This window comes from Euleptes europaea, chromosome 5, assembly GCF_029931775.1.
Source record: "Euleptes europaea isolate rEulEur1 chromosome 5, rEulEur1.hap1, whole genome shotgun sequence".
Lineage (NCBI taxonomy): Eukaryota > Metazoa > Chordata > Lepidosauria > Squamata > Sphaerodactylidae > Euleptes > Euleptes europaea.
The window spans coordinates 82,635,217-82,698,993 of record NC_079316.1 but is presented as its reverse complement, the minus strand read 5'-3'; the positions used below and the strand labels follow the sequence as shown (position 1 = coordinate 82,698,993).

Here is a 63,777-nt window from a genome sequence, read left to right as displayed (position 1 = left end):
AGAGCTTTTGACTGCAGTATTGCAGCTTAACACTCTGCGCCACAGGGCTCCTAATAGCTTGTAAAACTCTATGTTATTCTTTGGTATTGCTCCTCCTTTTATCCTTCCATCTTATTTCTATCAATTGTCCCTAAACACTGGAGGGTTTTCTTTTTTGCAAGGTGAAACGCTTTCCCCTCTGTTATTTTGCTGAGTAGATTCTGTACAGTAGCTTACTTGAATAGATTGTGTCCTTGTGAATCTGATGCGATTGAAACTTTAGCTCATATCTTCTTCTTTTTTTTACTGTGTTGGTGGTCCCTCTGAGAGATCTCTGGATTCAGTCAGTGATCCCCTCTGGTGCTTCTTTTGCTTCCCTGACTTCTCTGCTAGCTGATACCAGTTTGGGTATTACGTTGGCTGTGGCAAATTTTTTGGCTGCAGTAGCTTCTGAGGCAAGGGTGGAAATAGAGCGTGGCATTAGAGGGATTTTGCGCAGTCTAAGACCGTTGGGTCATGGGATTACAAGAAAGAAAGAAAGAAAGAAAGAAAGAAAGAAAGAAAGAAAGAAAGAAAGAAAGAAAGAAAGAAAGAAAGAAAGAAAGAAAGAAAGAAAGAAAGAAAGAAAGAAAGAAAGAAAGAAAGAAAGAAAGAAAGAGAAAGAAAGAAAGAAAGAAAGAAAGAAAGAAAGAAAGAAAGAAAGAAAGAAAGAAAGAAAGAAAGAAAGAAAGAAAGAAAGAAAGAAAGAAAGAAAGAAAGAAAGAAAGACTCTACAAAGAGTTAGTAAGAGAACTCTAGGCAAAGCAAACAAACAAAAGTCTTTACCCACTGGTAGAAGACAAGGAGAGAGGAAGACAGACAAATATTAACAGAGTGGTGTGAGAAACTGCCACACAGTAACAGCCACACCGCTAAAGTAACAGAGCTCTGACTACACCTATACTAACATAATAGGCAAATACATTTTAAAAATGACACGTTTTGTGTTTTCTATATGTGGGCCACAATGGATCTTGACTGAAGGGAAGTGGGCTGCCCCATGATGTCACCTGTTTCCATTAAGGCCCATGTAACAGTTTGGGGGAAGGGATCAGATTTGCTGTACAGGTAATGTTCTGGCCCTCCCCTTAGGAAAGGGAAAGCTTCTCACTATGTCCTGAAGCAGTGAGGAGGAGGAGGAGAAAAACAAGGAGAAGAAGGAGAGGAAGAGTTTGTTTTTATATGCCGACTTTCTCTTCCACTTAAGGAAGAATCAAACCAGCTTACAATCACCTTCCCTTCCTCTCCCCACAACAGACACCTTGTGAGGTAGGTGGGGCTAAGAGAGCTCTAAGAGAGCTGTGATTAGCCCAAGGTCACCCAGCAGGCTTTGTGTGGAGGAGTGGGGAAACTCACCCAGTTCACCAGATTAGTATCCGCTGCTCATGTGGAGGAGTGGGGAATCAAACCCAGCTCTCCAGACTAGAGTCCACTGCTCCAAACCACCACTCTTCACCACTACACCACACTGTTATATGTCATACATATGTGTTGGCAATACAAATCATTGTTGTATTGTTCTGTTTGGTTTGAGTTAAATAAAATCTTATTTTGAATTGATTTATCTCACAATTTCTGTTCCTGATTTAGCCCCATAGGGCTGCATGTAGGGTTGCCCGTTCCAGATTGGGAAATACCTGGAGATTTTCAAGGTGGAGCCTGTGGAGGGCGGGGTTTGGGGAAGGACTTCAGTGGGGTACAGTGCAATAGAGTCCACCTTCCCAAGTGGCCATATTCTCCAGGTGAACTGTTCTGTCACCTGGATATCAGTTGTAATAGCAGGAGATCTTTAGTCCCCACCTGGAGGTTGGCAACCCTAGCTGCACAACATGGCTCCAGTGGACTGCATACTGCCCACAGGCCATCAGTTCAGCAGGCTGGATATGAAGCATAGTGACAGAGTTGTTTGCCAATATAGTTTTGCTGCTGCAAGAATTGTAATAGCTAAAGTGTGAAAGCAAATGCATAGACCTTCAATTGTTGACTGGAGAGAGAAATTGTGGATGTATATGAGAATGGCCAAATTAACAGAATTCCTACATGGAAACAATATGGAAGAATATAAAAAAACATGGTTTAAGGCTGCCTCATATTGGGATAAAATGGCAAAGATGGACTTTACAATATTATTTAGTGAGTTATAGAAATTAGTTTTAATAAATTTACATTATATTGTTGATAAGCTTTTTTATAAAAACTGTTTAGACACTTCTTCAGAAGTCGGGTGATGGGTCACTTATTAGGGTGGGTGGAGGGGGAAGGGGTATCTTTTTGGATTTAATGGTTTGGTAAACATGAAAGTAATAATTAGTATATAAAGATACTCTTTTGTAATTTTTGTATTTTATTTTTTTATTGTATTGTTTTGTTTTGTGTTATAAAAATTAATACAAATTTATATTAAAAAAATGAAGCACACACACCCTCGTGCCCATTTTCAGCCTAATTGAGCATTAACGGTTTTCGATGGGACATTACAAAAAATGCATTAAACCAGACTTCCAGCGAATATAAAACTTCGAGAAAATGTGCTCCGCATAAGGTCACTGTACAAATAATTATGGCTTGATTATGCCCTGAAAAGCAGGCAAATGACAAAATAAATCAATGGGTTATATAAACAATGGTGTTGCCCATAATGAAGGCATAAGAGCTTTTTACAGTAACCCATAATCCCGCCACACTTCATTAAGTTCCTGGTTGTCCTAGTAATTTGCCAGCAATAAAGGAAACCTTCTTTCATTGCCCCTGCAGGGAACAGGCACTAAGGTTCAAGTAAAAGAATAACTGGTCCAAATCTGCTTGTTAATTCAATAAAATCACCTCCAAAACAAGCTTTTTTGTTGTTGTTGTTCTCCTCTGAAATATTTCATCCCTGAGCCTACCTTCTGAGCCATGAATTCATCTAAGTGGCGGGGAAGGGAAGAGTAACAGACACAATTGACTGGAAGCAGAATTGAAATGAATGGGAGTTGGTCATGAGTGGCCCGTAAATAAACTCTGACATCCAAGCAGACGGTATAAAATATATATGTTTCTCTCCGGTTGCAAGTCTGGTTGTGTTGACAACTGTGATTATTCTTCCGTGGACTTCAACTGTGGCCCACATTTCACTATAAACAAGTGGATTATTGCTATTATTAGGGTTGCCAGGTGCTAGAGTTGCCAGGTACTAGCTACTATTAGGGTTGCCAGGCACTAGCTGGAGATCTCCCGCTCTTACAACTGATCTCAAGCTGACAGAAATCAGTTCACCTGGAGAAAATGGCCAGACTCCGCCCCAAAAACCTCCAGGTATTTCCCAACCCGGGGCTGGCAATCCTAGCTATTATATAGATAAGTTTGGTCATCGTATATATTTGGTTAATGAGTAAAAGTCAATATAATACATGAGCAACACAATCCTATTCATCCTTCCTCAACATGTGTACAATGGTAGTAACAGCCCAGTAAGCGTCCACAGGATTCCACGGGCAGTACAACATTGTCTTATTTACATGTGTGTCTTTGATAGACATTGAGTATGTGGGGGGGTTATATCATGACAAGCAGAGATGGAGCCAGAGTTATGGCCAAACCGATCTCAATACCGGGACTGTGGGGAGCAGAAGAAGAGACCTGGGATTAGACAAGCCAAGCTCAGCAACTGGAGGACCATCAAGGGCCAACAGGAGCAGGTCCTTCCAAAAGTCAGGAGAGAGAGAGAGAGAGCTCCATAGAGTTTGTGAACCAGCAGATAGGAGGCTCTGCGCCCCACCTGAGGTCCCAAATCCATAGGTTGCTCTAGACTACAGCACTTTTGTGTGTTCAAGGCACACACCTGCGCCTGTACCTAGGTCCTCCACAGGCATTGTTTAAGCATGGGAGTTTTACCTGAGGTTCGTTGCTCGCTGGACCCACACTTTCCTGTTAGGAATCTATGCACCAGCAGTCTCCAAGCTCAAACCAAGTCCCCACCCCTTTAAATGCTGCTTTGTAATTGGCTTACTTTGAAGAGCTTACTGTGAAAAAAGATTCCCCCCCCCCCAAAATCCCAACTGCTGCATTAAAAAGCATTTTCAGAACAAAAAACAGAGCAATCTGAAAAGAAGGGGGGGGAGAGAAATCCAAGCCTCATTTTTAAAAAGCTTTTCTTCTGCTCAGAAAGAGCTCCCAGGAAGCATTTGAATCCCCACCTCTTTACACACAGCTTTGTAATTGGCTATGAGAGAAACCAAGCTTGTGTGTCCCGCGCTTTGCCTTATGCAAGGAGATTTCTATCAGGCTGAGCTCAGGGGAGAGGGAAGAATCGGATTAACAGAGGTATGGGAAGTCCCAGGATTTGTGAGGGCTGGCAGCGAGGTCATCTCTAATGGACAGAAAACTCATGCATAACTCCAAGGAATAACCGAGACAGACTAGGGGCGAACCTGAGTGAAAGTACCCATGCATAAACGACCTAAGTATCTTTTCCACATTTCTGTGAGGCTCTGGCTTCTTCACCTCCCCCAAATTCCTATTTCCCAGCCTGCTACTTACTCCATTCCCTTCCTCCCTGTTCTTTATTCCTCGGATTCCCTGACCTTCACCCATGGAACATTTCCCCCCTGAACTGGCAAGCCCTCAAAAGACCCGAAAGTCATCTAATCCAGTCTCTGGATTCGGTGGATCCGTTATAAGAACAGAGGGCAAACTAATCTTAAGCACATCTTAAGTCTAAGGATGAAAATGAAGCCCTCTCGATTTTCTAGGAACAAAGGCAGGGCCTCTCCATCTCAGATGCCAGTGAGGGAGAAAGAGGGGGCCTGAGGTGTCCACAAACAATTTTTCATCAAACCACGGGACTCCAGCCACTGGATTATGAATAGAGCATATGAACAGCTCACGCAAATGATCCAAGCCACATTCTACTGGAAAAGAATTACACTTCCTCCCTTTCCCTCGGCCACTGACCAGTCTGACCTCGTGAAAACTTCCTGTTCCTTCTCTCCTATGGCAATGTGGCCATTTTCACATGGGTTACCTGGCCGAAATTCAATCCGTTTGGGAAGCTGAGTTTTCCTCCCTGCTTCCTCATAGCATCATGGTGCCTTCATGCACCTCCATGGTTTCCCCCAGCTTTTCTCCCGTCTTTCTCAAACTTGCTTTGCTCTGCAGTTTTGGGAAAGATCGTGGGAACGCCTAGATGGCTGCTGTGCAGATGGGGCAATTTGGGTTTTCCAGTCCAAATGGCAGGCATTTCCCCTCACCCTGTCCCTGTGGCAGCCATTTCCCTCCCCCGCCACCAGGGGGCTTTTTGTTAAAATCAGCACTAGAATTAATTGTACCACTATAACTTTTGTCACAATAGGTGTAGCAGGTTCTTGGAATTCTCAACTTCCATTTTTATTAAAAAGCCAATCTCTAGCCTCTTCCCTTGAACGGGCATAAGGAAAAAATATCTCCAACATGGAAGGAACTACAAATTTACTAGAAAGCTGGAAATTCAGAGATCGTGCTATATTTATCGTTAACAATGGTATATTGATATAATTATATTTTAGTGCCTAGTTTTTTTTAATTGCAAAGGCCCTGGTGGCCAGGGGAGGGGGACTCTTCTGGGGGACTGGGGGGTGAAACCTGCCTTGTGGAAACCCTGTTGCTGCTGCGCTTTATGTGCAGCCACGCTGGCAAAAGGGAAACGACAAACCCCCATCCCTGTGCGGAAGCCACCTCCGAACATTAAAACCCCCTTTTCAACAGACACTTTTAAGGTAAAGGTTTCTTGATTCTTTAGCACAAGTTTATCCTGTTCAGTGCCCCAGTGCAGGTGGTGAACATGAACGAGGTACCAAACGAAGGCAGAGCAGGGAAACCACACAAGTATACAACAGAAATACATGCTTTAATTTAAAATATTTATAACCCTCTTTATCTCCTTAATATCCTACCCGGCCTCTTTAGAACCTAGCCGGCCAAAACAAAGGAACAACAAGTTGCAAGAACATAACAGCAACAGCCCGCTCGCAAAACCAACACAACACTCTGGCTAAATGTAAATACTGATGTTAAAAGAAAAAGCCATCCCTGCCAAAAACCTTCCACCAAATGCCCTGGAATAAGACCATCTTGTGCGCCTTGCAATGCAGTGAGTAAAAGTGCCGTCTGCGCAGGAGGTCAGGACCGATCACAGGCAAGTCAACAACCTTAACCCTTAACAACATATTTAAGGGCATTATGGAAGGCTTTGTGGGTAGAGGGCATTCCTTCTACACCCCCCTTCTTAGAAAGCAAAATTCTAGTGTTATGCCCAGCAGCACGGGCAGAGGAGCCAACTGGAAAGAAGGGGCAGCTGCCATCTCAGGACTTTTAAAAGAGACAGGCTTGCTGTCTTTCTTGAGCTCTGGTAACCCTATAAAACCACACACAAGATTAAATAGCAGATGTCACGAGATCCTCAGCTGGAAGCCTTTGTTCTTCTGTACTTACAAGGATTAGCGTTCTTCTCATGCACCGAGACCATGGAAAAGTCTCTCTCCTCTGCTACTTCTTAACAACTCCGACTGGAAAGCAGTGGTGAAAGCGTGTAAAGGAGCAACTAATCTAGACTGGATGGTTTTGAATAGGAGTTCATTAGGACTCCATCTAGTGTCTAAAGGCACCCAATCTAGCGCATCGGCTCCAATGTTAATCATTGTCTCTGATGTTAATCAATCCACACTGTTACCAACTTTGAGGCTTAGTCACTGAAGGAGGCGGGAATCCTTACTTCGGGCACAGGCTACGTACTCAAGATCAGTGTGGTGTAGCCGTTAGATGATGATCTGGGAGACTCTCTTTTGGCCTAATCTACCTCACAGGGCTGTTTTCGTGATGATAAAACAGAGGAGGGAACATGCTGCCGCAAACCACTTCAGGTCCCCTTTAGGGAGAAACGCAGTGTGTGAATATATAAATGAACCAGATCCCAAAATGTGAATTAATTGTCAGACTTTAACTCTTTTGAGGCTCTTCGTGGGAAAGCAGAGTTAAAAGCAACTTATTAATTATTCCAGGTTAATTAATATACACTATGCTGCACTAGCTTTACTGTAAATTGCTTTTAGCTCTGCCTACACACTGACAGTCTTGAAATAGTTAAAGAATGTGTGTATGTATATATGTGTGTGTGTGTGTGTGTGTGTGTGTGTGTGTGTGTGTGTGTGTGTGTGTGTATAAAAAGAGCCCTGTGGCGCAGAGTGGTAAGCTGCAGTACTGCAGTCAAAAGCTCTGCTCACGATTTGAGTTCAATCCCAACAGAAGTTGGTTTCAGGTAGCCGGCTCAAGGTTGACTCAGCCTTCCATCCTTCCAAGGTTGGTCAAATGAGTCCCCAGCTTGCTGGGGGTAATGGGAAGATGACTGGGGAAGGCAGTGGCAAACCACCCCGTAAACAAAGTCTGCCTTGGAAACGTCGGGATGTGACATCACTCCATGGGTCAGGAATGACACGGTTCTTGCACAGGAGACCTTGACCTTTATATATATACAGAGAGACAGAGAGACAGAGAGAGAATAGAGTGTGTGTGTGTGTGTATGTATATAAAGAATGTATAAATATACACACTAGAGATAGACAGATAGATTGATAGGAAGGAATCCATACGTTCTATCACATTCAAACTTCATCTAGTGTATATGCATTCAGGAAACAAAATTTGTGTTACTTTTTTGATTACTAGTATAGCCAGGTGGTTGCTGCTCCAAGGTGTTGAACAACCACCAAATCCCCCTTAAACTGCATGGAATGTGTGCATCTGCTTATAACATGTACTCTATATAGTTCGTGGCGATGTTTCAAAGAGAACATAAAAGGACCCAGCGAGCGACCAACAGCCTACACCCAACCTCCCGTCAACTCCAACAATAACAGCACAACCGTCTACCAAGTGACTTCAGACGAAACTCATTGCAAGGGATGGATTTCGTCTGGGGTCACTAACGGCGCACAAGACCGCCTGCACGAAGCGCGGTCCGGTTTCTCCCCCAGCGCATCTTCGCTCGCGAACCTCCCTCCAGATCACACGAACACATGAAGCTGCCTTATACTGCATCAGACCCTTGGTCCATCAAAGTCAGTATTGTCTTCTCAGACCAGCAGCGACTCTCCAGGGTCTCAGGCAGAGGTCTTTCACATCACCTACTCGCCTAGTCCCTTTAACTGGAGATGCCAGTCTCTCTCCAGGGTCTCAGGCAGGGGTCTTGCACATCACCTGCTTGCCTGGTCCCTTTAACTGGAGATGCCGGGGATTGAACCTGGGACCTTCTGCATGCCAAGCAGATGCTCTACCACTGACCCACAGCCCCTCTCTCCTATCCGGAGTAGGCAACTCGTTTTTAACCGAGGCGGGGGTGGGGGGGCATATCTTGCGTTGCGCGAAGGCTGAGCATCCGTCCCTCCCACTGCCTCGCTGAGCCAGAGAGCTCTTTAACCCCCTCCTCGCCGGTGGAGGAACAGAGATTTGGTCCGACTTCTCGAAGCGGGTCTCTCTCTCTCCCCCCCCCCCCCCCCCGTCCCTGCGCCGACGGCTCCTCGCTCCGCTTTGCCCGTTTGGAGCGGCTGGGTTGATACTGAAAGGCGGGTTTCTTGGGCGTGGGTTTTGCGCCAGGAGCCAGGCTGAGCAACGGGGGCCACCAGCTGCCTGCCCCGACCCTTACTCCGTGCACGATCCGGGTCACTCACACACACACACACACCCCCCTTTGTGTCCTCCGCCTATATCCTTTCATCGCCTTCTCATCGGTCGCCGTTCAACTTGGGCCATTTATGCATGGGACGTTTGGCCTTGGGTTTGCTGCTCTCTAGATGCACATTTCCCCCCATCCAAATCCTCAGCTCATTTATGCAGGGGAGGTTTTGCCTTGGGTTTGCTGCTCTCTAAATGCACGTTTCCCCCCATCCAAATGCTCAGGCCATTTATGCCGGGGAGGTTTTGCCCTGGATTTGCTGCTCTGTCTAGATCAGTGGTTCCCAACCTTTTTTTGACCAGGGACCACTAGGACTTTTTTGTTCGGTGCAGGGACCTCAAGGTGCAAAATAAAAATTCAGAGAATTCGAAAATAAACTTTAATCATAACTGTTAGTTAAACATTAAACTTAGAATAATATTTGAATATATATTTTTATAATAGAGAACTTTTAATTGAAAATATTAATTTATTATGGGTTTATAACTTTGTTTCGCGGACCTTAATTTAGTTCTCGCGGACCCCTGGGGGTCCATGGACCCCCGGTTGGGAACCAGTGCTCTAGATGCACATTTCCCCCATCCAAATGCTCAGCTCATTTATGCAGGGGAGGTTTTGCCTTGGATTTGCCGCTCCCCAGGTGCACATTTCCCCCCACCCGAATCCCCAGAACTAGGAAAGAAGCCCCCGTGCAAAGTTTTGAGAACTCGGATGGGGGAAATGTGCATCTGGAGCACTGCAAATCCAGGGCAAAACCTCCCCGGCAGAAATGGCCTAAATCGCAGGCTTGCCCCGCCTCGCGCACGCTCCATTGCTCCAAACGGCCCCCACCCACCGGGCCCCGGACGGATCTCCAGCGCCCCGGACGGCCGCCGGGCAAGCAGGAGCTCGGCCGGCGCAGCTCTCCTCGCGCGGCTCCACCGGTTGAACTTCGGCCTGGCCGGGGAACGGCGCCGCTTCAGCAGCTCGGAAAGAGCGACGCGCTGGGGGCACGACCCGCCCTCCTCCCTGCGGCGTGTTGGGGGCGCGAGGCAGTGCCTTTCCCTGCATGGCGCAGGGGGTTGGACTAGATGACCCCGGGTGACCCCCTTCCAACTCTGTAATTAGGGTTGCCAACCTCCAGGGAGTGGGGGGAAATCAGACACCGCTGTACCAGTATCAAGAGATTCGGAAATCAGTACAGGAGCGAAGACAGTTTTAAACAAAGTGCAAAAAAAATGTGTATAAGCTACTGCATGAATATAAAGGCAACGCAAGACAAAGTGCACACAAAAGACCTACAATAGCCATCTATAAATATTCATGTGTACAACGAGAGTACTTTTCCAAAGTTGTCTCAGGTATGCGTACAAATTCTTCTTTTGAAGGCAAACATCATGTAGTAAGATGGATTGCCTTATGGATTGTGTTCTTATTTAGATTCCGGTCTATGACTGTTTTAAATAAACTTGACTTGATAGAAGCCACCATAAACTGGCGTCCGCTTTGTCTTGCGCTGCCTTCAGATTCCTGGAGTAGCTTACACACATTTTTTTGCACTTTGTTCAAAACCGTCTTCGCCCCTGTACTGATTCCCAACCCTCCCGGCAGTAGCTGGAGAGCTCCCGCTATCCCAACTGACCTCCAGCCGAGAGAGATCAGTCCCCCTGGAGAAAAGGGCCATCGGACTCTATGGCGCGGAAGCCCCCACCCCCATCCCAAACCCCGCCCCCCCCCCAACCTCCCGCCGGTGGCAGCCCTAGCTGGGGTCCGAAGGGGGCGGGCGCGCCGCGGTGCTGGGAGTCACCCACCTGCCTGCCGCCGGCCTCTTGCTGCCCCGACGGGAGCCGGCCGTGCCCGGGCCTCGGGTCTCCATGCCAGGGCGGGGAGGGGAGGGGAGGGGAGGGGAGAGGCGGCCGGTCTGGCTCCTCCTCGGAGCGGCCGGCCAAGCCTGCGAGTGCCGCCGGCCGGCCGGCGCGGTGCGGGGACCGAAGGCGCCGAGAGGGGAGTCCCCGGCCCCCTCCAGCCCTGGCGTCGGATTACACCGCCGCCCTCCCCCTGGGTCGCTTGGGGGCCGGCCCGTGGAGCTGAGCGGAGCAGGGTGGCCAAGCTCCCAGGGGGTGGGTGTGCACAAAATACTCACAATACTGATAACAAGAAGCTGGAGGGGGAAATCAGTACCACTCACGGTCTTCAAAAATTCATTAGCAGCGTGCTAACAATGGGACGACCACACTAAAGTGCAAAGATTGCAAAATTACCAAGTCTTTGGATTTCAAACTATGGTCGGAGGCTTTCACGGTCAGAGTTCATCGGTTCTTGTAGGTTATCCGGGCTGTGTGATCGTGGCCTTGGTATTTTCTTTCATCTTCAGAGGAGTAACACTGAAGGACAGTGTCTCTCTCTCTTTGGGTTTCCTTTGGACTTTGTGCCATTTGATTTGACATTGTCATCCACAGTTGGATTTGAAGAATTCTTCTTTTGCCTTGGATATAGACTGTTGCCTGGTTAATTTGGAGATTGCTATTATGCTTGTGATAACTATCCTGTAAATAACTATTTTGTATATATTTTGTGTATTTTTTGTAATCTTTGCACTTTGTTGTGGTTGTCTTATTGTTAACACGCTGTTAATGAATTTTTGAATAGAGTTGTACTGATTTTTACAGCTGATCTCCAGGAGACAGAGATCGGTTCCCCGGGAGAAAATAGCCGCTTTGGAAGGTGGACTGTATGGTGTGATCCCCCGCTGAAGTCCCTCTGCACCCCGAACCCCATCCTCCTCAGACCCCACCCCCAAAATCTCCAGGTGTTTCCCAACCTGGACCTGGCGTCCCTAGATCTGAAGCAGGCTGGAGACCCCGGCTTCAGGGAGAGGTTCCGAGCATGTTTACCTGGAATGCCTGAGTTCAGGGCAGGAAATGTGTTCAGTGTGGAGGGATGCCCGTACTTTTACAGACCCCAAGGCGGACTTCTGTTTTATTTAGAAGAAGAAAGGTTGGTTTTTATATGCCGACTTTCTCTACCACTTAAGGGAGAATCAAACCGGTTTACAATCACCTTCCCTCCCCACAACAGACACCCTGTGAGGTTGGTGGGGCTGAGAGAGCTATGACTAGCCCAAGGTCATCCAGCTGGCTTCATGTGTAGGAGTGGGGAAACCAATTGGCTTACAATCACCTTCCCCTCCCCACAACAGATAACCCAGTTCACCAGACTAGAGTCCGCTGCTCATGTGGAGGAGTGGGGAGTCAAACCCGGTTCTCCAGATTAGAGTCCACCGCTCCAAACCACTGCTCTTAACCACTACGGCATAATTTTGTTCATGCCCAGATCCTGCCCCGAACGCCAGGGTTTAGGCCTCTAATAGTGACACCATTAATCCCCCTGAGCATGTGAAGAGAGCTTTTCCCTCCTTGCTGAGTAAGCGCCAGGAGCCCACCACGCTACGGCCTCCATTTCAGTGCCCCCAGGGAAGACTAGAAGTCAGCCAACATCATTCAGGGTTGCACGCCTCCGCTTTTCTCCTTCTCCTTGGTCATTAGTGCTAACAGTGTAATCCTAGCAGAAAAGGGCAAGAGTCCAGTAGCACCTTAAAGACTAACAAGAATATTTTCTGGTAGGGTATGAGCTTTCGTGAGCCACAGCTCACTTCTTCAGTGTAATCCTAAACAGAGTGACACCCTTCTAAGCCCATTGACTTCAAGGAACCTTGAAGGATGCCACTCTTCGCTGCGCAAGCCTGCATGCACAGGATCACTGCACAGGTGCTCTGGCCTGCTGACACTTCTCAAAGCACAATCCTAACGGGAGGGTACTTGCCCGGGGCCTAGGGACGGTGCAACCACGCCGCCTCCTGAGCAGCTTTCTGCCAAGCACAGCAAGCTAAAGACGCCTTTTCCAGGAGAACCCCATGGAATTCTCCCCGAAAATCTTGTTGGGCTCTTAAGGTGCTGCTGGGATTCAAATCTAGCTATATAGTGTACAGTGGGACATCTCTTCACTCTCTTCGGGCAAGAGATTTCAGAGCAGTCTTTGCTTGGATATCCCTGCTGCCTCCGAGTGGCCCATTAGCACAGCTGGCCACATGTTACGGAGTACAGAAGTTCAGTCTGTGGTCCCCACACTGTGTAAGTCTAATGTGAGTTAAGATCATATGAAAAGCCATGCTGGATCAGACCAAGGCTCATCAAGACCAGCAGTCTTTACACACAGTGGCCAACCAGGTGCCTCTAGGAAGCCCACAAACAAGACTGCAGCGCCACCATCCTGCCTGTGTTCCACAGCACCTAATATACCGGTAATAGGCATGCTCCTCTGACACTGGAGAGAAAAGGTACGCAGCATGACTAGTATTCATTTTGATTAGTAGCCAGGGATACCCCTCTCCTCCATGAACATGAGTACTCCCCTCTTAAAGCCTTCCAAGTTGGCAGCCATCACATCCTGAAGCAGGGAGTTCCACACTTTAATCACACTTTATGTGATTTTTTCCTGAAAGAGGAGGTTTGTTTTCATACTGAAGGGACCCACAGTGGTGGGCTAACCAAAGTAGCGAGTTGATTTCCAGATCACTCTGGTGAGCGTTTGGGACATGTCTCCGTTATAGCCCAAACGTACACTAGTCAGTCAGCTCTTTCAACAGCAGTACGTTGCCCTGAATTGTTTTAGAAGCACAGCACAATTCATTTAACTCTGTAGCCATCGGAGAATGTTGGGTCTTGACCTACGTTCATGTTTTTTTTTAAACAATTTTTTGGGGCACATTTCACCTTTCTGCTTTGAGGCCCCGGCCTTCACTTATCTGGCTCACGATCCACTGAAGTGTTCTGGGAAAACATCATTCCTTTGCAGTCTGATGTGATACAGCATCCTTCTTGCATGGGCTGACAGCACAGAAGAGATCCTGGTCACATTTTCCAGTGTGGGCTGGATGCAAAACGGTTAGCTTGATTTATTAAGATTAACTTAATGCCACAACAGGTAGTGCTGAATGGCTGTGCAAACCAGAAAGCAAACAGACTATCTGTGCAAATTCAGTAAAAATAAGGTATAATTTTTTAAAAAACCCTTTATATGTATTTAGTGGACAAAGGCTGACAGGTAGTCTTGTCAGTCCAAAGACAAATTCACAAACAGAAGAAGAGGAGTTGGTTTTTATATGCCAATTTTCTCTACCTTTCAAGGAACATCAAACGGGCTTACATTCTCCTTTCCCTTCCTCTCCCCACAACAGACACTGTGGTGAGATAGGTGGGGCTGAGAGAGTTCAGAGAGAACCGTGACCAGCCCAAGGTCACCCAGCTGGATTCATGTGGAGGAGTGGGGAATCAGACCCTGTTCTCCAGATTAGAGTCCACCGCTCTTAACCACCACACTGGCTTTCTAACAAGATCCCCCTGCCCGGGCTCAGAGTGGTCCACTTCACACACAGTGCTACGCTTCACATAGATCGGAAGGTCTGCCATCTATGGATTTTTATCAGTCCCAGCAAATACCAAAGATATTAGTTTATTTTGACATGGGAGGGCAGAAGTATGTGGCAAGTGGGCTGTATTCAGCTCAGTGAGTCTTAAGTTAATCCCAGCCCCCCCCCCTTTTAGCCGTTTCCTGTGAATGGCATAGTTGAATGGTGTAGATGTAGTGAATGTGTACACTACTTCACTGTAGGCTAGTTGACAGCTTGATTGTATCTATTTATTAGCACATGTCCCAATGGTTATGAGCAGTGGACTCTAATCTGGAGAACAGGGTTTGATTCCCCACTCCTCCACGTGAGTGGCAGACTCTAATCGGGTGAACCAGGTTGGTTTCCTCACTCCTCCACATGAATCCAGCTGGGTGACCTTGGGCTAGTCGCAGTTCTCTCCGAACTCTCTCAGCCTTACCTACCATCAGTCCACTTTCAATGCCTTTGCAGCTGGATTTTACTGTGTGAAAGGGCAAAATCCACTTTCAAATGAGTGCACTGAAAGTGCGTTATTCAGGATGTGTGAAAGTGCCCCCCCCCACATCTTGTCTTTCTTCCACCATGGAGCTGAAGGTAAACTGGGTTGGGGGGGTCCTAGGGGTCCAACCCAAGCACAGAACAGACCCAGATCTGGTGTAGCTTCCGTAGTGTTGCTGAAACAGGCACCTCTTGGAGCATACCCCAGGGCCATAAGCAAGCTTAAAGTTCATAAGAACATAAGAAAAGCCCTGCTGGGTCAGACCCAGGCCCATCAAGTCCAGCAGTCTGTTCACACAGTGGCCAACCAGGTGCCTCTAGGAAGCCCACAAGCAAGACAACTGCAGCAGCATTATCCTGCCTGTGTTCCAAAGCACCTAATATAATAGGCATGCTCCTCTGATCCTGGAGAGAATAGGTCTGCATCATGACTAGTATCCATGAATAGCCCTCTCCTCCATGAACATGCCCACTTCCCTATTAAAGCCTTCCAAGCTGGCAGCCATCACATCCTGGGGCAGGGAGTTCCACAATTTATAAGAACATAAGAAAGGTTCAATTGAACGGAACTCCACTCTCAAAGCAGTAGAAGCAGCAATGTTTGTCTTTCCCTGTCAATGTGTACTGGTTGTGAATGCCTCAGAAACTAAGAATTTTGGCAAAGAAAATGAGCCAAATTGTGTATGTTTCCGTAGAAGCATTTTCACTGCTTTTAGAAACCAAAAATAATGACGGCATTGTGAAGCTCCAACTCCAATCTAACACTGCCATCTTCTGGTGAAAGCATCACATATAAAGAAGAGTGCTGAGTAACCGTGACATCACGACTACCTTTTCTATGGAGGCTACAGGCAGAGATTGGGGTGTAAAATGCTTATGCAAACCTATAGCAAAACAAGCTGAAGTAAATTAGGGCATGTATAATCTAAACCCCCTACTTTTTGCAATGTCTCTAACAGGGCCTGAAGACACAGACGGACACCCCCCCCCCCCCCCACACACACACAATTACATCCCCTCTGCATAGAAACTAATGTGACAGAGAGAAAGCAAATGCTAGGCTAAAAATTATTTATTTTGAGCTTAAAGCATCATTCTCTCCTCTACCTTATCCTCACATCAACCTTTTTAGGTTGAAAGTACTATAGATTGCGTATCACAGATGTAGAAAATGAAGACTGTGGATGCATTAAAAACCATCACAACAGTAATGGGCTTTTATTTCAACCAGGTCAAGTGAACACTTTGGTTAGTACCAATTTAATAAAGGTTTCGAAGAGAAATAAATCAAAATACTGTGTTGAAAACAAAGGAAAACCAATGCATCGGAGAACCTTTGCATCTTAAAACTTGCATTGCCACACTGATAGACCCCGCTTGCCAAGGCCCAGTAGTAACGCTTTCCCAATACCAGTCTGCAAAGCAGAGGACAATTTGGTAAAACAAAGCTGCTGTTGGCAATCCTTAATGTTCTGGATTTAATCATTCATGACGCGACTAGATTTAAAAGTTGGGAACCAACTTCTTAATTTCTCAACCCCTTGTGAATTCCGACAAGGTTTTAAAATTAGCAGACACGAACTCCCATCATGAAAACGTATCATGTTGTCTAACATTATCGCATCAACACCTGCCCCTCTGTTAGTGTCATCTGCGGAGGGCATCATATTTAAAGGCCTTCCTACCCACATATTGCAGATGCAATGGCAGTCTTCCTTGTGGAATGTGCTGCTTCACAATGCAGGTGGGAGCGCCTTCATACTTAAACAAAACACAAAGCATTCCCCACACATAAGAACGCATGTATGGAAGAACAGCCTTTTTTGCAGGGGGAGGGGAATGGGAACCGTTCAATCAGATGAACGCCGCACCTGCAGCCAGAAAGGTTAACTGTCCAGAAACTAGTTTACTGCTTTGACAACTGCGCTCCTCCTTTTACCCAGTAATAATTTCCAGCTCACAATACTATACGTGAGGATTTTCAGTTACTGCCAGGAATGGTTAACTCAACATTCGAGTTTCCAAAGGGGGAGAGGGGCAGTGTGCCAGGAAAGCACAAAGTCTTCTTTCCCTGTTTTCAAGGCTCGGATGGCACATCTTATGGCACTTCCAGCTAATGCAAACTTGAGCAGCCGAAGGAAAAGTAAAAAAGTTGTTTCAGTGGGGAGGGGGGGAAAAGGGGAGATCCTTTAATGGAAACGAAGGCAACAAAGAATTAAATTAGTTTAGTGCTTACACTAAATGCCAGTTTTGCAGTTTCATTTGAAACCAACAGCGAATCATGAAACGTCATGAAAAAAGATTTTTTAAAAAAAATCTCCTAGAGCAATTACTAAATGAAGAATTACCGCACTAGATCAGTAAACCCCAGAAGAACAAAACATAAAATAAAACCAGTGTCTCATGTCAGGTCCTTTCCCCACCATATAGTACCCATGTCTTTAAACACAACCCATAAAATCTGCCAGTTTGGCCACATTGCACATTTTTTTTCTCTTAAAAAAAACTGTATACAGATAAAAATGCCTTTTTTTTTCAAAGTTTCCAAGTATCAATTCTCAAGTTAGCTTCCAACCCTAAAGTTAAAAGATCAGCTACGAGGAGTTTAAATTATTATTTACAAATCCAGCAGGTAGAACTTCCATCATGGCTTGTCTCCCGTTCTCCTAGCAGCTATCAATCACTCTTGCAGCAGCTTCACAGGTTTCAAGCTCCTGGGGGGGGGGGGGGAGGCTTCCATCACTGATCATCTGTCATCTTCAGCAATTCTAGCAGGGCCCCAACAGCACCGAAATAACCCTTCAACATAAGGGGAAAAAGTCAGCCAAGCTATCAGAAGACAGTGCATTTGCAAAATGGAAAATCATGCAGCTTTCCCAAAACATACAGATCAGAGAACATCAACAACCTTACAGTGGAATCCCAAGCAACTCAGTTGCTTAGTGGTAGAGCATCTGCTTGGCATGCAGAAGGTCCCAGGTTCAATCCCTGGTATCTCCAGTTAAAGGGACTAGGCGAGTAGGTGATGTGAAAGATCTCCGCCTGAGACCCTGGAGAGCCGCTGCCTGTCTGAGCAGACAACACTGACTTTGATGGACCAAGGGTCTGATTCAGTAGAAGGCAGCTTCATGTGTTCACTCAAATCCTATTCAGTGGGGTCAAGTCCCAGGAAAGTGTTCTTAGGATTGCACTGCTGGCGTGTGACATCATGAAGATACTTGCTTTACTCACATGGCTGTGTGCTCTCCCTTACACAGCCAAGGTTCAGGAAGTCTTAGGCCTTTTATGCAGGGATGTTTCCCCGCTGTCACCTCCGCCGACTGCTTCGGGGCTTCCTTTTGATTACGCATGCCTTTTCCACCTGGCAGAGGTCGCCTCACTCTCCCCGCGCATTTTGGCTGTGTTTTCCTGTTTTAGCTAGAATCTGGAAAATGCAGGCAAAACGCACCAGGACAGCAAGGCAACCTCTGATGGGCGAGAAAGGCATGCATAATCAAAAGGAAACCTCGAAGCAGTCAGTGGGGGTGACCATGAGGAAACGTCCCTGCATAACAGGCCTTACAGTGAAAGTAAAATTTGGAGATTCTTGTCCACAAGATGGAATTCTAGGACCAGCCCATGGCTTGGAAATCCCACTGTGTACAAGGAAGAAAGTCCAAATTTGTTGCCACACTCAAAAATCAGACTCCACAACAAACTGAGGTTTAGATGAAGACTTTGTAAACCAGGAGGTCTCCAATCTTAGCTCACCATGCGAAGGAAGGAGGAGAGGACACATGCAAGCCTGAGAATAAAAAAAGACATATTCCTTTCATGAACTCTAATCTGCCCATTAAAAGATTCAACGCTTCACTTGCCCTACAGACAAACTCAGAAGGAGACACAAAATCCCAAACATTTTGTTCACATTCATTCATGACGATGCATAGGTGTCATTGTGATAAGCCTGAATTGAGGAACGATCTGGACCCTCTAAAACTGAATTGTTACCATGTGAATAGGGAGCATGCTTGCCTGTTTTTTATATGCAGCTATCTCACGATTACTGCAGAGAAGGTTCCCAACATCTGAGGAAGTAGACAGAAACCCCAAAAAATTCACTACAACTGTCAGGAAGCTATTTAGTAAGCCAGTACGATATAGAAACATACCTTAAGGGAGCCTTCACGTTAAGCCATATATGTAATACTCTGTCCTAAAGGTGTTAGATAAAAACCTTGGATGCCTTTGGGACAATGCATAGACTATGACCACTGGTAAAGAAGCTACTTTAAGTTCAACCTACTTTAACTAAGTTGTTCAACCATGTGTTGAACAGCTTGGGTGCCCCACCTCACCATGCAAGTAAGGCAGCCAAGAAGATTAACATGTGTAGATATCTTCTTTCAAACAGACTTTACCTCATGTTCCAAAAAGAGAGCTTTGAGTTGTCCCTTTGACCAGTAATCCATGGCGTATGCTAGTACCTTCATGGAGACCATGTTGATTCTCAGAAAGTTTCCAACAAACACCACCCTGTCAATGTTCTGCAAGATTTAAGTGGAACAAACAAACAAAAAAGGTATACATTTAATGAGATGTTATTTTCAAATTAAACACCCCTCCTGTATTTTATTCAGTGCTCGTTCCGCCTCATGGCCCGAAAGCTTTCGACACGAGGGCAACCAAACCTAGATGACCTCCTTTCGATAGAAAAGATAACGTGTACCTGAAATAACATTTACCTGTAACCCAGAAAACCATTTTTTTCAGGCATTATTATGAAGAACTTTTCTGCTACTGTTGCAGTGTTATGTTGAAGGAAATGCCATTTTTACTTAGCAAGAATAACATTTATTTATTTATATTTTTATTCCGCCCTTCCCAACTAAAGCCAGGGCGGCTAACAGTATAAAATTACTGCAATTTAACCCATAAATAAAACACACACACACACACACATATATATAATTAAAACATTAAATTATTAATAAACAATAATGGTGCCATGATCATGGGTCCCAGATGATGGTATGATTTCTGATTCATACCCAGCGTGGAGAGCCCAAAGTTGTTAATGGATGGGGAATAGGGAAGGGGGAAGGGAGGGAGGGAGGGGAAGGGGGAAGGGAGGGGAAGGGGACAGGAAGGAAGTAGGGAGGGGAGGCCAGCTAAAAGACTCATTGCTGTCCTCAAAACGTAAGCCTGACAAAACATCTCTGTCTTGCATGCCCTGAGGTACTGTGCTGAGTTCCGCAGGGCACGGGTCTCACTTGACAGAGAGTTCCACCAGGCTGGGGCTCAGGCTGAGAAAGCCCTGGTCGAGGACAGCCGGATAAGTTTTGGGCCCGCAGCTCTGATTGCCACAACCCTGTAGCAAGTCCACAATAATTAGTCTTACTGGCCACATGTAACTGTGTCCCTCATGGCACATCAATACAACAGAACGGGAAGGGGGGAACCACAACTACTACTTATAAACATTGGGGGTGGGGGGACAACACCCTCTGAACTAAGTAGAACTGCTTCCAAGTAGGCATGCACGTGATTGGGCTGCACGTCTTCCAATTTACAGAAGTTGTCCCGTCTAGTCGCCAGAAAAAAAGTTTCTTCCTTGCTACAGGCAATCAAGTGGAGGAATGTTTATAAAAAATACACCTGTATCAAACCCAATCCTGTGCATTTCTGATCCGCACCTCCAAGGTTACAACAAGCTTCTCTCAAGTATAAATTATGCTGTTCAGTACATCAGGACCAGCTTCCCATGTGTAATGAAGATGCACTGGAGGGGTGCTTCATATGTGCTCTGGAGTGACGACGTTTGGAACAGCAAAGGGGACCATTCCACAGGTTCACAATTAGTACTTTTGGCAGGAGTCTGTATGTCGCCCAAGGAGCTCCGTACAGAAAGCACTCCAAACGTCAGGCATTTCAGAGTAGTTTTGCACGCTTTATATAATATATACCAGGAAGAGAACATCCTTGTTGTAGAAAGCAGAAGTTCTTGACCGACACTCAACAGTATTTTATCATGGCTGAACTACTTTGGAAAGAATGTGATCTTAAAGGGTTCAAGATCACATTATTTATAGCGGTAAGAGCTTCGCTCCAATAGTGCAGTTTCAGTCTCAAAGCTGGCAGCTTAATTATCACCCCTGAGGCTGCTGACTACCTAAAGCATCAACTCTTTTTGATTAAAAAAAATCACTGCAAGTTATTTTTGTCCAGAGATCTTCAAGTGCCAGTATAAGGGCTTATTTTAAGCACACACCTCTGAATTCTACTTGTCTGGACAACGCAGTGCTTTCCCCCTTCCAATCACATTTCTAGTACAATCGGACAATACCTTTAGCTTAGGATTCATGCAGCACTTTTCCAATACCTTAAACGCAATGATTTCAGCAATCTTTACAACAACCTTGCGAAGCAGGCCCAGATTATGGATTGTAAACTACAAAACATGGCTGGACCACTGTGATGCAGATGGCAACATCCCACACAACACCATAGCCCATTTCTGCTGGCTAAAGGAGCCCAGTGGCGCAGAGTGGTAAGCTGCAATACTGCAGTCCAAGCTCTGCTCATGACCTGAGTTCGATCCCAACGGCATTGGTTTTAGGTAGCTGGCTAAAGGTTGACTCAGCCTTCCATCCTTCCAAGGTTGGTAAAATGAGTACCCAGCTTGCTGGGGGTAAAGGGAAGATGACTGGGGAAGGCACTGGCAAACCACCCCGTAAACAAAGTCTGCCTAGTAAATGTCGGGATAGGACATCACCCCATGGATCAGGAATGACCCGGTGCTTGCACAGGGAACTACCTTTACCTTTAAAGGGTAATAACGGGCATCACTACTCATCTACGCTACTCAACGACGCAACTCAACTACACTACTCAACTGTACTGAAAACCCAACCTATATGTACTCACAAGCCTTTCACATTAAGCTGGAAAGACATAATCTTCTTTTCAAAACAAAAAATCATCATGTTATTGGCACAGGGAGGAAAGGCTGCATGGTATAGCCGGATCTCATCAGATCTTGGAAGCTAAGCAGGGTTAGTACTTGGAAGGTAGACGACCAAGGAAGACTCTGCAGTGGAAGGCAATGGCAAACCACCTCTGCTTCTCACTTGCCTTGAAAGCCCCTTGCTGGGGTTGCCACAAGTCGGTTGTGACTTGACAGCACATACAGATGCAGGGGCACAAGCCAATCTCATTGTGTTAAAACCCGAGCTTTGCTGCTTGCAGTGGTTAGCTCTCTCTGCTTTGATAGCCCTGTACAATGCTGCTTGAACTCCATGCCACAAGGCAACACTGTAAAGAAGCTGAAAGCAAAGAGAAGGATGACTAGAGATTAAAGAAACTTCCAACCTATGCCAAGAAATTAGTTGAAGGGCATTCAAAGGTGGTCTCAGTCACAAAAGTGTGGAAACAAATTATGTTGTACAAAATAAGCCATTCAAAAGGTAATCCCCCCCCACTTTTTACATTTTTTTTATCCTACCCTTCTACCAAACTCATCAAGCTGGAATTGGCCCCTGTGGCTAATTCATGGTTGCCACCAATAGCATGGTTGCCACCGAAAGGGCCAGGTATCTCCTCCTCCTCTCGCAACATCTAGCAATACATGTCACGTGACATGGCCTCCTGTTGTCAAGCCTGACCCTGCAGTCACAAGCAGCGGCCAATGCAGTGGACCAAGGGTGGAGGAACCTGCAGCACGGAGACATCATGACATGTGTTTGGCCTTACTGCTAGATGCTACCCATGGAGAAGCAGAAGGAAGACACAGTTGTTAAGGTGGCAACCACACATCTCCCGTAAGGGTGTTTGGTCCCCAAGAACAGCTATTTGGGGGATTCAGAGGGGGAAAGCAGCAGGAAGAGGGGCTGTGGCTCAGTGGTAGAACATCTGCTTGGCATGCAGAAGGTCCCAGGTTCAATCCCAGGCATCTCCAGTTAAAGGGACTAGGCAAGCAGGTGATGTGAAAGACCTCCGCCTGAGACCCTGGATAGCCGCTGCCAGTCTGAGTAGACAATACTGACTTTGATGGACCAAGGGCCTGATTCAGTAGAAGGCAGCTTCATGTGTCCAAGAAGAAGGTGGGAAAGAGTAACTTTGAAATCATTTGCAGTCATTCAAAGAAAAGCCTAAGGGCCCAAGCATCGTATGACTGGAAGGTGAGCTAGCTACTGCCAAAAATCCTAAACAGTGTGTACATCTACTGGGATCAAACACATAAACCAGAGGTGCCAGAACATCTGGAAGCAGAATAGGAGCTTTGAAAGCTTACGGACAGACACACCCTTACCTCGTTCAGTGCACACATCCGAGCGATGGAGCCGATGTTGTTGGTGATGGTGACCAAAGTTGCTCTTGCCAGGTCCTCTTTACTGATGGAATCCCGCTTCTCTTTGCTCATCATGTGGCCAAAGCTGTATGACAATACAAGAGAATGTGGTTTTTCTTACCATTTCCAGAAAGGCCAGTGTTTCTAAACCCTTGTTTTTAAATAGCTTGGCTGGGATACATATCATTATAAGAGCCCTTGGCTCAGGTGAAAAGATAGGCATGTGAATTTAGCAAACCAATAAACGCTGCTATCCACGGTGAGCTAGGATTGCGTTCTTAAATATCATTATTATATTTTAAACGAAAAGCAACACCTTTGCTGCATCCTGAATATTTACCAGTGAGCAAACAACCAGAAGCCCTGAGATAGAGCCTGACAGATTTATTTTGATATGAAATAAGACAGTGAAGGTGCTAGATGTTATAATACTGTTGGGATGGAGGATCTGGGTTTTTTTTGCCACAAGATAAAAGATAAAAGTAACACTCCCTGAAAACGAAGGCACAGAACTCAGGTGTCAATCAACTGACTGAAGTAAACTGAGGCTCAGTTATAAAGACCTAATGCAAAGGTATGGTTTTGCTTTCCTTGACCATGCAAGCATTCAGTCAGAGGGCTTAAATAGATGTTAAATGCAAATACATGTAACTGAACTCTCCTGACAGTCCATTGTTTTAAGGGAAAGCTGCTTTAGGGCAATTTGGAGTGATGCAGGAAAAGACAAATGCTGTGGTGTAGAGGTCAGTGTGTTGGACTATGATCTGTGAGACCCAGGTTCAAATCCTTACTCTGTCATGGAAACTAGCTGGCTGACCTTCGGCCAGTCACTTTCTTTTTAGCCTTACCTACCTAACAGGGTTGTTGTTACGAACATAAAACAGGAGAAGATAATGATGCAAGTCGCTTAGGGACTCCATGAGGAAGAAAAACATGTATAAATGAAGTAAATAAACGAATACATTGGTTTAAAGTGATATTCAAGCCATGGTTTGCGTTAACCATGATTAAGGCCCAGTTTGGGTCCTGATTGTGTCAGGAGAAAGGTGGGGTAGACAGATGTCCTAAACAAACAAACAATACACTTTCCCCACTTCTCCAGCTACACTGCTTGAAAGCTGAGGAGCAAAGGTTGACACGGTTTCCCCAAGAGCCAGCGCAGTGTAGTAGTTAGGAGTGGTGGACTCCAATCTGGAGAACCGGGTTCGATTCCCCACTCCTCCACATGAACGGTGGACTCTAATCTGGTGAACTGGATTTGTTTCCCCACTCCTACATATGAAGCCTTCTGGGGGACCTTGGGCTAGTCACAGTTCTCTTAGAGCTCTCTCAGCCCCACCTCTACCTCACAAAGTGTCTGTTGTGGGGAGAGGAAGAGAAGGAGATTGTAAGCCGGTTTTGATTCTCCTTTTAGAGAAAATTGGCACATAAAAACCTACTTTTCTTCTTCTTCTAAACACTATCTCCACAAAGGTGGCTTAGCTCAACCAGCTAACTCTGATTTTACTTCATTTTGGATTGTTGGTATGGATACAGCAACAAAACATGGGTAGCCATTTTTCCTCCACCAGGCCTATCTGTTGACAAACCCGTAAATCTGGACTGGTTCAGGCACACCCAACTTTGGCGATCAATCATGACAACACGTGTAAAGTAGTTTAACTGATTGAGTCACTTGTAGTATCTCTGCTTTCAGAATAAGTGCTGATGTTCTGATATCGCCTAGCAAAAGGTTCCCCTCTCTCTGATATCTCCTAGCAAATGGTTCCCTCTCTCACACACTCCACTACTTTCAACCGTTCAGTTCATGCGTTTGAGATAGTAATCTCAGGCCGCAAGATGTTTGTTAGACTGTAAGACACCATAGGGTACCACTGTTATTGCTGCACGAAATGGCTTCCCTTTTGGAGGACAGGACAGTTACCCTAAATGGAAATAGCCATATATAATACCAAGCACAGCATAATCTCCACATGACCCGCTGATACGTACCTTGATGCTACAGCAGATCCTTGGAGGCCAAACCGTTCGTAGTCTCCTCCGTAAATGTCTTTCACTAGTTTATCAACGTTGGTGCTGTCTCCTTTGGCTGCCATTTCTAGAGCTTCTTCGAAGGTCTCACAGCCAGTCAGCAAACAACACAGTCCCAGGAATGTACCGCCACCAAGACTGAAGAAGGAGAACAACTGTTTCAGCCACCGTTCTGCTGCCTGAGCTCTTGCATATCTATTCTCTATGAAAGCCTCTAATATCTTCCTTCAGAAGAGCCCCACAGAACATAACTCTACATTGTTATGGGTAAAAGGGATTTCGATAGCTGAGGCAAGATGCACTTGGTTAGGTTGAGGTTCTGTTGGAGAAGAACATCTATGATCACTACGAACTAATTCATACACACCAAGACCTGGATAACCCAGACTACCTCAAGCTCATCATATCTTGGAAGCTAAGTAGGGTTGGCACTGATTAGATTTTTTTTTTAGAAAGTTACTACCTTGCTGGATCAAGGGAATGCTGTGGACATATCTTGTTTTGATAAGGTTCCACATAATATTCTTGTTGACAAGTTGGTAAAATGTGGTTTAAATCCTATTAGGTGGATCTGTAACTGGCTGACTGATCGTACCCAAAGAGTGTTTGTTAATGGTCCCTCATTCTCTTGGAGAGGAGTGACAAGTGGAGTGCCTCAGGGATCTGTCCTGGGACCTGTGTTTTTCAACATCTTTATAAATGATTTGGATGAAGGAGGGAATGCTTATCAAATATGCAGATGATACTAAATTGGGAGGGGTAGCAAATATGGTAGAAGACAGATCCAGGATACAGGATGATCTTGACAGGCTGGAGAATTGGGCTAAAACTAATAAAATGAATTCAGTGGAGATAAATGTAAAGTTCTGCATTTAGGTAGGAAAAATCATGTGCATAATTATAGGCAGGGGGGGGGAGAGACTTGCCTTGGCAGTAGTATGTGCAAAAAGGATCTGGGAGTCTTAGTAGACCAAACACTGAACATGAGTCAGCAGTGTGATGTGGTAGCTAAACAAGCAAATGCGATTTTGGGCTGTATCAACAGAAGGATAGTGTCCAGATCATGCGAAGCGATGGTATCGCTTTACTTTACTTTGGTTAGACCTCACCTAGAGTGTTGTGTTCAGTTTTGGGCACCATAATTTAAGAAGGATGTAGACAAGCTGGATATAACAGCCCTTCAATTAGACAAGGATATGAAAGCCCTTCAAGTACTTGAAGATGGTTATCATATCACCTCTCAGTTGTCTCCTCTCCAAGCTAAATATACCCAGCTCTCAGCTTCTTCAACCTTTCCTCATAGGACTTGGTCTTGAGACCCCTTACCATCTTCGTTGCAGTGATATGATAACCATCTTCAAGTACTTGAAGGGCTGTCATACAGAGGATGGTTTGGAGTTGTTCTCTGTTGCCCTAGAAGGTGGGACCAGAACCAACGGGTTGAAATTAAATCAAAAGAGTTTTCGGCTAAACATTGGGAAGAACTTTCTGACGGTTAGAGCGGTTCCTCAGTGGAACAGGCTTCCTTGGAGGTGGTGGGCTCTCCTCCTTTGGAGGTTTTTAAGCAGACACTAGATGGCCATCTGTCAGCAATGCTGATTTGGTGAACTTAGGCAGATCATGAGAGAGAGGGCAGGAAGGGTTGTGTCACCGTTTGGCTCTTGTGGCCCTTTCTTACATGCCCAGGGTAATGCTGATCGTCACTTTGGGGTGTGGAAGCAATTTTCCTCCAGGCCAAATTGGCCAGGGATTCTGGAAGGGTTGTTTTTTTTTTGGGGGGGGGCATCTTCTGGACATGGAGTAGGGTTACTGGGTGTGTGGGGGGGGTAGTTGTGAATTTCCTGCATTGTGCAGGGGGTTGGGCTAGATGACCCTGGTGGTCCCTTCCAACTTTATAATTCTATGATTCTATAGCACTTGGTTGGAAAACCCCCAAGGAAGTCTAGGGTTGCTAAGCAGAAGCAGGCAATGGCAAACCACCTTTGAACATCTCTTGCATTGGAAACTGTAACATTTGAAGGAGCAATAGCGCTGTGAATATGCGAACATGTAGTGCCTGTGAATTTTAATAAAAATGGTGTGCAGTTGCTTCAGAAGTTATCAGTGAATACATACTGTGGGACTAGAGTCCTGCAAAGATAATTTTTCATCATTGCTGCTTCTCATTTTAAAACAGATGGAATGAATGGATACCTCTTTAATTACTAAAAACGTATTATATAAACAGATACATATACGCAACTGGCTCCGGGTAAGACCATAACTTGTCAAGCTGTTCCAGAGGACTACAAGTCATGAAAAAACTGGTTACAGCACAAACGGCAAGCAGCACCCATTCGATCAAGAATCCACAGGATCCTTATAGATGTGAGATCCTCTTCTATAAGACCATCTTTCTCAAAATGGCAGTAAGCAACTCAAACATTTTGTTAAAATTGATGGCAGCTGTGGTTAGAAAATCTGATATTAAAAAAATAATTATACTGAAGAGATGACCTGCTAACAATAAATAATTGGTACATCCTGCAAACCAGGATGGGATAAGAGTGGAAAAACAGAGAAAACACTTAGATGCCCAACAGGAAAAACCTGAAACTATGAAGAGAAAGTAATGGGTAGCAATAAAGGTTCTTTTTGTTTGATGCTTGGGTACTTTGCATGTTGAGGCTGTGGTCATTTTTCTTTCCCATATTATTGCCTAATCATACATCTGTAAGACTAAGAAAATCAACATGCTCGATACTACATAAGAGACTGTAAATACAAGTTGGCTCTTTAATTAAATCAATTTTACCACTGCTCTCTAGGCAATTCCTTTATGAATACTTAATACACATGGATTCGGTCTGTCTGATCCTTCTTAATTCTTTTACTATGCATACGTACAATAATGGATTAAACCTTCTTGTCTGTTCTGCTGTCCAAATTCCCATAGCCCGCAGCAAACAAAAAACTGTATTCAGCAGCTTATTTGCTAAAGGGACACAGATAGGCAAGTAAAAACTGGAAGATCTTGGGATCAAAAAAGCTGCATATAAACCAAATATTCAGTTGGCAAATCAACTGGCAGAAAATGAAGGAGTATAGCCAGGTGAGGTAACAGTGATGGTAAACCTAAATACTGCAAGTCACTATAAGCATTCAAAGTTTCTCTAAATCCTTTTTTTTTTTTTTTGTATTATGTTGCCAAAATGGACTCAAAGGAACAGAAGCAATGCTTAATTTCTTAGCTGCTAAGAAAGAGGGCTTCCAAACTACAGCAAGTGTGGAAGCAGCTGGAATCTGTTCTGGAGGAAACCCTATTCCTTAATTCTGCAAATGCAATGTGGTTGCTCAGTGGCAAGAGGGGAATGCTCAGAAGTACTTTTATTCTTTCTTCCTATTTGCTTCTTTGAAAAAGGGGAATGTCTGAGGACGTTGAAACCGCACAATTCAAGGAGGAGAGGTGAGAGCTCCAAGGCCAACAGAACCTGTGGGAGATTTGGTTTGCTCTTCCTACGCTACTTCACGTGCCCATGTTTACACACGTCTTTTAAAACCATTTAACAAGCCTTTACGGCAGGCTGCTTTAAACAAAAAATGTAATCCATGGGACAGTTCCAGGTTATGTGGCTCCTTCCCCTCCAGCATAGTGAAAGCCAATAAAGATTTTTTTGCTGGTCTTCGAAAAACATTTAATTATGGATAGATGACAATATGCTAACTCAGTTTTTATTATTCGGGAAGCATTTTTAGAAATTTATAATAGTAATCACCATTGAAAGCTTTTTTAATCAGTTCTTATCAAGTACTGTACAGGATATCTTGAGATTTATGTTAAGATGTATTATGATAATCACCATTTAATGTGAAATATTATATTACAATTTACTGCTCATTGTTACTATCATCGTATGTTGTTTATTATATCATATGTATATTTTCTTTTTTTCTCTGATGTAATTGTAATCGATGCTTGTGATATGGCTTCTATTTTTTTCTGTTCTGCTTATATTTATAAAAATAAAATCTTTGGAAAATATTTATACTGGTGTTTGTTTTTTTTAAGAGCACTTTCTTGTCAGGCATGGACATGTTTGCAAGACTTCGATGAGCGTCTTCTAAGGCCTATGTCAGAGCTTAAAAAATACGGCGAAGCAATGGGAGCTACTGATATTGCTAAGCACAAGCAGATGAGGCCTTTATGTTGAAATTGCAGAGCTTTAAAAAAAATTCTACCTAGCTGCATTGACTGAAGTTGTAGGGCATGAAGTGAGCCTGGCTTCTATTTTACCTGCTCCCACAAAGCTATTCTGTCCTCTAGGACCCATCCACAACACCTTGGATGATCCAGTCAACCATACTGGAAGAAGACATTGGATGAAATCCTGGCACAACCATTGCACTAAGCAAAATCGGAAGCCTTTCTTCAGTCTAACAAGCCCATTCCTGACCTGTGGGGGTGAAAGTGGTGTGGAGACGCGCAAGGGCCGGCATCGGCGCCACATGCGCCAGCGCCCAGGCCACTTGCACCGCCACAACTTGCAGGGGCTCTGGTGTTGGGGTGCAGTCACCGTCCCCTCTGCACTGCCACAGCAACGCTGGCTTGGCTTCCCACCTGCGTCCTGACAGCGCACGTCCTGGGGCGTCCTGGGGCAGAGCCGCCTTTCAGGCCGGGAACACCCCCTATGCCCTCACACCACCTTCTTAGGTGGTGTAGCCACGCAGAACGCTATGGAGCGGTTCCACGGGGCTTGCAAGTAAGGGCAACTTTCTGCCTTAAGGGGGAGGGGCTGAATCCTCTTTTGGAGGTGGCTCAGCTGCACTGCCTCCAGCCACCAGCGCAGCCACTCCCCTCAGGAATGGCCTGTAAGAAGCTTCCTCCATTCCAATGGAAGAGCCACTTGCCAGAGAAGGTAGGAGACATGCCTGTGATCCCTATTTCAGAGCTCACATATGTAGATAGGAAGGAACAAAGAAAAGCACTCATGTTTTAAATAACTTCCACGTGACTTAAGAGAGACCTGATGTGACAGAGTTGAAACCTCTTATCGAGATAAATTGACATTCCATTTCAGAAGAAGAAAGTGGATCTCCTCTCCTCAGACAATGTATTCACCTGGTCCCCGTAACTCTCTTGTAGTGATCCTTGGAATACACTGCTAAGATGCTGACCCCAGAGCCTATGTTAACCAGCAACATAGGATACGGATTATCAAGGCAGTAAGGTTTTTTCTGACACCGTTCGGGATCCGCAGGATTTTCAAAATAATAGCACTCTGGCTGGCCGTTGAATCCCACAGAATCCACATAAAGCAGGCCCTGGATCAAGCAGTCCAACTCGTCTAGCTTATGAAGCTGCAGGTCAGCAATCTGCAAGAGAAGTTAATAAGTGAATACCCTTTGATACAGCATAAAACTAACGAAAAGGGTCGAAAGGTTTTTCGCTCAAGTACTTTGTCCTGTTTGAGTAGCACAAAGGGTCATTGCTCAAGCAATTTTTTAAACAGTATTATTTGTCCTGGAAGTTTCAAGCTCTGTTGACAACGTGCACATAAATGTCGCCACGGGCTACACCCCAGAGGTATGGGCCTTTCTTCTCACTGAAGGGATCTTACTGCTATTCTGTTAGGCCAGAGAGAGGTGTGTACGAGAGGGAACCCAGGGCTCCAGGTTTGTGCTTTCAGCCTGCTTTTGCCTCTTGCAAACAGGGTTTTACACAGTTTCAAAATCCTACCCAAAATTTGCTTTGAGAAGAAGCAATAATAAGAAGCAACGATGTTGCTGGCATATACTGGTGAGAAACCCCTTTGGACTCCTTTAAAATGAATGGCTCTCTCTAGGTTCAAACTGCAGCTACAAAGTCAGAGTATTTCTATTAAGACACGGTTTATCAATTATCATTCTATAAACTAGAAGCAGCACTTCACAGCTGACTTAACACTTTATGAACAGCCTTGGGCTGAAATACTGCCTGGGGACAATTTGTGTCAATCCAAAATGGATCACTGTTGTTAAGTATTCCTTTTATAGCAGTTACATCCAATTCTTTCAGCAGGCAGCAATGTCAAAACAGCTGCCAATTTTCATCATAGGCTAGGGTTGCCAACCTCCAGGTACTAGCTGGAGATCTGCTATTACAACTGATCTCCAGCCGATAGAGATCAGTTCACCTGGAGAAAATGGCTGCTTTGGCAATTGGACTCTATGGCATTGAAGCCCCTCCCCTCCCCAAACCCCACCCTTATCAGACTCTGCCCCAAAAACCTCCCGCCGGTGGCAAAGAGGGACCTGGCATCCGTATCATAGGCCTATGTACGGTGACCCACCATGGACTTGGTATAAGAGTTTAAGTAATGCCCTGCTGGGTCGTACCAGTGATGATACATCTAGTCCAGCATCCTGTTTCACACAGTGATCACAAGTTGCCTTAGAGAACCAACAGTTATAGGCATATAGGCCAAGGCCTTCCCCTGCTGTTACCTCCTAGCACTGGAATTCAGAGGTTTACCGAGTAACTATGGAGGTTCCCCTCCATGAACCTATCTAAACTCCTCCGCATGAGCGGCGGTCTCTAATCTGGTGAACCGGGTTGGTTTCCCCACTCCCACACATGAAGCCAACTGGGTGACCTTGGGCCAGTCACAGTTCTCTTAGAGCTCTCTCAGCCTCATCTACCTCACAAGGTGTCTGTTGTGGGGAGAGGAGGGAAAGTAAACCAGATTGATTCTCCTTAAAAGGTAGAGAAAATTGGCTTATAAAAACCAACTCTTCTTCTTCTAAAGTCATCTATGCTATGCCAGTAGCCATCGATACATCCACCTGGCAGTGAATTTCACGATTTAATTGCTCACTGATAAACTTCTGGGCTTGGCCAAACAGCTTCTAAGCTACAATTCACAGCTGATGGCTTTGTCTGACTGGTGAACCATAACTCATGTAGGTCAGCGTTCATCTAATAACAGTGGCAAACCAGTGTAGAGATAAGGGGAGAAATGGTCAGTAAGGCACATTTGTAAACATGATACAGCAGATATTGGCAAACACACCCACCCCCTTAACCAAAGGGAAAAAGCTGTTTCAGATAGCTCTTTGTAGTCAACCATTACTTAAGCTTAGAAGCAAGTTTGAAGTGGCAAAACGATTTACGTTTGGGTTACGGAAATGCTCTCCTGTATTTGATTTGGCAATCCTACCACCTTGGGGGAACGCTCCTTAAACAAAAATGTCTGAAATTCCAACATACCATACGGAAATCTTCCTCAAACTTGTAGGCTCCCCCTCCTGTGGCACAAAGCGTGGTGTGCAAGCTCGAGAAGTTCTTTTCGCTGCCCATCTGTATGAACCTGTGCATAGCACAGCTTGGAAAACGGATGAAGTGAAGATTCCCTTTGCGTCCACACATTGTCAAGTTTTTCAATTCAAGGTGGACATCTCGAATACCAGTTTTACCATAAGCCGTATTGGAAGTCAAATACTTCCTAATGCTTTTCAGGTTTTCCACTTCCTCCTGTTCTTCTTCAGCTGTAATGTCTTTTGGTTCAAAGTAGACCAGTTTAACAAGGGTTCCACCAATATCCATGCCAAACCATGGGAATGCTAGGGGAAAAGAACAAAAAGGGAAGGGGGGGTAAAAACAAGTTAACCAAGATATTTCTCAAAATTCATTGGAAAGAAAAAGTCCATGAAATCAAACAGATGATCACCTGCAGCTAGGATTGCCAACCTCCCGGTGGGGCTGGAGATCTCCCGTTATTACAACTGCTCTCCAGGAGACAAAAATCAGTTCCCCTGGAGAAAATGGCCGCTTTGGCAATTCCTGCTCAAGTCATGCTCACAATTATTTAGCAACTGCTCTAATTTCAATTAAATTGTATTTCAGGAAGGAGGGGAAAGGGGAGAAGAGCACCCTGTTTCATCCATTAGACTAACCACAGGTCTTGTTGTCCCTGTCCTATCACTAGGGTTACCAGCCTCCAGGTGGTTACTGGAAAAATAGACACCACTGTGCATATATATCACAGAGATTTGGAAATCAGCACAGGAACGAAAATAGTAATGAAGTGAAAAAGTGTATTGGAAAGCTACACAATTATACAATGAACTATACTATAACAACCTAATACAGGTAAGGAAGTTAATAGTATCCACACTGGTAAGTATCCATATTGGTAAAGTACAATGCTGATGTAACTATTTGTTCTTATTTTTCAGTAGTTAACATTACAACTTGTCTTTGGTATCGTGATGAGGAACTAAAATTGAGGCAACAGCCTTCCCCTGCCGGTCACAATTGAAAAGTGCACTATTAACTTCCTTACCTGTATGGATACTTTAACTTTGTATTGTATAGACTTCAATGTCATTGTCATAAATTTGATTGCACTTTATTTTAGGATAGATATAGCATTAGTATTAGGTTGTTATAGTATAGTTCATTGTATAGTTGTGTAGCTTTCCAATACACTTTTTGCACTTTGTTACTATATTCGTTCCTGTGCTAGCCTCCAGATAGTGGCTAGAGATCTCCTGCAATTACAACTGATCTCCAGGCAACAGAGATCAGTTCCCCTGGAGAAAATGGCTGCTTTGGCAATTGGACTCTATGGCATTGAAGACCCTCCCCTCCCCAAACCCTGCTCTCTATGGCACTGAAGACCCTGCCCCTCCCCAAACCCAGCTTTAGCACTCAAACCTCTAGCAAACCTCAGGGGTTTGAGTGCTAAAGCAGCCGTGGTGATGTGGCGCTTCCGGGGGTAAACCCGGAAGCGATGTAATCTCATAGTGCGTAGCCATGCGCGCATGCAATCGCCCCAGCCCCGCCCCAAAAATCTTCCCGCTGATGGAGAGGGGGGACCATCTTGAGTCCCCCTTCGGGGACAAAAGCAGGGTATAATTATCTAAATAAAAATTTGTTATCCTCTAAAGCACCACATTCTTCCGTGGTGCTAGAGAGGCTATGACAGGCCGGGGTTTTTCAGAGAAATCCCACTGGTGCTGATGGAGAGAAAACAGTGAACGTGATGTGTTTTAACTGAGCAGAGATCTGTGTTCTGGAGAGTAGCCCACTCATTCAGTCCAAAAATAGCTGTGTCCAACAACCACTCCTGCTATTTGGGGAAACATTTGTCCTTGTTTCACCACCAAGACACAGACATGTATAAAGTGCCAACAAGACCTTGCATAAATCTTGCATAAATCTTGACCATGAAATCCTCACGCAGTCTGTCTATAATCTGATTACATGTGATTCTTAGAATTGCTTAAATGGAACCGAAGGGGAAAAGAAGGGACAAAACACTTCCTAGGTTGCTCTCTTTCCCTTCTCCTTCTTTGCTAAACAACGCTCCAGAAATAGTTCCTCTCCCTCCTATTATTAGCCTTGACACAACTACTGCAAGGGAGTGAAGAAGAAGCCTGCTTGGACAAGTTCTTCCTCGTTTAGCAAGGAAATGCAGGAGAATTTAGCTCCCTGTCCCAAGGGGAGAAAAACCAGACAAGCCCAACCTCAAGATTCCTTGGTCTGTTTTAACCAGTGATTTCCCATGGTACTTAAAGATGACGACTGAATTAAAACACATTGATGCGGCACTAGGAAATATTAAAGCAGAGGGTTAGTTTAAACAACCTCAGTTGAGGCTGCCAACAAACAGTCATGCAATGGGTGTAACGCCAAAAAGGTTCCTAGCACCAGTCTGAACACCACCTGCAGTGTTGTTATGCCACAGTTGTACTTGCTTGGCGGTAAGGACTCTGACATGCAGATGCCACATGCACAGGCTAGGTTATGGGGTAAAGAAGGTCCTTATAAGCCCTTTTCACTGGCTTCCAGTTCGTTTCAAGGTTCATAAGTGCTGGTCACTAAGGAACCGCTCCCTTCCACTCGAACCAACCCATCAGTTAAAATAATCACCGAAGACCCTGTCTTTGGAAGTGAGGCAAGCATTTACCAGAGAGACGTCCTTCTTTGTGGTGGCACCAAAGCTTCAGAAATCTGTTACTTTGACACATTTGTCTAGGATCATTACTCACATTGATCTTACCTATTTGTTATATCTACTCATTTTTTAATCTTGCCCTTACAGGATCATTTTTATTCGGTCCCTCCTCCGCGGAAATCAGGGGAAGTCATACATACATGGGTTTCCCCATCTCACAACACTGCGTTAGGCAAGTGAGGCTGAGAGAAAGCAAATAGCACAAGGTTACCCAGAGAGCTTCATGTCTTTTTATAATTTTGTCTGGAAGAGGCCCTGAGGACTGTTATGTCCAATGATAAGTTATAAATTCTCCAAATGAATAAATGTTATGCCCAATGCAACATACATAGCACTGACATAGATAAGTGCAGTAGCCTCAGTGTATTTGGAGCCCTGAACAGTAAAGAAGCTGAAAATATTCATAACCTTCACTTCCTTGTAAGAAAGACGCTACCTTTCTGAACAACCTGACAGAAAGAACAGAATAGCCAGCGCTAGAATAGCCAGCATGGTGTAGTGGTTAAGAGTGGTGGTTTGGAAAGGTGGACTCTAATCTGGAGAACCAGGTTTGATTCCCCACTCCTCCACATGAGCGGCGGAGGCTAATCTGGTGAAAAAGGTTGGTTCTCCCACTCCTCCACATGAAGCCAGCTGAGTGACCTTGGACTAATCACAGCTCTCTTGGAGCTCTCTCAGCCTCACAGGGTGTCTGTTGTAGGGAAAGGAAGGGAAGGTGATTGTAAGCCGGTTTGATTCTTCCTTAAGTGGTAGAGAAAGTCAGCATATAAAACCCAATTATTATTCTTCTGGAACCCCTTCCCTGAACACGTCCTGCTTCTCCAATTCCCTTCCTATCCCTCCTAAAAAAAAAGTGTGTATATATATATATGGATGGCACTTTGTTGACACGCTTGAGATTTCTGCAACTCTGTTTCATTTGTCAGCAGTAGAAAACTGCACTTGCATGGGAGATAAACCAAACTCGCAGAAACCCCTGATTATATACTGTGTAAGATATCCAAATCTTCAAATGTTGCACCTCAAAGATCGCAAATTATCTTCTTTCCCCACGGAAAGGTGGACTCAACTTTCTATCATAGTAAAGAACACATGAACACATGAAGCTGCCTTATGCTGCCCTGGGTCCATCAAAGCCAGTATTGTCTGCTCAGACAGGCAGCGGCTCTCCAGGGTCTCAGGCAGAGGTCTTTCACATCACCTACTTACTTAGTCTTTTTAACTGGAGATGCCGGGGATTGAACCTGGGACCTTCTGCATGCCAAGCAGAAGCTCTACCACTGAGCCACAGCCCCCCCCCCCAATCTATTTCCACTTCATATTGTACCTCGACTTGGAATCAGGTTTTTAATGTGCTTGTTTACAACAGGCAAAAAAACCCACTCCAAAGTTCCTGCATACCATACACTTGAAACTTGGTAAATAATTTTTAAAAAGACTACGCCTCCACCCAGACCACATGATGACCAAAGACCCAGCCCTGTGGTGTAAAACAGAATCTGTATTATGAGCTGTGCACGCTCACTAAGATACCAACACAGTTTTCTAGCCAGAGATTTTTCATAGCCCGGGATTGTATTTGTACTTCCAATTATTTGCCACAAACCCTCTACCTACTAACTATCACAACAAAGATTCCCCAGTAAAAATTCCTGCTTTACCGCAAAGAATCCATACTGACCTGCAAATGAATACTGCCCCATAGCCTCCCTCGGTCAGAGGCTGGTTTGGCTACAGCAACCAGCGAGGTCATTTGGCTGAATGGTCAGGTCAAAATCTTTGAGGTGCCACTGCAACAAAAACAAAACTACCTCTCTGTACTGACAAAAATAAATGTACTCTGACCCTGTTTCTGAAAGGAAGAAGAATCCCAGTACTACACGTGCCGAAGTCTGCTCAACGGGAGACTAATCTACAAATCACACACACACAAAAAAAACCCCCAAAAGTTAACAAAGCGTTTGTCTAAACGGCAATGCCCTGTAAGGGGATGCATAATGCTTCCAATTAAATTCCACCTGTATTTCTTTTTTTAAAAAAAAATGCACAGAAGACTTGAGGCCAATATTGACAAAATAATAGTCTTGGGCAGGGATTCCCAATCTTTTTGATCCTGCCGGCATATTTGAAATTCTGACACAGATCCTTTTGCTGTGGTGGCAGCAGCTGCCAATGTAACACTTAAAAAAAAAAAATCTGCACAGGCAATTAAATCTCCAATAATCGATCAGAAGCCTTGCTGGCCAAAAGCTCTACCTGGTCACACCCAGTTCCTAAATATACTTGGAGGGTGCCAGAAAATATGTCAATGGGTGCCACGGTGCCCACAGGCTTTGCTCATCCAAAGCCAACAAAGTTGGGGACCCCTGGTCTAGGGCATCCACATTAAACACTGTAAAAAAAAAAACCGGCCCACCTCATATTGTGCCATGATATAGTGAAGCTTAATCTCATTACAGACTTACACAAATCCTGTTTTTTAAGCTACAGAGAGCTGTAACTAAAAGCTTTGTCAAGACAGTTACAAATTCACACTCCTGGACTGCTATATCTACCTAACAATTTGTGAATGCTGCAGAAAGAATAGCCAACTTGCACCATATGGAAGAGATCTTTCGGCAACGGATATCTGCGAAAGTTAACATGTCAACTGTAAATCGGCGACACCAAATAATTGAGATTGCTCATCCAAAGCCAACAAAGCATCGGGGAAAACACTCTAATCTGTAGAAATCCATAGCTGCAGTCGAGAGATCTGCCTATATGATTTGGATGGTGGCAGAGGAAATGACCACACTGGTACTTCAGTATCTCTCTCCCACCCCCGCCCCTTGAATTGTAAACAGGGTCTTTAAAAAGAGGGGGTTTTCAAAAGCACGGACTCTCTGTTTATTAAGAGAGGCGAGACTGGGAGGAGAGCTACAGGACATTGGCTGGACTGGGAAAAAATAAACAAAGGCACCCAGCTGCGCACACCGAACCTTCATGCCACGGGCTGCGAGGCCTGAACAGGAACTCGCTTGATCATAGTCCTTGGTTCCAATGACCTGACATCACATATACATTGAACCAATAGGAAAAAAAAGTTGGGAGATATCCTTAGATAAGACAACAGCAGCAAGAACTGTATGGGCGAAAAAATTGAGAATAAAAGAAGTACCCACGTTGCATGAATGGCAACAAAAAGGTATAGAGTTGGCCAAGATAGCCAAGTTAAGTAAATATATTGAAGATAGTTGGGTTTCCTCATGTTGATGGGGGAACTAGCTTGTTCTCTGTTGCTCCAGAGACTAGGACACGGAGTAATGGATTTAAACTAATAGAAAAGCGATTCCACCTAAACATTAGAAAGAACTTTCTGATGATGAGGTCTGTTCGACGGTGGAATGTGCTGCCTTGGAGGGTGGTGGAGTCCCCGTCTTTGGAGGTCTTTAAGCAGAGGCTAGATGGCCATCTGTTGGGAGTGCTTTGATTGTGGGATCCTGCATGGCGGGGGGAGGGTTGGAGAACCGGGTTCAATTCCCCACTCCTCCACATGAAGCCTGATGGGGTGACCTTGGGCCAGCCACAGTTCTCTCAGAACTCTCTCAGTCCACGTGGAGGCAGGCAATGGCAAAACCACCTCCGAAGATCTCTTTCTATGAACACCCCACTGGGGTAGCCATAAATCAACACTAATGCTGGAATAAATGTTGTTAGTCTTTTAAGGTGACCCCAAGATTTATCTTTTATTTATTTCATAGCTTGAGGCTCACAACAAAAATAACACACAATAAATAGTACAATGAAATAAGAATTAAAATTACATTTTAATGACTGAGAGACACTGTCCTTCAGTGTTACTCCTCTGAAGATGGCTGCCACAGCCGCTGGCGAAACGTCAGGAAAGAAAATACCAAGACCACGGTCACACAGCCCGGATAGCCTACAGGAACTGAAAATTACATTTGTTTTCCTGCAACCGATTAACACAACTATCTTTCCATTACGACCATGTCCATTCTGTAGTCTGTCGGAGCTTATTTGCAATGATCTAATATATATATATATATATATTAAAAAAAAATTAGATCATTGCAAATAAGTCTCCGACAGACTACAGAATGGACATGGTCGTAATGGAAAGATAGTTGTGTTAATCGGTTGCAGGAAAACAAATGTAATATATATATATATATATGTAATATAAATGTAATATAAATATATATATATACACGTAATATAAATATATATATACATATTGCACACACACACAACACAATAAAACAAGCCAAAGGTAATATCATCCTTCAATATTTTTCCCATTTCTATTTTCAGTCCCAACACATAGATTCTGAGGAAAACGGAATTTTTAACACACACCCCAAGTGTGGTAGTAAAGTTCACACAAAAAGCCACCAAATCATCAGGTACTTAGGACAGGAAGCCAGTTCATCCCTTTCTAGAAGAACCTCTGGAATCTTATCCTAAAACCACAGACGTTCAACAGCTTTTATGATGCAAAGGCCAGAAGAGCAAAGCAGTACGTATCTATTATGCGATCTAGACTTGCAAATGAAAACAAAACAGAGCTACAAGGGGCTCAGTCCTCAAAAACTGCCCAATTATCAAAAGTGATATTGCTAAACTTATTTACAGTTTACAGCCTGGGCATTATGGTAACCTACCTAGTACTAGGCCTGAGCAAACAGAAGGTATCTAAAAGATTACAAAGATCAGATACCCTGATACATGCCAACAACTGAACTATCTGGGGGAAGGGTCATTTATGGATAATGCGAGAGTACCTTTAGCACAGTTTCCAAGTACATACATTCTAAACTGGGCAGGTGCAAATGGCTAGCCAGAATTGTTACCCAATAAGAAACATCTGCATTTCAATATAGCGACCCAAGCCAACTTTGGACCGGGAATTCGAATTCACTTTGGAGCACAGATGACCAGAAAATGCTAGACCTGGAATCAATTAATGCGGACATTCTTGCTCATACAGTATAAGAAGTATTCTGGCTTGCTGAAGAATTCTTTGAAGTCAGTTTCAGCATAGCATCTCTCCCACAGAGCCACAGTTTTGTGTATTTATATAACCAATTAGAACTGAACCCATGTGTTTGTATGGGCATGGTACAGAAAAACAATGCTGTATATTACTTAAAGTTTGGATTGCACAATATAAGCGGGGAGGGGAAATATGCCAGTGATTGCATTGCATTTAACTATTACACAACACTATCTCCAACGCCGTTGCAAGTGAACTCTCACACAGCCCAAACTGGGACGTCAGAAACCATACCTGAGCAGCGGCACGTGCTTGTGAGTTGCGGTGGAGGATAATCTTGCTTCAAATATACTTAAGATGCTACTCTCCAGTTTGGCAATCAGTCAATAAATGCTGCCTCACCCACTCCGTATAGAGCTTGATTTCTGAACCCCTAATGACTTCCAGCACAGCATACAACAACCAAACCCAATATTGTGTGACAGAATGATAATTCGGTTTGTGATCTATGCTAGCTCACACCAATATGTACACATATGAGTAAACCAAGCCCTACAGGATTCCCTCTATAACTCAAACAAGATTTTTTTCCCAATTATTCTCTTAAAATGAGGAATTATGTGATTGGTCTTCTAACCCATCCTTTTTCCAAGGGCCTGGGCCAGATAACACATCAGTTATTTCTCCCAATTCCCCTACTCATCACTGGCCATCCAACTGTGCCATCCTAAACAGAGTTACTTCCTTGTAAGTCCAGTGAAGTCAATGGGCTTAGAAGGGTATAATTCTGTTTAGGATAGCACTGCAAATCAGCGTGAATAAAAGCATCTCACATGCCGCTTGTGGAAGATGCACAGACTAAAGCAAGACTCTAGGGAAAGAGAATTACAACACTGATGAAAGAATGATGACTGGATTTGGCACACAGATGCAATAACTGAGCCACTGATTCAAACTGATTGTAAAAGTCATGGTGGAACAAAATGATGGAGATATGCTGGGCACCACAGACTTTATGGATCAACACCAGAACCTTGAGTTGAACTTAGCACATTGGGAAGCCTTGCCACTAATTCTTCTCTCTACAGAGATGAAAAATTTCTAGGCAGCTTACAGAATGGAACAAAATCAATCAATCAACACCACCTTCCTGACAAGGGAATACGGGCAATATTTACTTGGCTAGGAGGAGGAAGGAGTTGGATTTTATACGCGGACTTCTCTATCACTTAAGGGAGAATCAAACCGGCTTACAATCACCTTCCCCTCCCCACAACAGACACCCTGTGAGGTAGGTGGGGCTGAGAGAGCTCTAACAGAGCTGTGACTAGCCCAAGGTCGCCCAGCTGGCTTCATGTGTAGGAGTGGGGAAACCAACCCGGTTCACCAGATTAGTGTCCACCACTCATGTGGAGGAGCGGGGAATGAAACCCGGTTCTCCAGATTAGAATCCACCGCTCCAAACCCCCGCTCTTGACCACTACACCACGCTGCCTCTTTTGGGTGCTGAACAGCAGTTCCAAAACTGTAACTAGCTCAGATTGTTCTACCCTTAGATACTTCATGAATGCTCACACCCAGTGACCTGTGAGAGCTGCCCTCCAATTTCCAGAAAGCTTTAAGAGAAGAGTTTGCTGTGATGGGCAAGGCCCAGTCAGCAAGACATGCATTCACAGACTACAATTCCCCAAAGGGAATTAGAGGGAAAGAATTTAAAAGACCCCCATTCAAGTCCAGCACTCCATGCTCAAATAGATATGGCCGACTTGATGATTAAGAAGTTGGTCATGGATCCAGTTTACTAGTGTACAAAGTCAAAACAAAATAATTAAGATTAAGTTTTAAGATTAGAATTCTTGTTTTTCAACAAATCGTTGGCATAGTCTCAAGAAGTGCCTGGGAACTTTTTTGGAGGGGAAACATATTTATTTAATATATATATTCACAATAAGATGCAATGCAATACCTTAAGATATTGAAATAGTAGAGGTTTAGTGCTGGGATGGCCAATTTGGTGATGGACAACATCCTAGTCTGGGAAGTGATTTTGTGTATACCACTGGGCTTGACTCTGCATTACAGCACAAAAAAGCTGCAATCTCTGGGCCCAGACAGACTGTTCTGAGACTGGAATGACAGCCCCCAGAGTGGAATGGCAGCCCCAGGGTCTCTGGGATTGGAATAACAGCCCCCCAAGTAGAACAATGACCACTAGGAGTAGTAGAAGCGTTTCCAGACTGGAATTACAGCCCCAATAGTAGAATGACGGTGCCTGGGAATAGAATCAGCATTCTATTTTTGCCCTTAAGGTACTTCGTAGAGTGCCCTTTCATACAATGTTCACAGAAGATGGAAGAATGTGGTTTAGCACTCAGCTTTTCAATAACCTTGCATGTTAGCAATGCAAGCATATGGAGAGCTGATTTCTGTGGGCTTAGACTGGAGTAACTCTTCATAAGATGTCCTTGTAAAAAATGAACTTGAAAGAATTTAAAGATCAAGGGGGAGGTACGGCCATATTAACTGTAGCTGTGGGTGGCTGCAATGGATCTTAAACCAGGAGCTCACTCCTTCTGTAGGATCAGTGTCACAGCAGAACTGGGAACATTCTCCTAGAATCTGTAGGATGGGGGGTTGGCAAGGAGAAAGGAAGGAAGGAAGGAAGGAAGGAAAGCTTTTATACCCTGCTTTTCTTTACCGAAAGGAGTCTCAAAGCAGCTTACAATCACCTTCCCTCCTCTCCCCAACAGGTACCTTGTGAGGTAGGTGGAGCTGAGAGAGTTCTGAGAGAACTGTGACTGGCCCAAGGTTACTCAGCAGGATGTATGGAAATCTAATCTGGTTCTCCAGAGTAGAGTCCACCACTCATGAGGAGGAGCGGGGAATCAAACCCGGTTCTCCAGATTAGAGTCCGCCCCTGTTAACCACTACAACATGCAGGTATCCCGGTATACTGATATCCTTGAACTTCTTCAACATACTTTGGCACGATCTGGAATTACTTCAGAAGTCTGTTTCCACACTCTCTGACTGTCATGCCCTTATTAGACATGTTACGCATGTGCATGGTTTGGCATCATAACTTGTCTAACTTGCTTCTTGCAATTAAAGGTTATGGCATGCAGAGAGTGAGTGATCAGAGAAGAATAGTTTCAGTTTGAAGGCTTGCAACACTTTAACTTAATCAGGAACTCTCGGAAGCAGGCTGCCTTCATACAGTCAGCTCATGCACCTCACAAGGAGGCCCCTTTAACATATACAGGCTCAGTGGTAGAGCATTTGCTTGGCATGCAGAAGGTCCCAGGTTCAATCCCCGGCATCTCTAGTTAAAGGGACTAGGCAAGCAGATGATGGGAAAGACCTCTGCCTGAGACCCTGGAGAGCCGCTGCCGGTCTGAGAAGCCAATATTGACTTTGATGGACCAAGGGTCTGATTAAGTATATGGCAGCTTCATGTGTACCTTTATTCAGAAATCCGATATCCAAAAATCCAAAAAATGTTGAGTGTCCACAAAAGGTAATAAGATGGCATGTGTGCAGGCCGGTTGAGCCAACGGCAGGTTTCCCACAATGCCCCATATGCACAAAATTATTTAAAATGTTGTATAAAATTACCTTCAGGCTAGGTGTACAAGGCATATATAAAGCACAAATTAATTTCGTGTTCAGACTTGGGTCCCATCACCAAGATATCTCATTATGTATATGAAACTATTCCAAAATAGATCCAACATACAGAACGCTTCTGGTCCCAAGCATTCCAGATAAGGGATACTCAACCTGTATAATTAACAAGCTCCTTGAGAGGCTCACGTTAACTGTCATACCAAACTGGAAAGATGGGATTGTTTATCATTGTGCATCTTCTTTATTTCATTGGATTTTTAATGCAGATCTTTGTTTTATTAATCAACAGGTAGAAAATGGCAGAGGTGTACAAACTATGATAAGAAAGGGTGCTCCTACACAGCTGAGCTCCCACCCCAAGTTTATGGATCTTGGAATCTCTTCTATTTTATTCCTTTCTAGCCTTCGTAGAAAAGGTGCCATGGATTAAAATAGGTATTTCCTTATTTTCAAAGGAGTGTGTGAAACCAAACTGGTTTCAAATTGTTTGTGTAAACCAAATAGTTTAAAAAACAACAACAACATCTGACATTCAAATGGGATTAACAAGATCAACAAAGACGGTTGATCTTGTTAATCCAATCTGGACCGAACCTCCTCATATCCATTTCACACATATTACTAGCCTAGCAGTGCCATCCTAGGCAAAGTTACACTCTTGTAAGCGCACTGATGTCAGTGGTCTTAGAAAGGTATCACTCTGTTTAGGATGGCACTGTATACTTATTTATAATACTACCAGTAATTCTGTCAAAACAGACTTAAACATTCTCCGTTCAGGAGAGTTTGAAGGCTACAGAAGTTGCATGACTGCGTTATACGGAACTACTGGTTTTGCTAGAAACAGGAAACATTTATACCTTTAAAAACTAAATTTTATAAACGGAAAAGAGGCCACTAACTGTAGACAGGCAAAAAAGTACTTCAGTTCATAAAAAGGATTATATTCTATTTTTTATTACTGCCAAGGAACTGAAAGATTAACAAAAAATGCTACCTACACATAGCCACCATCACCAGAACAAATAAAAAACTATTTTTGCACCTGGATATACCTGCAGCGTTGCAAATCCAGCCTTACTCCACCTGTTTCACAATGAACTGCATCTTTCAAAATCCTGCCTTCTCAGTTTACAACCTTAAACATGCTTAACAATGTATACATCTAATTCAGCTCAGGGGAATTTACTGCTGAATAAAGCTGAAGATTGGCCTGAATGATTCCAATGATGCTCGCAAAAAGTTTACATGAGGTGCTTCTCTGAGGCAGGCCTTACTTCTGAAATCAATGAAATTAAACCACACTGATTTCACAATTTAGTCTTGCATCACAAAGCATGCAATCCAATCGTTACCACAATAATTAATGACAAAATATCCACCTTTAACACCAATAATCTGTATCTTTAAGTCGGTAGTCATAATAAATCCAGGAATTTGAACTCAGGGCCTGTACACCAGACTGACACATCAGGTGCATGTGCAACTCTAGTGTACAAACCAGTTTATCCTCTCTTCATCAACTATAGGCCGGTGAACGCTTCAAAACTTTCATACTAGCTTTACTTTATCACACGCAGCTTTAATACTATGTAATGAGAGTAATAATAGTACACTCTAAATATTTTACCCCATGGGCATGCGTGACAGAGGCATTTGCTAGCTCAGCAGCTTGTCCAGAAAGGTAACAAAACAAACCAAGTTAGGATCAGGAAGTAAATGTCATTATTACAATTATTTCAGAGGCATTGTACATCCTTACAATGTTACGCATTTCTGACTACATCATGCTGTCAGAGTGTGCCGAACTTTAAAACCTACTAAGGAAAGAAGAAACCAAGAACCAAGAGATGTGCTGATCAGATGCACAATACTAATTTTTGAACTAGGGAGTTCAGATGAAATAAAAGTTAAATTTAGATTACATGGAGAAATTTAGCTTTTCACAGGCCATTTTTGCATGGTAATTAGCAGCGCATTCCAGGCTGAATTGCCCCGCATATTTTTTTGAATTTTGCAAGCTTTTGGCGCATACCCGCTTTGCATTAGTAAAGAGCCCATTGAACACGACCTTTTCGAGACCTTTGGCCTCGAAGAATCCCCCTCAAGGAACTATGCAAAACAACAGAGGCGTGTTAGCTATGTACATGCTAATGGCTATGCAAACAGGAACAAAGGAGCAGGCGAGCGGGTGTGTGTGTGGAATTTCTCCTTTTGCGTTGTGACCGTGAATAGGCATTTTTAAAGTCGCGTTTTAAAAAAGAGCTTTGAGCAAGCATCAAAACTGACCATGCAAAAACCGCCACAGAGAAATACAGGTTTCACAGAGAAACACAGGAGAGCTCCGCTTGAACATCCAGTACACCCTTCTACTCAAAGGCACATGTTAGCCAACTTGAGATCAGATGTTGGACCAGACTCTCTCAATTCCTATGGCAATCCTGGACATTTAATGAGAGAAAGAGAGAGAAGGGAGGGGGAGAGAAAGGCACTGTACTACTAAGAAGTAGAAAAGGGCAAGAGTCCAGTAGCGCCTTAAAGACTAACAAAAATATTTTCTGGTAGGGTATGAGCTTTTGTGAGCCACAGCTCACTTCTTCAGATACTTCTTTGGTATCTGAAGAAGTGAGCTGTGGCTCACGAAAGCTCATACCCTACCAGAAAATATTTTTGCTAGTCTTTAAGATGCTACTGGACTCTTGCCCTTTTCTACTACTGCAGACGGACTAACACGGCGACCCGCCATGAATTAAGTTTAAAACAATCTTCAATTTAGCTGTCAATGGCATTTACTTACAGTGTTTCTCATCAAGTATGAGTTTCATTTTGAGTTTGGAAAGGACCCAGAAGCAGGTTGGTTTGGCAGCGGCAACCCCAAGCCCGTGCGGCTCTCACATCCCCAACAACTGGTCTCTGCTTCAACAAGGTCAAAATTTATGCGGGCTGCAAAATTGAGAAATCTCTCATTTTCGCCTTCTGCATCCAGCGGCGCAGAACCCAAGGCAAACCCGCCCCGCCCACCTCCCTCCCAGCCACCTCATTGGCCAACGGCGGGCCAGGCCTACGTGGTATCAGTGGGTGTGTTCCCAGACCGCGCGCCCTCATTGGCTGGAACGGGACAATATTTAATGAACTGATTGTTGTGCGGTGGGAGGAAAGAGGCCGGTCGCGCGCAGCGGATCGGCCAAGGGGGGGGGGATTCTTTCGGGTTTAGGAGCAAAATACGGGAGGGAGCGAGCGATCGCCTTCCCTAGTCGGCAGATCCCTACCCATGGAATCTCCAAGATGCCCTTGGGTTTTGCTTTATTATTTTTTATTATTTTTTTATTGCGATCTCGCTTTTTAAGGAAGGGAATCTTGCAATCGAGTCGAGCAGCGGAGCCATCCACCTGGATCCCGTCGCAGCGTTTGCACAGCGACAGCAGGCGGGCGAGGCGGGTTACCTGCGTCCCTGCCTCGCGCCCAAGGCGCTCTCTCTTCCCCCCCCCCTCTCCCCTCCCCGCAACCTTAAAGAGGGGTCTGGGAAACGGCCGCTCGGACTCTAGGGCAGTGGAAGGGGGGAGGAGAGCAATTCCTAGCATTGCCGCTCCGGCCCTTTTGGCACGCTTGCAATGCAACGAATGCAATGCAATGCAACGCTTGCAATGCAACGCAACTGCACACCACCACCACATACACACACACACACACACAAAGGCGGCCCTCCGCATTCCTCACTTACGCGGCCTGTTTTTCCTGCCCGAGTCCATCCTCCGCCGCGTCCTGCATTTCTTAGCCGGGGAGCCATGGCTGGGCAGGGACAGGTCCTGGCGGAAGAGCAGCGGGCGGGAGGCTTCTCCATTGCTGGGGTGGAAGCCGTTGTGCAGCAGCCCGTTGTGCAGCGAGCAGGTGGGGATGGCGGCGGCTGCCGTGGAGGCGGCGGCCGCCGAGGAAACGCCGGGCTGGCCTCGGAGCCTCTCCCCCATGGCGGCGGCGGCAGCGAGGCGGACGCGGGCCCTTTGTCCTCCTCCTCCTCCTCCCCCCGCCGCGCGCCGACGAGCCGAGCAGGCGAGGCGGAGGCTCGCCGCTCCCGCCGGGCCCCCCCCCCCTCGGCGGCTTCCTTGCGCCTGGGATGCGCCTCCGCCCTCCACCGGAGGCAGCGCCAGGCGCAGGCGTCCTGCCCGCCGCAGGAGGAGGGGAAGAGGGCGGCAGCAGCAGCCGCAGAGTCCCGGCTTCCCTTCCCTCCTGGGACTGGCCGGGGGGTCAGCTTGCCCCGTGGCAAGGCCCCCCCCCTAAACATGAGACAATAGGCTAAAAGAAAACAAGGATTCGAAATTAATTTGAAATGCAAGAAAGAAAACAAGGATTCGAAATTAATTTGAAATGCAAAAGTGTTAACCAGTAGAATTAGTGACTTGAAGAAGATGTGGGGAAGTCGTATATAGTAGATAGCAGTGAATACTATAGATAACGTATTCTCGGTAATAGCAATGAGTTTGTTGTTGTTACAACAGACTATATTGTTGAGATGGGTTTAATCTTGTTGAATTGTGGAAAATAATAAAAAAAATTAGACAATATGCTAAAAATGTTAATGACCTTTTGCATGTGTGTGTGTGTGTTAAGTGCTGTCAAGTCTCTTCCGACTCGTGGCGACCCTATGAATGCAAGTCCTCCAAAATGTCCTGTCTTGGACAGCCTTGCTCAGCTCTTGCCAATTGAAGGCCGTGGCTTCCTTTATTGAGTCAATCCATCTCTTGTTGGGTGTTCCTCTTTTCCTGCTGCCCTCAACTTTTCCTAGCATGGCTGTCTTTTCCAGTGACTCTTGTCGTCTCATGACGTGACCAAAATATGACAGCCTCAGTTTAGTCATTTTAGCTTCTAGGGTCAGTTCAGGCTTGATTTGATCTATGTGCATCTAGAGAGCAGCAAATCCAAGGTAAAACCTCCCATGCATAAATGGCCAATGTGTGTGTATTAAGTGAATCAGTGCCCTCCAAAATGTCCTATCTTTGACAGCCTTGCTCAATTGAGGGCTGTGGCTTCCTTTATTGAGTCAATCCATCTCTTGTTGGGTCTGCCTTTTAGTATGACCTTTTAGTAGCTTGAAAATATAATAGAAGTTCCAGCACTATTACTGTCTGCAACTAAAGTTTTAATTGGACCTTTTTCCCACTTAGGTATTTTTTGAAAATTTTATTTATTCCTTATAAAAGTTAAATGATAGCCTTATAGTTGTGGGTGGGGGTCCCTTCGTCTCCTGGCAAACAATATTTTTAGACCCAGACCGCCATTGACCTGAGGCGGCGGCCTGTTTTCCTGTATGCATTGGTGCTGGTCATGTGTGTGTGAAGTGCCGTCAAGTTGCTTCCGACTCATGGCGACCCTACGAATCAATTTCCTCCAAAATGTCCTCTGTTTGACAGCCTTGCTCAGATCTTGCAAATGGAGGGCCGTGGCTTCCTTTATTGAGTCAATCGATCTCTTGTTGGTTCTTCCTCTTTTCCTGCTGCCCTCAACATTTCCCAGCATAATTGTCTTTTCCAGTGACTCTTGTCTTCTCATAATGTGACCAAAGTACGATAGCCTCCGTTTAGTCATTTGAGCTTCTAGGGTGTCCAAACCCAGTCCGGGGGGTGGAGCCCTGTCTCCCTAACACCCCCTCCCCATAGTTGTCCTCTATATCATGATGGTGCCCAGTGATGTTAAGGAATCAGGTCTCAAGTGTGTGGTAAAACGCATGGAAATGGCTGCTGTACGTCCATACTCCACTGTATTCCACAGGCTTAGGACAATTTACGACCATTCCAAGCAAATCATATCTGTTGCAGTGTAGAAGTGTTATACTTGAAGCTGCCTCCTACTGATTCAGAGTAAAGGTCAGTATTGTCTACTCTGGGGTGGATACCATTGGTCTTTTCTGCTGCTTTCTCCCATCAGAAGGCATCCTCCCCTGACAACATCCACTAGCCTTGAAACAGTGAAAGGCAGCACTAGGAGTGGAACACACATGAATACATGAAGCTGCCTTCTACTGAATCAGACCCTTGGTCCATCAAAGTCAGTATTGTCTACTCAGACTGGCAGCCGCACTCCAGGGTCTCAGGAAGAGATCTTTTACATCACCTGCTTGCCTAGTCCCTTTAACTAGGGATGCCAGGGATTGAACCTGGGACCTTCTGCATGCCAAGCAGATGCTCTACCACTGAGCCATAGCAGATCTGTCACATCCAACCCTCTGACTGGCAGCACCTGTCCAGAGCCTCAGGCAAAGGTATTTCGCATCCCCTTCAACGCGATCCTTTTTTAAACAGAAGATGCCAGGGGCTGAACGTGAGATACTCTACCGGTGCCATGGCCCCTCTTTGAATTGAAAAAGTTGGGAAATTAAAAATATAAATGCATCTATTAGCAAAAACTTTGTCTCTGCTAGTATGCTTCTCCAAAAATAAACCCCTCTGTCCCAAGTAATACAAATGACCACGTGAGGAGTGTTCACAAGTTACACTCCTGGGGAGACTCAATGTGCACAGGAAGAAGAAAGGTTGTGCTCACTGGCACTATAACTACATGCCTTTAGCATAATGTGAATAAAGAATAATTAATGCCATCCTAAGCAGAATTACATCCTTCAAAGTCTGTTGAAGTCAATGGCGTTAGAAGGGTGTAACTCTGCTAAGCACAATTACATCCTTCAAAGTCCATTGAAGTCAGTGGAATTAGGAAAGGGTAACTCTGCTTAGGGAGGCATTGTAAATATATGTGCATAAGCTTTAACCATGCACTCAGGAACCCTGGAAAATGCTGGTTGTATGTCTAATATACACATACATCTATATGGAGGTCCACTCTTCTCTATATTGAATATATGTGGGGTCAGGGCCAGTGGGCCTGCTTCTACTGCCCCCCATGCACTTTTCCTGGATATTAACTTACAAACCATCCTTCGTATATCTGTACTTGTTGTGTAGTAAATTGACTTACTCAATAAAGGAAGCCACAGCCTTCAATCTGCAAGATCTGAGCAAGGCTGTCAAAGACAGGACATTTTGGAGGACTTTCATTCATAGGGTCGCCATGAGTCGGAAGCGACTTGACGGCACTTAACACACACACAAATGCCTCCTTACACTTGCCAGGATGACAGAGATAGTTAAGTTACCCCTGGGTAAAGTGATCTCACCACAGTCTAGTTTGGTCATTGGTACCGGTTCTCGGTTCCTAATCCTGAAACCTCTGTCCAGGTCCCCTTGCTTTCTTCTACGCCTGTTTCCCACCACCTGAATAAGAGGTGTGAGGCAAGTACAGCTTCCCTACTTGACCTACTTCTGTCACCGTCAAATACACAGCAGAGTTGACATTTGCAGCTTGGTTGGGTTTCACCTTCTTACCAATCCTCTGAAGACTAATAGAAGACTGCTGTTAGGATCTCTTCACACAGTACAACATTCTTGTATGGAAGACACTTTGGTTGCACATTTTGGTTGGATGTATATAGAGTGTTCATGCAGGGCTGAGAGCCAGTGTGGTGTAGTGGTTAAGAGCGGTGGTTTGGGGCGGTAGACTCTGACCTGGAGAACCGGGTTCAATTCCCCACTCCTCCATTTGAGCGGCAGACACTAATCTGGTGAACTGGATTTGTTTCCCACTCCTGCACATGAAGCCAGCTGGGTGACCTTGGGCTAGTCACAGCTCTTAGAGCTCTCTCAGCCCCACCAACCTCACTGGGTGTCTGTTGTGGGGAGGGGAAGGGGAGGTGATTGTAAGCTGGTTTGATTCTTCCTTAAGTGGTAGAGAAAGTCGGCATATAAAAACCAACTCTTCTTCATCATCCAACTTTGAGTCCTAGTATATTTGCATGTAACTTTACCTTTAAACCCCAATCAGTCATTTCACACACATAACAACATATGATTTCACATAGTTTGCTGTATATAATTTTGTAGTATAAATCAAAATGGCTCTTAGTTCCATTTTTCATATGGCAAATGTAGGTTGTGTTTTGGTCATGGCCACAAGAATCCATAATTAAGGTAAAAGTATTAAGAATAATTAATTCTTTTCCCTTACCTTTGATCATGTTTGAAAATATCCCTTGTACACATCTCCTGCTCTTATGTGGGATTCCCATCCAGTTTACATCTCAGATGGACACCTACTTAGCTTCAGCAACTCCACAGCAGCATATACTCCCAGACCAGAAACTGGGCTCCTCCTATAAATCTTTATATCTGGGTATTCATATCTGTGGTTTGGCATTAGCTAAATGGTTATGAAGTAGAGGCTTTCTCTACCTCTTAAAGAAGAATCAAACCGGCTTACAATCACCTTCCCTTCCCCTCCCCACAACAGACACCCTGTGAGGTAGGTGGGACTGAGAGAGCTGTGACTAGCCCAAGGTCCCCCAGCTGGCTTCATGTGGAGGAGTGGGGAAACCAATCCGGTTCACCAGATTAGTGTCCACCACTCATGTGGAGGTCTAATCTAGTTCTTCAGATTAGAGTCCACCGCTCCAAACCACCACTCTTAACCACTTAATGGGACACCACACTGGCTCTCCCATTGTTGGATCACACATTCACAGGCAGAGTGTATAAACAGAATACAAATCCCTTTAAATAACCTTACAGCCACTCCCTGTTCCTCTCACCATATCTGTTTAACATTGTCCCTTCCCATTGTTGCCCATTAATCATGCTCATTAGTAAATATTGGTAAATATGTTAGGAAATATATCGTATTTCCTATTACTATATGGGTGTGAAAGCTGGACAGTGAAGAAAGCTGATAGGAAGAAAATAGATTCCTTTGAAATGTGGTGTTGGAGGAGAGTGTTACGGACCGGGGACTGCCAAAAAAACAAATCAGTGGGTTATAGATCAAATCAAGCCTGAACTGACCCTAGAAGCTAAAATGACTAAACTGAGGCTATCGGATTTTGGTCACATCATGAGACGACAAGAGTCACTGGAAAAGACAGTCATGCTAAGAAAAGTTGAGTGCAGCAGGAAAAGAGGAAGACCCAACAAGAGATGGACTGACTCAATAAAGGAAGCCGCAGCCCTCAATTTGCAAGATCTGAGCAAGGCTGTCAAAGATAGGACATTTTGGAGGACTTTCATTCATAGGGTCGCCATGAGTCGGAAGCGACTTGATGGCACTTAACACACACACACAAATATTGGAAACATTCCAAATCCAAATATAATTATTTCTATAATTCAGGAATGGTTGGAAATATTCTAACCATTTTTCTGGCACCTGGATGTCTGGTTTCATTTTTCCTACAGCAGGATAAACAGCAACTGGAGAGTCTGACTCAGTAGACATGTGCCTGACAGGGATGTTGTCCAACCAGTCCGGCTTCCGTCCAAACAGCATCCCGATTAGCACATCTGCGCACAGCGTTTGCACTTTCTGCTCATCGTTGCAGCATGTTGCTGGCTTCAGGAGAGCTTTAAGAGTGTACGTAAGCACAGTTCCTTTTTGTGCAATCTGTTTCATTTCCTGGCACCGTTTGCACTTGCTGTAAGGTAGGGTGGAATCAGAGGCTGAGGGTCAACCTTGGGCAAGAGAGAGAGACGGTAGGGGAAAGAGGCAAAGGTTTTCCTAACATATGCAAGGTTGGTTGCAGAGACTGGGAGGAGAGGAATATAAGCACAGAGGCCCAGGCTTTGCCCCACTGGAGATACTCTGTTCTTACTCTTGTTTGTCTTGTGATGTCATTATGAAGTCTAAACTGATTTAACATTGATATCATGCTGTCTATATAATCCCTAGGAGCCCCATGGTGCAGAGTGGTAAGCTGCAGTACTGCAGTCCAAAGCTCTGCTCACGACCTGAGTTCGATCCCAACGGAAGTTGGTTTCAGGTAGCCGGCTCAAGGTTGACTCAGCCTTCCATCCTTCCGAAGTCGGTAAAATTAGTACCCAGCTTGCTGGGGGTAAAGTGTAGGTGACTGGAGAAGGCAATAGCAAACCACCCCGTAAACAAAGTCTGCCTAGTAAACGTTGGGATGTGACGTCACCCCATGGGTCAGAAATGACCCGGTGCTTGCACAGGGAACCTTTACCTTTTATATAATCCCTACTGGTCTGGGTTACTGTTTTTTTTCCTCTAAAGAAACAGTGCCAGGTCTTCTGTGTTTCATTAAAAATGAATGTCGGGAATGTGTTATAGACAGAAATTCAGTATAGGTGGCCACACAATAGTATTAATATATGCTTTTTAAATAGTAGCCCTATGATTCCAGCAATTACACAACAAACCCTATTGGAGTCTTATTCACCATACAATATTCGTTTCTATATAGTCCTTAAATTAAACTTGCTGTTGAGCAGTGTAGTTGTCAGCTGTAGGAACAACTTCATAAACTCATGACAGCGGTCTTCAAAGGCACAGACGGTCTTCTCGAGTAATTCTACCATTTCATAAGCAAACTTCTTCAGTGTAACTCACACCAGCTTATAAACACTTCCTGTGTGTAATGCTTAGTTTGGCACAAACATAGTTTTAGAAAAATTCCCAGAGGACAGGTGATCAGTGGCTATTAGCTTTGATAGCTAAATAGAACCACCATGTTCAGAGACAGTATACCTCCCAATAACAGGTGACAGGAAACAAACAATAGGGGAGAGGTGTTAACTTTATGCCCTGCCTGTGAGTTTTTTAGAAGCATCTTCCTGGTCATTGCAAGACATAGGATGCTGTTTCTGATCCTAGGGAGAGCTAATTTTGCAGGCTTTTTTTATTGTTAAGCAATAAAAGTGTTTTGTTTTTAATTGATCCTGAGTGCATTCTCCTCACCACAGTGCAATACATAGTGAGAATTAAAACAGAATAATTCCAAGTCAGCATAGATCAGAGAAGCAGCAAACTAAACAAATGTAAGCATTTTTTGAGGGGGAACCTTTATAGTTTATGGTAGTATTCCTGAACTACTACTAAACCTCAAATCAGGCTGTCACCATTCATGCTCACCATTTCTCATGGGAAGGGATTCAAATTAAAATAGCTTGCCAAACACATCTGTTGGTATCCCCCCCAATGCCAAAAATGCAGGACAACCAAAATAACAAAACACTGTTCCTTCTCTCAAGTTCACCAGAAGTCTTCATTGGACTGGATGTTAAAAAACGAAGTATGGGGGCGGGGGGCGGTTTCATATCCTTCTGTTAAGAGCTGGGTTTAAAGTTGTCATCCTCCAGGTGGGAATTGGGGATCTCCAGATGGCAGAGATCAGTTTCCGCGGAGAAAATAGCTGCTCTGGAGGGAGGGCTGTATGGCATTTATATCCCGAAGAGATCCCTCCCTTCCCCAAGCCCTGCTCTACCCACTCTCCACCCCCACATCTCCAGGCATTTCCCAGCTTGGAGCTGCTCCTTGGTCTGCTGCTGCATAGAATGGCAGGCAGTCTTGAACACATTGGGTGGTGCTGGGTAAAACAATGGGCTGGATTACGTTTCTGTTTCCAAGTTTCAAAACGTTGCATTGTAAAGTAGATAGATGCTGTGGTGATCTCAGGGAAGCTCCCTTGGTTGAGATGAGGGGACAGAAGGTGCTGAGGAAACCTAAAGCCTGGAAGGGGGGGGGGGTTTCCACTGCTATCTTTCATGGGGTTTGGATAAGAGAGAGAGAGTCCCTTCTTTCTGCAGTTACAGTAATAAAACTGCAGACAATTCAACACATCCCTGAATAGTTCAAACCTGAACCCTCAAAATGTAATTCTGCAGCTGAAGACATAGTAGGAACAAAGGTAGAGCTAGAGCTAAGAAATGTATTTTCCTGAGCGTGGTGTAGTGGTTAAGAGTGGTGGACTTTAATCTGGTGAACCGGGTTGGTTTCCCCACTCTTCCACATGAAGCCAGCTGGGGGACCTTGGGCTAGTCACAGTTCTCTTAGAGCTCTCTCTGCCTCACCTGTCTCACAAGGTGTCTGTTGTGGGGAGGGGAAGGGAAAGTGAATGTAAGCTAGTTTGATTCTGCATTAAGTGGTACAGAAAGTCAGCATATAAAAACCAACTCTTCTCCTTCTTCTCCTTCAATATAATCAACAGAAGCATCTGAAACCTGTTTCTGGTATTAATAGCAAAAGTAAAGGAATCTTACAGCTTACTTTGTTTGGTAGAAGGGAAGTTTTCAAAGTCCGAGTCAAAAGGAAAACCTCTTTTCCTACTCATACCAGATGGCAGTGTGTCGTATTATAATAATACATTTCCAGTCTCCAGTTTAAAAAGGAACTGCACTAGGTCAGCTCCCCCTTCTTTGTTTGGTGGCACACTGACCTCTGTCACAAGCCAAGTCAAAATTGTCATAACAGGTGCAATGTATACTTGAAGCACATTACACACACCAACCAAAATATTCCCCATGTGGTTGGTTCTTACGCAATGCCAGCAACAGAGCTGAGAGAGGGCGCACCATGTTTTGAAAAGCAACACTAATGAGATTTCTGCACCTTCTCAAGTGACAGCGAAAGCTGTAGGCAGAGGAAAGCACGTTATAAACTGAACGTCTGTTATAGTCACCAGCCAAGTTTATGCTGCAAGATGTGCACTTCCTTTTGGGTTTTAGTCCCTATATATATTTATTGTAATATCACAGTGCATTTTTGCACAGGATTGTTTTTTCTTTTCTGGCAGGGCTCCCATACTTTTTTTTTTTTTTTGCTTTGTGACAAGTAAACATTTGATTTAAGAGGCTTGGAAATCAGTAGTAGGAAAAGATTCCCCTGTTGAACCACACACTATTTTTGCATTCTTTTAGAGGTCCTGTTAGTGGGCACCTCTTTTAGAGGTCCTGTTAGTCTTCTCTGCCCCGGGTGCCCCCTTTGTTGTGATTTCCCCATAAGACCTGCACTGCAAGGTGACCTGCCCTCTTTCTTTTGCCTGAGGCCTTAATTAGTTGTGAGACCAATGATCAGTTTGTTATTCCCATGTCTGAACCATTCACATATGAAGCGGTAACTGGGTAGGGTTGCCAACCTCCAGGTGGTGGCTGGAGATCTCGCACAATTACAACTGATCTCCAGGCGATAGAAATCATTTCCCCTGGAGAAAATGGCAATTTGACTCTATGGCATTGAAGTCCCTCCCCTCTCCAAACCCTGCCCTCCTCAGGCTCCAACCCCAAAATCCCCAGGTATTTCCCATCCTGAAGTTGGCAACCCTATAAGTGGGTCCAACTTTTACATTCAAAGGAGAGTATGGGTGAAGGGAGCTGAATACTCTTCACCTCCCTAGATCCCTCCACATTACATTGCCTCAGACAGTCTTCTCTCAGCCAAGCTTTGATACTGAATGTAGTCCAGCCTGGGCAGATCAACATATGAAGCAAGAGACACAAGAAGGTAAAGTGCGGGGGCGGGGGGGAGAGATGAGGGTTGTTCAGATTTGGCCTTCTTTTCAGTAGCATGATTTTTTGTTGATTTTATTAATGGCCACCCTATCTTGTACCTTTCCTCCATAATTAGTCAGGAAGGGCAACTGGAACCTAGTATATCCAGAGGTTCTGAATTGCAGTTGTTGGGGGTCAGGGGCAACAACAAGGGAAGACATTGGCCTCTGTGGCACTGTGACTTGTGAGTAGGGTTGCTAACCTCCAGGTAGTTTAGGAAAACAGCACTGGAGAACAAATGTACAAAAGTAGCAAAATTCTTATTGTGTACTAAAGTATGAATAACAAACACAAGTGGAATACATGAATAGGAACATATTAGAAATATATACAATATAAAACATATGTTTGATGCAGTCTCTGTGCAACAGAATAATGCAATCTTCTTGGTATATATTTCTTGGTAACAACTTTCAAGATTGTCCAGTGAATGGTACACAATCAAAAATCCCAGAATACAATTAATGGGAGAAGATGGGGGACTGCCGTTTCAAAGTCTTTTCTTCAGCCCCAAATCCATTTCTATAGAAATATAGCATGTAATAGTCATGATACCATGTACCACCAAGAAAGCATATATAAATACAAATCATACTTACAATATTATATTTCCAAATAAATTTCTGCCTAGTACATCAATTGATTCATTGGTTCCCCGAAGGATACTCCAAAGTGGAGCAGTGAACTATACTCGTCCTCTATGCGCTTAATATAAAGCAGGTGTTGGTAAAAATCCTTGTGCTTGCATGTTTGTAAAGAGCTCTCAAGGGGCCGTATCTGGCCCTCGTGCCTTATGTTTGACACCCCTGCTCTAGCCTCTATACCAAAGTAGTTATTACTTGGCAGCACCAGGCTGGCAACCAGCAAGTCACTTACCAGGTAGTGGGGCCTCGCCAGCAACATAATGCTGGTGATGCACTGACATCATTCCCCATGTGCTCAGAAGTGACATCGGTGCTAGAGCATCCCTAGCAACATGCCAACGTCACTTCCAAGTGCACGCGGAGTGACATCAGCACATCGGGATGCTGCTGCCACCAATTTCCAGCTTATTTTTCTCCCACGGCCCAGCTAAGCAGCAGCCAGAAGAGTCCACTGGTAGCATGGCATCCCTTGCTACTAGCAGGAATTTGGAAGGCCTAAATTAGTGGCTGTCACCATGTAATGTTATGAAGTAGGGTTGCCAGGTCTCTCTTCATCACCTGTGGGAGATTTTTGGGGCGGATTGTAAGGAGGGCGGGGCTTGGGAAGGGGAACTTCAATGCCATAGTGTCCAATTGCCAAAGCACCTTTCTCCCCAATGAGGACCCAAAGAGGCTTACATCATTCTCTTTTTTTCTCCATTTTATCCTCACAACATCCCTGTGATGTAGGTTAGCCTGAGAAAATGTGACTGACCCAAGGTCACCCAGTGAGCTTCCATGGCACAAGCAGGGATTTGAACCTAGGTCTCCCAGATGCTAGTCCAACACTCTTAACCACTACACCACACTGGCTCTCTCTGCTCTTGATAGTTTATGAAGTGCTACCAAAACGTCTAACAAAATTGCAAAAATAACTTGATCAAATTAAGATCTGCTAATTCTGAGTCATGCTTATTCTTTTTAAATCTTCATTCATTTAATGTACTGTAATCTACACTTCTCTAATGCCATAAAAGATCATCTCATTCTTGTCTGTGACTATGCATATGAAGGTTTGTTGCAGCTTGTCTCCTACAGTCCAGTCCAGAGCAGAGTTACACCTTTCTAAGCCCACTGCAGTCAATGAGCTTATAAAGGTTTAACTCTGCATAGGATAGCACAGTCAGCCACCAAAGATACCAGCAACAAGGTTTAGGAAAGGCACTCTGTTTGTAGTCCTTGATTGTCATGAGTAAAGTGGATCTTCTCCTGCGTCACCATTTGTTTGATTTTCCTCCTGGCACCTAGACAGAGTTCAGAAAAATATAAAACACTTTCTGTACTGAGAAACATCCGATCGATTTCAGTGATTCTCTTCTTATTGCATCTGTTGCCTTTATGTCTACGATGGCCCAGTATACTGTTATCTACTTTTCCTGGTACGGTTGCCAATCTCCAGATACTAGCTGGAGATCTCCTGCTCTTACAACTGTTCTCCAGCCAATAGAGATCAATTCACCTGGAGAAAATGGCTGCTTTGGCAATTGGACGCTATGGCACTGAAGTCCCTCCCCTCTCCAAACACGCCCTCCTCAGGCTCCACCCCCAAATGGCCAGGTGTTTCCCAACCCAGACCTGGCAACCCTATTCCCTGGTAAGGACTGTGGAAAAGATGGATCTTTTTAAATTAGATTTTTGAAAATATAACAGAAAATATAACTCAGCATAGATAATATAACATATTTCATACTCCCAACTACAGAAAGAAACAAAGGCATTATAATAACTCATAAAACACAGAAGGAAACATGTTCTCTCTTGCCTTATTCCAAAAGATTATAAACAGCACCCGACTCTCATAGGGTTGCCAGCTCCAGGTTGTGAAATACCTGGAGATTTTGGGGGCAGAGCCTGAGGAGGGTGAGGTTTGGAGAGGGGAGGGACTTCAATGCCATTGAGTTCAATTGCCAAAGTGCCCATTTTCTCCAGTCTATGGCATTGTACCCCATTGAAAAGTTGTCATACTAATTCCTAATCACAGTCACTTCCCCATACACCTAGGAAAAGTCAGTTAAAGCGGGGCAGGGGGCAGAGAGGACTAATCTAACCTGCCCTTGCATCAGCTGATCTGCAGATATCAACAAGTGAAGCTTTTCACAGAATGAAAATAACCATCAAGCTAATGTTAAAGGTGCAAAGCATAGAGGCTGAGTGGCAGCCCAAGTTATGCAAAGTGAGTGGAATGATTGAATGGATTAGGCCACAGCACATGCTGCTTTTATGCAATTTGATCCCTAAGAGAAACTTCAAAAATAAAACATAAGCAAGAAAATATGGGATTTTCCTGAGGGGGAATAGGTAGCTTCGCATCATCATTACCACCATTATCACTATAATAAATGGCTATTATAAATTGCCTGCATTTTCAAATTCAAAATAAAATGCGGAGAAATGCAGAGGGAGAGCAAGACGATCTCTGACGGTCAGAAACGACATGAGTAATCAACACAAAGAGCCAAAGTCGTCGGAGGGGTAATGGTGAGGGAAACAGCCATGCATAAAAGGCCCAGGCTGACCCTGCTTGTAGGGTTGCCAATCTCCAGGTAACAGCTGGAGATCTCCTGCTATTACAACTGATCTCCAGCCGATAGAGCTCAGTACACCTGGAGAAAATAGTGCCGCTTTGGCAATTGGACTCTATGGCATTGAAGTCCCTCCCCTCACCTAACCCCGCCCTCCTCAGGCTGCGCTCCAAAAACCTCCTGGCAATGGCGAAGAAGAACCTGGCAGCCCTACCTGCTTGGGTTTCGAGATCTGACAAGACCCGGCTAGCTTGGGACATCTAGGTCAGGGTTGACCCAAGGGGCACTTTCACACAGCCCAAATAATGCACTTTCAATCCACTTTCAGTCCACTTTGAAGGTGGATTTTACTGTGTGAACTGGCAAAATATGTTGGATTGTGAGGGCTTTGTTATGCCCAAATCCCTGTTAAATTAGCAGAGTGAACAAAGGCTGTTGTGCGCAGAGAAGCCCATCCAAACCTGTGTGTGTGTGCCAGGAACAAAATTGCTAGGAGCCTTTTGTCTATTTAACTAATATACTTCATTTACTGTAGGAAATCCATTTCTGGATAGGATAAAGTATAGTTGCCTATCTATTCTAACTAACTAGGATGGAGGGAGATCCAGGACATGCGTCCTTCCCTCATGGTGGCAAGATGGAGAAGAGTGCCAGTGTGTGTGTGAGGAGGTGGGGAAGAAAACAGGAAGGAAGGAAGTTTCCCTAAGAGTAGCAATCTATATATCAAAGGGCTAGGTCAGAGCAGCAGAGAAAGGATGCCCCAGTGTCTTGTCTCTATGACTCACTAGTCTTGTCCCCCTCTGGAGTCTGAAGTTAAGAGACAGTGCAAAGTCCTTCACTTCCAACAAAATCCACTTGCAAACAACCGTTAAAGTATACTGAAAGTGCCCGAGGTCAGTCATTCTCTCTCAGTCTAAACTTTAAAATTTAAATTAATTATATATATGGATACCCTGGACTGCCAAAAAAACAAATGTGTTTTCTTTATCCTATTAAAAATGTCATTTATGCAAATTTATGCAAATATGACGAGGGTCACAGGTTACTTGGCAATTGTAAAAGGGGGTCGCGACTCGAAAAAGGTTGAGAACCACTGGTCTAACCTATCTCACAAGGATGTTGTGAGGATAAAATGAAGGAGGGGAGACTGATGTGGTAAACCTCACTGAGAGAAACGCAGGGTATAAATATCTATCTAAATAAATAAGTTGGATGTTGGCTCTTTAGCCCTTCCTCCCATAAGGGATTCTAAAATGCTTTGCACCTGTGTCACTCAAAGGCAAGGTGGTTGGTGATGGAACATTGGTGGCTGCTCCTGGGCATCCTTGGAGGCAATGGCAACCAGGAACAGCCTTTGCCACCGCTGCTGAGAAAGAAAGGAGAATGGCTGTGGCTACTTATTTACTCCATTAGATTTTCTCAATATCCCCGTGCATACAGAATCACACGATGAAACATTAGTATGAACTGGGGCTCTCTATATGGATAAGGTTGCCAGGTCCCTCTTCGCCACTGGCAGGTGGTTTTTGGGGCGGAGCCTGAGGAGGGCGGGGTTTGGGGAGGGACTTTAACCCCACAGAATCCAATTGCCAGTGCGGCCATTTTCTCCAGGGGAACTGATTATCGGCTGGAGATCAGTTGTAATAACAGGAGATCTCCAGCTAGTACCTGGAGGTTGTGGAAAAAATAGTACAAGGCTCTCCAAAATCTACAAAAACAACATGTATTAAATATAGTGGCAATGTGAAAAGTGCTATACAAACATCAAAGTACTCTGGTTACAGACTAACAAACAGAACAAGACAAAAACCACAGAATGTAGCTATGCTACTGAGCTACAAATATATCAGCTACAAGGATATTAACAAAAAAAATTGTTAGTTGTTGGTCTCATAAGACTGATACTTCCATTTTTAACATATTCAAGGTTTTTTTAAACGTCAAGCAAGAACGGGAGAAAATGGGAACGCCGTCCGGATGTACTTCGCGTTTTCACTGTCGCGGGAGCAGCTTTGTCAGCCGTCCGTCTCTCAAGAGTCAAATCTCCTTAACAATAGAAGAAATATTTCACAAAAGGTCTCGTCTTTCTATGCGCCTGTAAGGCTGCTTCGCTATAGACTGCATCATTTTTAGTCATAGTACCCGGAGGTTGGCAACCCTATATATGGATGTGGCATATCTGTTAGTGTTTGACTAAGATCTGACAGGGAATGTGCTGCGTGACCTTAGGCCAGTCACACACTCTCAACCTAACGTATCTCATAGGGTTGTTGTGTGAATAAAATAGAGGTGAAGAGAACAATGTACAAATGAAATAAATAAATAACCTCCAGTGGTCAATAGCCTTTTGGGGCTGGGAAACTTTCTGCCATAATCATGAGTATTTTGGCTGACCACAGGCAACTAATTCTGCATACAACTCAAATTCACACAGGTTTTTTCTTGTAGATATTAGACATGGAGAAAATAAAGTCAACTCTTGTGTGAATTGGGCCTGTGTAAAAAAGATGTGAAGGGACCTATTAACAGAGAAACCAGAAATTATCCTAAATCGAATAGTATTAATGAAACATTTTGTTAGGGTCCTGCTTTCACCTCCATAGAACTATAATTATATAACCATTTGCAGAATTAACTGTAACCCCGGATTTTCTCATGGCACACACATCATTAATACCTGTGAGCTGCCCTGAGCCCGGCCTTGCTGGAGAGGGTGGGATATAAGATTAATAAAATAAATACTTTCACCTACAGAAACAGGCTAAATATATCAGTAAGTTGGACTAATTTGAAATAAGAGTTGGTTTTTTGTATGCCGACTTTCTCTACCACTTACGGCAGAATCAAACCTGCTTACTATCACCTTCCCTTCCCCTCCCCACAACAGACACCCTGTGAGGTAGGTGAGGCTGAGAGAGTGACTAGCTTAAGGTCACCCAGCTGACTTCATGTGTAGGAGTGGGGAAACCAACCCAGTTCACCAGATTAGTGTCCACCGCTCATGTGGAGAAGTGGGGAATCAAACCCGGTTCTCCAGATTAGAGGCCACTGCTCCAAACCACCACTCTTAAGTAATATTTATAGCCAATACTGTAACAAAGTCATTACTGCAATTCTCAAATTCCTGTTTTCTGTCTCCAGGAGGCTGATTTACTGACATTTCCCTAGGGGGAATCCAAATGTTTAGGCAATTTTGTGCAAAGTTACCTCAGCTTTGCAAACAGGATGAATGTCTAAAGTGGCAAAAAGGGAGGTCATGACATTTGTTAAGTACAGCTAGATTAGTGATAGGGAAAAGATTCTGAACTGAGGTAAGTCAAGCAATTCATTGCAAGACCAATATTTGGAATCTGCGAACAGTGTTTCCATGACATCATCTATGCCGTGGTCTCTGACGGATGCTACTTTTTCTGTCCTGTTCACAAGGAGAGTGCATGCAGTTTGTTTGAATCGGTTTATTGGGTTTTGCAATGCCATGAATGGATGCCAACATACTAGGGGTGCCAACCTCCAGGTACTAGCTGGAGATCTCCTGCTATTACAACTGATCTCCAGCTGATAGAGAAAATGGCCGCTTTGACAATTGGACTCTATGGCATTTAAGTCTCC

General features: G+C 44.5%; 1 protein-coding gene across 2 annotated transcripts; it reads right to left on the bottom strand.

Annotated features, from left to right (window-relative positions):
- Window positions 1-17,347: 17,347 nt before the first annotated feature.
- Window positions 17,348-47,555, bottom strand: PANK1 (pantothenate kinase 1). 2 transcript variants are annotated; one of them, XM_056849467.1, is made up of 7 exons: window positions 47,312-47,555; window positions 32,213-32,565; window positions 30,086-30,339; window positions 24,949-25,125; window positions 22,918-23,041; window positions 19,028-19,153; window positions 17,348-17,426 (listed from the first exon to the last, which is right to left on the bottom strand). In XM_056849467.1, the coding sequence occupies exons 1-7, from the start codon at window positions 47,553-47,555 to the stop codon at window positions 17,367-17,369; spliced, it is 1,338 nt and encodes a 445-aa protein (XP_056705445.1). In that variant the 3' UTR covers window positions 17,348-17,366. The 2 variants fall into 2 exon arrangements, with proteins under 2 accessions (XP_056705445.1, XP_056705446.1); XM_056849468.1 differs by lacking the exon at window positions 47,312-47,555 and adding an exon at window positions 46,388-46,461.
- Window positions 47,556-63,777: the final 16,222 nt, after the last annotated feature.

Coding starts and splice junctions, on each gene's coding strand:
- PANK1 (XM_056849467.1), bottom strand. CDS start 47,555: ATGGGGGAGAGGCTCCGAGGCCAGCCCGGCGTTTCCTCGGCGGCCGCC. Junction 23,042..24,948: donor GGATCTGCTGTAGCATCAAG/GTACGTATCAGC, acceptor ATTGTCATACAG/CTTTGGCCACATGATGAGCA. Junction 17,427..19,027: donor CTCTCTTTTTGGAACATGAG/GTAAAGTCTGTT, acceptor CTTATGTTGAAG/GGTTATTTCGGTGCTGTTGG.